The sequence below is a fragment of the Homalodisca vitripennis genome, chromosome 3 (genome assembly GCF_021130785.1).
Source record: "Homalodisca vitripennis isolate AUS2020 chromosome 3, UT_GWSS_2.1, whole genome shotgun sequence".
Classification (NCBI taxonomy): domain Eukaryota; kingdom Metazoa; phylum Arthropoda; class Insecta; order Hemiptera; family Cicadellidae; genus Homalodisca; species Homalodisca vitripennis.
This window is the reverse complement of record NC_060209.1, coordinates 196,921,413-196,993,501: the sequence shown is the minus strand read 5'-3', so window position 1 is coordinate 196,993,501 and position 72,089 is coordinate 196,921,413. Positions and strand designations below refer to the sequence as shown.

Here is a 72,089-nt window from a genome sequence, read left to right as displayed (position 1 = left end):
GACTTAGTGGTTCTCCATAAGTTGGTGAACGGTGAGATGGTTTGCCCGGACGTCCTTCAACTCCTCAATTTCAAGACACCATCCAGCACTCGGTCCAATGACCTCTTCATCAGGCAAACACTATGGCACAAACTATGCAGCAAACAGCACGGTGGCACGCCTGCAGAGGGCCGGCAACAACATGCCTATAACTGTCGACCTGTTCCATGATGGCGTGAGAACATTGAAGTGGAAAGTGAAAGGTGCAGTGCTGCCAACGTAAATGCTTCCACTTAATGTCTATGTTTGTTCAATTACTCTGTTAATTGTATGTCATAGTTTGTCTATTTACTATTGTTATTTTTACTGTTTGCTGTTTTGAAACACTGTTATGAATATCCCTGTTATATTATTTTATAGTTTATTATGTTTTTTCTGTTTATTACTGTTATTAATGTTATTTCTATTGTTATAGTTTACTTATTGTTGCGTTCTTTCATTATGGTATTGTTATAGTTTTAAAACATTTATATACGTATTTATTCTAGCATATGTCATGCCTTGCAATAGAGTATTATGTAATATTTCCTTTCAGTCTTTCACATGTTTTTGTTGTGGAAATTTTTTGTTTAGGTTAAGTTGTAATTATTGATCTTGAAATGTAAAAATGGAGTATGTCCGTTGGAAATAAATAAATAAATAAATAAAGTCGATGTTACAAAGAGCTCAGATTTGTATCGACACAAACGGGAAAAATTTTAAACATTTGCTGTAATAATAGTCTTTTACATTCTCGTCCACATTATCCGATTCTTTTATGTGTTATTACGAAGGAAAGAAAGTAGAACTTCAGCAGCTTTGCCTACGTGTTGCCACAGAGAGGCGTTTCACAAATTCTCAATTTTTTCGAAAATGAAACAAATGAAACCCGATGTGTATTGCACAAAAAATTTGTATTTACATCCTGTAGCAACCCTAAAACAATTCAGACTTGTATCGAAATCTTCCTATATATTTAAAATATTGAATTATTCCGTATTATTTTATTTTTCTCCCCTTTTTAGGTAAATTTGAAATACATTATACCATTAAACTAATTTTATAATTTATATACTGCATTCAATTATATATTGTTTGTGTACTATTATAAGATTTTGTATGCCACTTCAGCGGGCTTGTACCATTTATAGACGTATTCATTGATAAAAGTTTCATTTAGAAAAACACACGTTACCCGTTTACCCACCGTGACTGTAAAATTTTATCGGAATCACTATATATACTACAAATATTAAATTATTCCATATTGTTTAATTTTTTCTTCTTTCTTAGGTAAATTTAAAATGTATTAAATTAATTTTCACATCCAATTAAATATTGTTTCTGTATTGTAATATTACGTGTAAGGTTTTATAAGATTTCAACGGGTTTGCACAATTTATAGACGTACTCACTTAGAAAAACTTTCATTCACAAAAACACACGTACTCGTTTACCAACCGTGACTGTAAAATTTTATCGGAATCACTACATATACTACAAATATTAAATTATTCCATATTGTTTAATTTTATCTTCTTTCTTAAGTAAATTTAAATTGTATTAAATTAATTTTATAATTTAATTTTCACATCCAATTAAATATTGTTTCTGTATTGTAATATTACGTGTAAGGTTTTATAAGATTTCAACGGGTTTGCACAATTTATAGACGTACTCACTTAGAAAAACTTTCATTTATAAAAGCACACGTTACTCGTTTACCAACCGTGACTGTAAAATTACCCTTATTTATGAAAGGCATCAAACGTGGATAATGAAAACGTAACGAGTGCCTACTTTGCCCTTAACAAGCATCCAAATTATAATTACAGGCAGTCGACCTCCCAGAGACTCTCGTGTACTTGTCCGTAAGTAGGAACCGTATCTCGACCCGTGTAATGAGCGAGATTGTGTAACTTTGGGTAAAGTTCGGTTGTCGTTACCTCGTATTGAATTATTTGCACATGACAAATTAGGCACTGGTCTATTCTTATAAAAAATATCGTGAAATATTTAAGTGCTTGGTTTGAAAAGGTATTCTTTTCATACGTTTTGTGTACATGACTAACACGTTGATGCTATACATATAGATAACAACCGTGGATGATAAGGAATGGTAAATTTTTTTACACAGTTTTTCCGATGTCCGTCTGTGAACGAAGAATTGCACTAAGGCCTGTCCGTGGTCATGGTCTCCGAAAGTTGGTAGTTTTGTCCTTTTAACGATAATTTCCATTCACTTACCTCATTAAAATAATTACTCGCGTTAATTTTATTTTTCATTTCTTTAAGAAGTGTATTTTGACTTTATTTTGTTTTTTTTACACAATTTCCTATAAGACATACTAAAATTTTTACGGTTTGAAATACCAACTGAGTACTATTTGGTGACTCGTTCTCACGCACAGGCTTTAGTAGCCACTGTGAAATAATTAAATAAAAATAAAAATTTATTTTACATATTACACTTTCAAAACCAAATATTTAATTTAGTTATATATTTTTAAGAAAATTAATATATTAATATGAATTTTTTGTAAATCTTTCTGAGAATTAACGATTTTTTTATTTGATTCTTTTATTCAATCCTTACCATTCCGTCTTGTTTTTGATAACATGGTATTCAGTACATTTATATTGTACTACATTAAAAATTAAATTATATTCAAAAAAATTCTACAGAAACTGTGTAAAAAATTATTTATGAATTAATGTATTTATTAATCATCTTTTAAAATAGCAAATCTACAATGACATTGTATTATACAACTAAATAATATTAAAATTAACTAAAAGTCAACATTAAATGTACTACTTAAAACGTTAACTCACAGACACACGACCAGTAATGGTTCAGGTGCCCGGAGGAACATCAACAACCTATGACAAGTGCTCTAGGTAACTTACAGGGCAGAAACAAGGTCTGTCCTAATCCACTGCACTTCAGTATGTGAGGTCTGCGTGTGTATTGGTGTGAAACTTCCTGGTGCCAACGACAGTCCATATTTGCTAATACTATACCTGATGGAACGGAACAATTATCGTCAATCTGTCAAAGTCTGATTTCGATTGGTTCTCTTGAAATGATTGATGGTTACATTATTAAACATGGTTACAGGTTTTGGTAACAAAAACGGAGATTCAGATAGTCTCAAATCATCCTATCAAGCCCACCAATACTTGATAGTTTTCTCAGCGTGAACAAAGCAGACTACAGTATATTAGTAGTAATTTAATTCATAACATACATAAATTATCACACATTGATTATAACCTGACAGTTCAACACTCGTTTGATTCACATACTTGACATCTAACACTTCACCATCAGCAGTGGCACTGTGTTATACAAACAAAGGCTGCACCGACCACACTAACCAAATGTATTCGTACTGGTAAACTTATAATAGTGACAACAATATTATTTGATTGTTATGAAACAGACACAATTATTTAGAGAGGTCTACAATAGCAGTTGATACAACGCCAACTGAGATTAAGCTTCATTTGTGTCAATACCATCGTTCTCACCACCACGTGAATATAAGAAATGGACGTATAATTACCTTCAACTGTTGTGGATCTTCAGTGTAATGGAATAATGCCAAAGACCAAAGCTCTAACCCTCTTCGTATTATAATGACTGGTTATAATTTTAGTATTGTTCATGGCGATGACAAGCCCTTCGTTGTAGATTCCATAGAACACAATCAGGGACAAAATTAATAATTTTTAACAAATTAAAAGTATTAATATGTAGCATTACACCTTAACGAAAATATCAATATATTTTATTTTGAAAGGATCGAACTGCTCATCAATTTATATTAAAATTTAATTTTCCACTTGTGTGTCGAGCCTTCCGCTTCTATAATTGATTAAAGAATTGTATTTTAACTCTTTGGCATTTCTGATGAAAGATCAGATGTGAAGATGTTTACTATTTATTGTTAAGCCATTAGAGTTATTTTTCTAGTTAGTTTAATGATTATATATTTGTAAATATTGATACACAATTTTTTGTATGAAGAAGTACGCAAAGAGTACTATCAGTTATAAATAGTTTTACCATTATCGATTTTTATTTTTGTTCGAATAATAATTTGTTTAGTATTTGTTTTAATTTTTGTTTTGTTATATATATATAAACAAATGATTTGATGGTTATATTATTAAACATATTAACTATTTTGTACAGAAGAAAAAGAAGAAAGATCGTCTATATATTTCGGGTTTGATTTCAATGGACTTGTCATGAAAGGATTGTGGATGGTTAGACTACGAAAAAACTATATTTTACCGAAGAAAATTGAAAAAGATCTTCTATAGATTTCGGGGTTGACTTCATGGACTGTCATAAAATGATTGATGGTTAGGCTAACGAAAAATATTAACTGTATTGTTATCCGAAGAAATAGAAGAAAGATCGACTTTATATGACGGGTTTGATTCTTTAAGAACGTTGGCTTGCATGAAATGAAATGTATTCAAATATATATATATATATATATATATATATATATATATATATATATATATATATACATGAAATTTTAATTTCAATAAACAAACGGGAGTCGAACCCTTTATATATTATATGTTAGCTTATTTAAACACATATGTGACAGATACGGCCAAATACAAAATAATTGAATCCGAAAAATGAAAGCGCTCTGTGGTGTAATGGTAGCACATTCACCCGGCAAGTGAGAGATCCGGTTCGACTCCCGGCGGAGCAAGTCCTTTTTGTGATTCAATGTTTATTGAAATTAAATAAGGCTATTGCCATTGTACAATTTTAATGTAAATAAAAGTCGTTTGACACAGGTATTTGGTCTTCCGATCATATGTTAGTTTGCTTATTTAAACACATATGTGACAGATACGGCCAAATACAAAATAATTGAATCGGAAAAAAGTAAGCGCTCTGTGGTGTAATGGTAGCACATTCACTCGGCAAGTGAGAGATCCGGGTTCGACTCCCGGCGGAGCAAGTACTTTTTAATCATTCAACGTTTATTGAAATTAAATAAGGCTATTGCCATTTATATATATATATATATATAATATATATATATATATATATATATATATATATATATGAATACATTTCATTTCATGCAAGCCAATTGAAATCAAAACCCGGCATATAAAGACGATCTTTCTTCTTTTTCTGCGGAACAATACAATTAATATTTTTTCGTAGTCTAACTATCAATCATTTCATGACAGGCCCATGAAGTCAACCCCGAAATCTATAGAAGATCTTTTTCATTTTCTTCGGTAAAATATAGTTTTTTTCGTAGTCTAACCATCAATCCTTTCATGACAAGTCCATTGAAATCAAACCCGAAATATATAGACGATCTTTCTTCTTTTTCTTCTATACAAAACAGTTAATATGTTTAATAATGTAACCATCAATCATTTGTTTATATATATAACAAAACAAAAATTAAAACAAATATTAAACAAATATTATTCGAACAAAAATTAAAAATCGAATAATGGTAAACTATTTATAACTGATAGTACTCTTTGCGTACTTCTTCATACAAAAATTGTGTATCAATATTTACAAATATATAATCATTAAACTAACTAGAAAAATAACTCTAACTGGCTTAACAATAAATAGTAAACCATCTTCACATCTGATCTTTCATCAGAAATGCCAAAGAGTTAAAATACAATTCTTTAATCAATTATAGAAGCGAAGGCTCGACACAAGTGGAAAATTAAATTTTAATATAAATTGATGAGCAGTTCGATCCTTCAAAATAAAATATATTGATATTTTCGTTAAGGTGTAATGCTACATTATTAATACCTTTTAATTTGTTAAAATTATTAATTTGTCCCTGATTGTGTTCTATGGAATCTACAACGAAGGGCTTGTCATCGCCATGAACAATACTAAAATTATAACCAGTCATTATAATACGAAGAGGGTTAGAGCTTTGGTCTTTGGCATTATTCCATTACACTGAAGATCCACAACAGTTGAAGGTAATTATACGTCCATTTCTTATATTCACGTGGTGGTGAGAACGATGGTATTGACACAAATGAAGCTTAATCTCAGTTGGCGTTGTATCAACTGCTATTGTAGACCTCTCTAAATAATTGTGTCTGTTTCATAACAATAAAATAATATTGTTGTCACTATTATAAGTTTACCAGTACGAATACATTTGGTTAGTGTGGTCGGTGCAGCCTTTGTTTGTATAACACAGTGCCACTGCTGATGGTGAAGTGTTAGATGTCAAGTATGTGAATCAAACGAGTGTTGAACTGTCAGGTTATAATCAATGTGTGATAATTTATGTATGTTATGAATTAAATTACTACTAATATACTGTAGTCTGCTTTGTTCACGCTGAGAAAACTATCAAGTATTGGTGGGCTTGATAGGATGATTTGAGACTATCTGAATCTCCGTTTTTTGTTACCAAAACCTGTACTACCTTACGAGACAAGAATACAAATTATTCCCATAACATGGAATGTGTTTCTTAATAAGAACTCACAATCTTAATGAACTACAAAAGTTGTTCCAAAACGTGAACCGTATACGGAAAGGTCGAGATAAAAAGGGATAGAGGTATAGGAGGTGTTGGTTTACAAGAATACACAAAAAAATATTTAGGTTTCAGAAATAGAGGTACTAAAATAATTGTACAATGTGATTCGTGGATTCATTATTTTATGTAACTGATACTTTTCTCAGTATCATCAGTTTTTATCAGAAAAACAGACCTGAACTGTAACGCTTGCACTTCAATCTTAGTTTTATATAAATATTGGGACTGTATATTGACTCATAAGATAATCTTAGTATTTTTATTATTCATTAAATGCCTTTTTTTAACCCAAAATTCACTAAACGCAACCATTCAAATCGTTCGTAAGAACTTAGGACAAGGTAACAATGTGGTAATGATAATGTTTCAGAGAATGTTCTTACATCAGCTGCTAAGCATGTTTACGAGGCTAATGTACAACCCAACGACCCATGAAGTAGAATAACTGCTACTGAACGACGGGCCGCCCACATTCTCGTAGAGAAATAGTGTTGTTTATTATTGTATTATCGCTTCAAAAAGAATTAAAGCACATTATACATAGTACAAAATTATTAACATAATGTTGTTGGATGTCAAATTCTTAAAATTGCTCAAACTTATCATTTTATTTAAATAAAATCTAATATATATGGGGGGGTGGGGGGGGGGGGGGGTGGGGGGGGGGGGGGGTGGGGGGGGGGGGGGGTGGGGGGGGGGGGGGGTGGGGGGGGGGGGGGGTGGGGGGGGGGGAGATTACGGTTAGTGTAGGAGAATCTCTCATAGTTTTCAGATAACTATTAAGGGCCAGCCATAAAGACAGCCACCTTATCAACGGTTATTGTTGCCCAGTCTGGAACACGCCGCTTACTGGTTAGTTGTAGTGATCTCCAGTTTCAGGATAACATTAAGGGCCAGCCCATAAAGACAGAGCACACTAATATAAACGGGTTATATTGTTGCCCAGTCTGAACCTCCCGCGAGATTATTGATTGAGTGTAGAGGATCCTATGGCAGTTTCAGATACCACAATTTAAAAAAAAAAAAAAAGGGCAGCCATTAAAGGACAGAGTCACCTATCAACGGGTTATCTGTTGCCGCGAGTCTGAAACCCGCCGCAGATTATGGGTTAGTGTAGAGATCTCCAGTTTCCAGGATAACAATTAAGGGCAGCCATAAAGGACAGCAAGCACTTTTATCAAACTGTTATTGGTTTTTGCCCAGTTCTGAAACAGCGCCGATTATTGAATTAGTGGTGAGAGATCTGCAGTTTGCAGATAAACAATTAAGGGCAGCCATTTAACAGACAGCACCTGATCAACGGTTATAGTTGCCCAGTGTCGGTGAACAACGGCCCGATTACTCGGTTAGGTGGTACGAGATCTACAGTTTCAGTATAACAATTAAGGGCAGCCATAAAGACAGCACCTATCAACGATTATCGATTTCCCAGTCTGAACGCGCCCGACCGATTATTGATTAGTGTAGAGATCTCCAGTTTACAGATAAACAATTAGGGGGCTGCCATTAAAGACCAGCAACTATTCAACCGGTTATTGTTGCCCCAGGTCTGAATCCAACCTACTGATTTACTGGTTAAGTGTAGGAGATCTCCAGTTTTCATGATAAGTCGATTTAAGGGCTGCCATAAAAGACAGCACCTATCAACGATTTATTGTTTGCCTCAGTCATGAAACGCCGTTAATTATTGGTTAGTGTAGAAGATCTCCAGTTTTCAGATAAACAATTAAGGGGCAGCCATAAAGACAGCCACGTGCACCTATCAACCGGCTTTATTGTTGCCCTAGTCTGAACGGCGGCGTATTACCTGAGTTAGTGTAGAGATCTCCAGTATTCAGTGACTAACCAATTAAGGGCAGCCATTAAAGGACAGCACACCTATCACACGATTAATTGTTTTTGCCCAGCATTTGAAAACGCGCCCTGCATGATTGGGTTTAGTGTTAGGGAGTAGACCCCCCCTTCGCCCCCCGCGGATCTAGCCCCCGCCGGCGTCTGATTGGTTTCGAGAGCGGGGTCACGTGATCCAAAGATGGCGGCGACCCCAATGTATCATACACGTGCATCAAAAGAATAGTGGTGTTGGGAGGAAATATCCCTCAATGTGCGTCGGGAGAAAAATTCCCTGCTCACACTCTCTTAATATCCTAGTGTTTTGGGGTGATTTGGGGTGTTTCAAAAACCTGTGTGTTTTCTGGTTAAAAATCGGTGATTTTTGTGGGGTGTGGAAAAATCGGTTGTGTTTTTTGCGGGTAAAATCGGTGATTTGAGTTGGGTTCCGCGTGGTGAGGGAAGAAAGAAAAGAAACGAGGGACGGAGGTGGAATTTTCCAATTATCGGCCTGCGCGCCATGATTGAATTGGCGGGGGGGGAAAACAGGGGGGACAACCTAACACCTCCATCTATTCTTTCTTGGTTTCCTCCGCGTTATTACCAATATGGCTGGCGCCCAGTTGGCGGGAACAGGGTTAACTCCTAACCTCACTTTCTTGGGTTTCAAGCGTATTCAATCATGGCTGGGGCGCCCAGTTGGCAGCGGGAAAAGTAGATCAGGTAACATCGAACCTCGAATTGTTGAAATTGTTGCTGAGGAAACAGTGTAGCAACATAAACCTCAATTTGTGACCTTGGCGAGGAAACAGGGGGGAACATTAAACCTCAAATGTAAAAAAGGGCGGGGAAAGTATCCACTAAAACAAGAGAAATAAAGAACGAAAATCGTTTACCATTATTGTGTGATTGATTTATACGAGATGAGCCATCGTAGGGGGTTCAGGGAGTTTAAAACACATAAAACATTTTTTGGAGTTTTAAAAAACCTAATTTATTATACTAGTTTTCTAGCCAACTACCCTATCACACCACGATTTGGCACTTCTTTCAATGCGCTACCGCCCACTAACAGCTTAGCCCTAAAATGTGGTGGTTCGCTGACGTTCCTCAGAGGAAAGTCTAGTTAACCATAAATCAGACCTTGAGAGTTAGTCCAGTTCTGAAAACAAGAAACATTCCCGCGCTTCCTCCCACTGGCTGCGTAATAAGCGGCGCTGACTTTGATTGGGATTTAAATCGTATCACCAAGCGGCTCTGATTGTTGTGGAAACCCTGAGAGGCCTTGGCACTCCTTCCCTTTTCTCTCCTCCGTCAGACAACCGTGGCGGAGAGAGGTCAGTGTGATAGGTCGTGGTGTCCGCTCACATGAGTTTTACCACAATATGATTTAAACAATACCGATCTTTTGATATTACTCGAGTAAAATAATTCATACTCTAATTACGTTAAATATTTTTACCATTTTACTAATAATTTTTTCACATTTACCGTTAATCACTATTCTATGTAATGAATTTTTCTTATAAATCTTAAATAGGAAATTTATCGTTAACTAGTAGCACAGTTAACGCTTTTTACAACTCATTTAGTTGCTTTTCTTAACCGTAATATCAGTTTCTATTAATAACCATATTTGTAAAGCATGTTCTTACGAAAATATTGAAGTAGATTCTGAACCTGTATATATCTGGATATGGGCATGTTGGATCCTGTAAAAAAACGCTAGGTACAAAAACGAGACCATTACATAAAAAAAAATATAGGGTAATGATTACGCTGGTACTATAGTACCACCTTTAAATTCAATTCCAATCCGTCCTGTATGAAAAAACATTAATGAAAATCAGATTGGCTTAAGGACAGGGATTCTTTCTTAAACCATATGTCAAATGAAAATGAAAAGAAAATTGCATGACTGTGATTCGGGACTACCTCCGGATGTTACACTTTCATAGTCTAAATTTAAAAAGTAAAGATCGGGGCTACGTGGCCATTTTCGTCGACCAGATGATCAGTCCCAAAGCAAAGACGATAAGTCCTTTTCCTTTTTTGAAATTTTCGGGGGGATATATTCAAAAGTAACGCCGGACTCTGTAAAAATCTACCGAATACGTTCAAAGTCGAATGTTACGCGTGGTTCAAATCTCCCTGTTGGTAGTTGTGTGGTTCCAGAAGACCTTGGCTTGGTACAATAATTTTCACGGAAGGAATGTACGCAAGCACGAAACACAGGTATTGTATTCGATAGAACAATCGTGGACAATCTCGGTCTTCTAGCGGTGTGCTGCCCCTGCCCCGAGCTAGCTAATAGTGGTAGCAAAAAGCCTTACGCCAAACAGAAATATCCTCACGATTCAAAAGCTATAAGGCAGGACTAAAGGGTAAGCGATCACACTTCTTAGCCTGCCCAAAAATCTTGATGAACCAAAGCGGGGGGGTTTCGCAAAATTTCATCACATGAACCAGCGGAAGCGGGGGTGTCCACGATATAACTTTTCAAAATTTTCAAAGAGCACCCTCAAAAAATATAATATTTACATTTAAACACAAAATGCAAAGACCAGTCTCTACGAAACTTGATAACAGTAAGGGTAGGAACATCCAGTACTCCACCAACACATCACCCGAGACACCTCCTTTTCCACCCCCGTTTCAGCCCCCGCACCGATACACATTTATACCCCACTCCCTCCCCCTCCACCCACCACCCATTCACACACCCCACCCCCCTTACACCCCCCCCCGCCACCCCCTTTACCCTCCCCACGCCCCTACCCCATTCTGCCGCATCCCCCGCTTCTACCCCCCCCGCCCCGACTCTCCCCCCTTCTACCACCCCCCCCCACCAATCACCTGTACCCCCTCCCCTTCCTGGTACTGTTGGCTTGTGCTTCCCCCCCCGACGTGTATTTTACCACCTGGTTAATAATTGTCCAAGTGTCTTGCACTGTATTAATAATTAACGCTAGACTGTATCAATACAACTGGCCACTACAGTGTGAATCCACTCCTCCCCTCCACTGCAGCCTTTCGCTTTGTAAACTCTATGTGTCTGAGGCGTGCCATGGTCCCTTACGACGCCCCACAAAGGTTATCACCATGATGCTCAAACAATCTGTTCCATGCGGTTGTCAGACAGTTTCTTATTCCCGCCCTGGTTAATCCCTGAGGAGCATGGAGGAATACGATTTGGATTCCCGCACCATGTGTAAACATAACCTCTAAAAAATCAAATATGTTTCGCGGCTCTCAGCCCCAGGGTGAAACGGTGTAAACTTCTGTTAATAAATTGCAAACAATGTTCAAAGGACTCGTCATGTATTTCTGGAAACATGCGTACAATCGGAAAACGTGTGCGGATGTCTGGGATACGTTTTCTGATAAAATCTGTAATTGATTTCAAGGCCCCAAACCCACCAGTTGCTTTACATGTGCGAGGTCGAGCAACAGGCAACGCCGCAAACAGGAAGATTATCGTATATCATATTTTTTCGATCTGGAAAACCAAGACAGGACGTGTTACATTGATGAATCATTAACAAAAGTTCATAAAGTACATCATATGTGTTCTCGCCAAACAATTCTGCGATTTTCAAATGATATCCCAATTCCCGGGGGGGGTGGGGGGCGGGTAGGAGTGGAACAATTGGTGAAACAATCTGTAATTTACCCGCACGTCGAGTCTGTCATGACCAAGATCCTGTCAGGTTAAGATTCATGGATCTTATGTGATGGATGTTAGAAAAACATTTCTAAAACGTTTGTGTATTGGCTCAATAACGGGGGTCAGGGCTTTGATTTTTCCAGATATCATCTTAAAATCAACGTACTGGAACAGGACAAAAAATTCGAGGTCCAGCAGCTAATTATGCGTGTGGCAACCCAAAGTCAATTCTCAATGGAATTGGAGGTTGCCAACGTTGAGAATTTATCGGACTTCACTGACACTATTTTCCCCGATGGGCCCTCTCAGCACTCAACCAACTAGCCTGCTTGATCTACCCCCAGAAGAAGAAGAAGGGTTTACTGTCCCTCACTTGTTTAACACTCTGGCAAACCAAAAACTATGTAGGCCCCATTCACACCCAAGGAATACTAATAGCCCTGAATCGATCGTTCATTCAAAAACAGTTCATACCGCTACATTTTGAACAATTGGCATAATGGGACCACGGTCGACAAAAACGTGAGTTGTTTGATTTCCAAAAAGAATCTTATTGAATAATTTGGTATTTCAGATGGTAGACATATTGGCGCAGTGCGTGTATAAAAATTCAGAGCAATGTTTCTCGAAGAATGTAAAACGTTGACCCGTTCATGGAAGCCGTGACCTATAGCCAGTGCCTTGTAACTTGGTGTTTAGAGACGTAAGTTCTTAAAACCCCAAATACTATTGCTGGCACTGGTTTCCCTAACAATGGATACAGACTTGTTGACATGCAATCTTTCTCCCATCGCTTTGCAGTGGCTGACTGTGGGAGGAGGATCAGCGCGGCGTCCGAATTCAGCATGCAGGGCGGGAAAGAGAAGTCAAAATTGCCGGTATGAAAGTAGGGCGGTTTCGACGGTGAACGCGTGTATGAATTTTCAGGGTTGTTAATTTTCCACGGGTGCCCTAAATGTTACAAGTATGAGAGGGAAGTGCCCTTATCAGATGATCCCTCAGACGAACTCTTTGCATCTTCTGAGGTAACGAAAGGACCAATATCCAATACTAGCTTAAACTCCAAAATTCCGGATATGAAGTTATCGAGATCTGTGGGGAGGTGTGAATTTTAAGAAAAATGAAAAAAGATCCTAGTATTGGCATTATACTAAAATTATTTCATTACCAATTCTAAACACGCTCCCACTTATATCCAAGAGACGCCTTCTTTGGTTGGGTAGAACATGCAACGCAAGAACATTTCCACACAAGTGTTGCTGATGGGGGAGGAGTGTCTATACAGTAATGTGGACTGTATGCTCTCTCTATCCTTTTTGTTAATAAATTTAAAATGTATAAAATCTCATCCTAAAATCTATGTGGGTGACAGAGAATGTAGGGGGGCGAGGCATGCAGGCTGAAGGTCTTCTTAAAATGTAAAAATTTCCAGCCTTTGCTAAAGTTTGTATCGACCCGGTTCTCCCCTACACGCATGAACGATAAATTAATGTTTGTTTATATGTAGGACGTGTGGGGGAGGGAACATGTACACGGGTTGACTGTGCCCACACCACGGAAGAGAGAGCATTGACAGGGACATGGACGATGCAGGAGGAATTAGAAAAGCTGTAGAAAAAGGCTATACCATTTTAGAAATGTACGAATTTGGGAATTACGAAGGTAAGTGAACCCCTATGGAGGATGGCGGACTCTTCACAGACTTTGTAAATAAATTTTTAAAATATCAAGCAGGAGGCATCGGGCTAAATCCGCTTTCCTGGTGTCTCACTGATCAGGACAAAGAAACGTACATTAAAAAATATTTTTTGAACATGAAGGTATCAGACCTTGACCAAAACAAAAAATTGAAAAGAACGCGGGCCTCGCTCCCCTAGCCAAAATTTTTGCTAAAATTCGTTTTGGGGAAAATTCGGACAGAGAGAGAGAACAGACAAAGAGTATCGATAATACGAATCACCCGACAACATTTTTTCAAACTTACTAAACCCAGTCCCTGGGACAACAAGTAAATACGGTTTCAAGAAATTAACGAAGAGGTTCTCCTCGTAAATTGGGCCGCAAAAACATAGAAGAGGTTAGCGAGTCCCTCAGAACCGTCAAACGGTCGTCTTGGCCGCTTTTACCACATCTCACGCGAGGTTAAAACTGTAATGAACACTTGGAACAGCTACAATCTCAAGTCCTTTACTATGACACAGACAGTGTACTGTACATACATAAAAAACGGCATGTATAAAGTTCCTAACCGGTGACTACCTCGGGGAGATGACCGATGAGTATTGGCGACTACGGTCCCGGGTCATACATTGTAGAGAATTCGTTTCTGGTGGTCCTAAAACCTATGCCTACTTAGTGTGGTCCACAAATAATAAAAATTCGTTAGTTGAAGTCTGTAAAAAAATTAAAGGTCTCACTCTAAAATTTAAAAACTAGTAAACGTCTAAATTTTGAAAAATTAAAGAAATGGTGCTTAGTGAAAAACGGATCCAACCTCTAGAAATAACAGAAAAACCGTATTAGGGACGGACAACAAGACAAAAACATAGTTTACCGTAGAAGAGACTAAACTATTGTAATAATTACCGGTCCTAAGCGTTAAGCGGGAAGGAGAGTATGAGACACTACCGTATGGCTATTAGTAAAGTTTCTAAAATATTAGTATATTGTAGTATAACTCACAGGGGTGTAAAATATAGCCTCCTTCACTCTTCTAAAACACAGACACCACAAACAATAACCTTCGTAGAGTCAATACTTTTCCCCTCACTCTCTTTAACTTCTCCCGCGATTGCTCGAGTAGATGCATGCTTTCTCCTCCATCACTGACCGAGACTGATACGCCTCTCCTCGCAACCGTGGTAAACACCCCCACTACCACACAGCGTCCAAGACCTTAAAATCACCTTCCTGTCACTGTGCCTTGCTACCGGCCCTCGCAGACCCAAAAGCCTTGAAGTGTGTGTGTGTATGGGCTCTGAGGTCCCGGAACGGAGTGGTTGCGATCCTTCAGGTGGGCCTAAACTCCATAATTCCTTGGGATCATGTGTCGTGAATGTGTGTGGCAACGAGGCGGGCTAAAACCACATAGATGTACTCTTGCCGTGAATGTGCCGAGATGGTTCGTGTGCATTTGGGGGTGTGAATGTGTTCCTTCAGGAGGGACTAAATCCCCATAATTCCGTGGGATCGAGTGTGATTTGTGTGGGTATGAAGTGATCGGACCGGATCAGCCATGGCAGATTTACAAATGTATTATATAGTGTTGATATTACTGTTAAAATTGTTAAATATGTTCTGTTGTAAATACAACACTTATCTTTGTGCAAAGTGTGAGGTCTCAGTGTGGGGAGTCCGGTGGTGGGTGAGAGAGTAACCGTGGAGGCAGTGGTGGGCTGGTGGGAGAGCACTTCATTCTCAATTCATAGGCGGTTGGGAACCCAAAGGAGCCTCTATGACCTTTGTCTGCGGCAAATTGCCCAACATCGCTATTCGCTTCTTACGATATATCCAGATCCCCGGAATCCATCCGTCAAGGAGGAAATTAAATCTAAACATCGCGAATGCTGCTTTGGAATTGGTAGTTCAGATACAAAGAAGTTTTACGACGGGACGACGGGGACTACGACAGACTTTGTTGTCATATGTGTGCTCGAGACCGTTCAGCTGATTGGCAAAAAGAATCGTCGACCGCGTATTACTTCATCGGAAGATACATTTTACACAATGCGTAGTTTATGGGAGTGCACCATCGTGTAAACAATCGGCTCTTTTACTATAGGGTCGGGGGGCGTTTTGCATGTGCGATTATTCCATTGTACTAAGCAACAAGGGATGGAACAGTATTTGGTCACCGGGCGACAACCAGTTACTTCTGGACTGGCCCTCAAAATCAAATACTGTTTAACCTGGGGCATCGAGCATGCTAGTGTTCGATGTGGGTGTTCCAAACCACACAACCACTTAGACTAATATAAATACCGGTATACAGATTTTTTTTCTTCATTTACAAAATGGACGCTATAGCGGAAAAGAGAACTGCACAAACGGCTAGGAAAAACTATCTATCCAGGACGACAGGGGTTAAACGCTGGAAGGGACTCAATGAGCTATACCAGGCTGACCTATTTGAGATGATCCCGTATTCAAGGGTGAACAAAGGGTTACAAGTATATATTGGACAAAATGATTTAAAACTGCTTTAGTAAACCTTGCGTTTGCCATTCCTTTAAAAAACAAGGACACCGGTGCAGAAGTCGCGCATGCACTAGAACCCTATACTGTCTAAACACAAGAGGAAAACCTTCCCAGACTGATCAGGGTAACGGGAGTGGTACAACACTCAACGTACAAAAAGCTAATGGACAATATAAAATAAACCTTTACTTCGACCTACTCACATCTGAAAAGCTCTATTTGTAGAGCGTCTAAACAGAAACATTAAAAGAAGAGAAAATGTTATAGAGAAATTCCACGACAACGTGTGGAAGTTTATAACGAATGGTTCAGTAATCCTATCTGATATAGTCAAGGAGTACAATAATAATGTCCACAGAACAAATCGGTTATGAAACCCAAAAGACGTTTTAAACAGAAACACGTAAAACAAAATTCCTTGTCCGGTTTAAACAAAAATACCACAAAAAGAAAACAAAAAAATTAAAATCACTAAATTCAAGGCTAAACGATAAGGTAAGGATTAGCAAATACAAAGGAGTTTTTTAAAACAAAGGTTATCTGCCTAACTGGACAAGATGAAGTATATTTTACAGTGATATGCAATAAAAACCTAACAAAAACCCCGTAAACTGTACATTCTACAAGACTCTAAAGGTGAAAGTATTGAAAGGTGGGTTTTTGGAAACAAGAACTCCTCAGGGGTCCAAAACTGGTAATGTATATCATAGTTGGAGAAAGTGTTGAGGCGGAAAGGAGACAAAGTACTTGTTAGATGGCAAGGGTTCGATAAAAACAGTGACACATGGCGTGGAGCACAGCATGACATCACCACACCAACTGAGTGTGACCTGCAACTGCAGTCGTGGGGACCGGATGCAGCTGCACCAGCCGCTGCGTGGGAGCGGATGCAGCTGTGCGCTCCAACGTCCAGGAGGGCTATACCAGTTCAGCTCTGTTTACTTTAATACTATATGTCATTAATAATGTGCAACTTAGTTTTATCTTTCGACAATGAGACTGATTAGTCAATCTGTGAAATTACCAGTGAGAAACTTTGACGAGTTTGGTAGGTGTGGTTGGTATGAATCGTACAAATAAAAACCGGTCCATCTGCTACCTGACACGATTCGCGGATTAATTGTTGGGGACCGTCCAATTGCGGTAAAAACGAACGTTACTGTTTAACCTATTTGGTAGAATCCTAACGGTTTGAGATTTGAAAATGTTTTAAGGTGTTTTCAAAATCACTCTACCAAACCAAAGTACCCAGCTACTATCCCAAAGATTATGCCGAAAGAGATCGGATAACCACGCGTATGATGACAATGCATCTGTATACACACGAGTGAGGGCTAACAGAAATTCAGTTAATGATATTCGACGACATAGCCTGTGAATGAAAACATAACATATATCCGAAATTACTACTGCACCATGGGTAGACACAAGAATATTGACCACATTCTACCTAGGTCAGACTCTACAGCCATATACCCAAACAGCTCGTTAGAGGGACAATGCCAACTTTATCGTACTATTCAAACAAGACGAAACAAACCTTCACCATGCATACAGTGACCCACGTCAATATACCGATATAGACTTTGAAAAGTTTTAAACAAATGTGTGCTTTGGCGTGGAAAGACAGACACGGCTTCCTGGTCATATTGCAAGGACTGTGACATTGATAAAGGCAGGTATCGCTTATCGGAATCGGATAGTTTCATTCAAGATTCTATTGATGGTAAGGGATATACCACTACAATGGAACCTCAGAGGGTTTCTCAATCCAGAAGATCCAACAAAGTCCATTCAAACCTTGTGCACCTGGTACTATGGCCGAATAGAAATAAGTTTTGCGGTATAATTACTGTTAGCTGGTCGCGCGACCAACATGGTTTTCTCTTCAATAGGACGGTGCTTGGAGACATAAGCGTGTAGGGAGTGGATGTACAGTGCTAGATCTACCACCCCCGTACATCTTGTAATGGGATTAGGGATTTCAGCAATGCGAACGGCTTCTACAAATTCGCGATATAGGATGAGTTTGTGAAAAGAAGTTTCAAACAAAGGGGTTTACCCGCTCGAACTCGTGGGTGTACCACGAGGACATGCTAAATAGTAACGGTAAGAAAAAATTCCCACAGAACATGTGTTATCCAAGAAGATTCAGATCCGTTTTCCTCCCCGATCAATTCGGTTCAAATCGTACCGCTTGAGAAACGCTCATTGGTTAGTGTAAACTTTGCGCAGACACTGCTATAAGGATGCTCCACGTACGGGTGTAACATACCGCCACTGCAGCTCGCTGTATTCCTCATTACAGAGAGAGAACCAATACCAATCCCCCCCAAGCGAACCCTGTCAAGATCTACAATCGTGCTCTAGCTTCCAAATGTGCTACATTGACATTAGCTACAAACGTAGGGTTACGGCCCACCGTCCCAAGGACGGTTTACCGCGAGGGTCAAAGGAAGAAAGAGATTCTTGCTGGTGTAAAACAATCTTTGTCAAAGTCTGTTTTACGACAGAAATTTCTCAAATTGGCTTTATCCGACCGTAGTACCAATGTACTGCGATAAGTAGGTAAATTAACACTGCGTGACGAGGACATTTACTCAATTACAAATACCAAAACAGTTTGGAGGCCTTGGAGGAGTTTTACAGGAGCTAATCCAAGTGAATTCTGGTTACTCAAACTCTTTACATGATTCACATACACAGTAGGGTGAACAAGACCTATAGAGCATCCTGAATAACAATATATGGAAAAGCACGTGGAGAGGTGACAAGTTTCTGTAGCTTGAGATACCCCAGTGGAGAGACGGATGGAAAAGGACCTTTGTTGTTCAGGGACCCTGATAGACCAGTACAGATACCGAGAAACAGTTTACCTAAGAGGGCTAGGTACCGTGGTGTCACTAAAGCAGGTCGTACGCTTTCTAAGAAAGCATAAAAAAAACGAGCCCTCTTTCTTTAGACAGGTTGAACTGCCATAAAAGTAGTTAGTATTAAAGTACTAAAACCGAGTCACATTGGTCAGTTTAAACAATGGCTTCAAAGGAGAAGGACCTTACTCTCAGTATAACTCGTTTGGGAAAGCTATAAAGCAAAAGTATAAACAGTTCAGAGAAGGAACTCTGGCCACAGACGTATTTCTAGAAAAACAGTACAAAACCTATCCTTGTCAGAGTTACGAAAAACACAACAGGATCTGTAAAAAACTGAACCGAAAAACCGAACCAAAGCAAGAAGAAGAAGAGGAAAATGAAGATGAGGCAAGCCCGTACAGTTCACTACTCCCGGACGTTTATGTCCAACCCCCCCAAAAACACCTGCGTTCCTGCAGGACGATGATGTGCTTGACAGCAGGGAACCGTCGTCACCAGACGTCAGTGAATATACTCAGCACGAAAGAGGACAACTCTCTAGCATCTGCATGGATACAGAACACGTTCTCCCATCCACTTAAACCATAAGGTACATGACAAGTATGATGAAGGATATGTCAGGTAAACATAGTTAAGATCGACCATACGTACGGACCACGCTACGACAACAATACGCTAATGGTAGGAGATAAGAAGTTTATCATTTGGAGATGACGGTAGCATACTCGTAGGTGAACGGTCCTACAGACCTACACAGGGAACTTTATGATTGCTTTTTAATCGTCTGGTCTGCCTGATGACAAACGTTACAAACGTAAACGATATGAGAGCTTACAAGGATATATTGACACTGTCCGTCTGCTCACAAGAGAAGTTACAATTATAATAAAATCACGTGAACCGTAACGCTTAAACGAACGAAATACAAAGTCATTATTTCTCAAAACTTCTTCCCAAAGACCGGTAGCGGTAATAAGGATGTAGGAGCACCAGGACCCTATCTACTAATGATGACCCATAAACGAAACTGTGTTGACAGACTCAGACTCCTCGTGTCCTCAGCAGCAGAGATCGGTAACACGGGACATAGGAACGAAATAATAAACATTATCGAAGAACTCAAAGAATCAAAGACTATATCATGTGATGGTAACGCGAGAGAGATTCAGAATCATTGATGAGATGACCGTCAATAAGTTTGGTCAGAGGCCACAATCTCTGAAGAAGCAAGACATTCAGAGAGTTACGAATACTGTAAACAAAAAGCTAAAGAAAGATGTTAAGAAGACTGTACTCTCAAATTTGCAATCCTTCAGAATCAAGCGCTTTATTCAGCAGAATCAAATAAACAGCTTACAAAATACAAATGAAGAAGTTATAAGACGTCTAGCAGTTCAACTATTTCACTGGATCAATAAGATACACACTACCGTACCTCCAGCTCGCTTCCACGGCGTCTTAGATGTTGATGAAAAACACATATATTGACTGGGATAAGATATTTATAAAAGAGCAATGTACAGGAGGAGTCTTCATCACTTGCACAATGAGTGTTGACAAGTTTGGTCATACGGTCCGTGAAGGAAGTAAGAGAGGTCCGCCTGGACAAGGATTCAAGTCTCACAGTCGAACGGCAACTAACGATATCAAGGGCAAGCGGTTATGTAACGTGGCCGACGCCCAGCACAGTCTAGACGCTATAAACCTGCAGACCTTGAAAAATAATGTGGATAGCGCAGTCCTCAAGACTGTGTCTGACGTTTCGCTTGTATCCAAGAAAAAATGTGATGGACGCTAAAGGTAAACAGAATTAGCAACATAGGTGATGCTCTACTCTGGACCGATGCTCTGACTCTTCGTCGTCTTGCTAGGGAGGTACCCTATAAGGACACGAACAGCAAATATTACAGGTTTGACAACTACACGGTTGCGCATGATAGGTGATCCCACTGGGGATACAGATGCAGTGACGCTAAAATATCTTAAAACGAACACTCTAAAAAGAAGTAGTGATGGTTAAAGTCTGGGAATGTGATAACAAAAGACTCGGAACAGATGGCTGATCCTCTTCTCGCTGGCGACGGTGTAAACCTACAAGACTTTGAACAGGAAACTGAATGAAAAAACGCTGGCGATAGACAAGGACACGATCGACGCTAAAAAAGAGGAGACTAGTGAATGTAGCCGATGGTCAAGGACCAAACGATGGCCGTTACACTCTCTCAGTGTCAAAATCTATTGCCTGGCTACTAAAAGTATTGCGGACGGAAACAGTTATCTTTAATAATTACAGAGTTTCTAATGTTGCCGAACCTAAAGAAGGTACCGACGCTTGCACTGTAAATTATGTGAAGGAAAGAACACCGGATACGGATAAGGATAAATGGTTTATTTGGACGTAAACGATTAAGTCAAGTAGCTTCTCCGCTGTATGGACGGAGATGCTGTTAATAGAGGATACCTTAAAGTGAACACTCCGATACTCGACGGTGACACGTGGAATTTTGTAGGAATAAAAGATTGAAACTTGTGGGCGACCCTGTCGACATGAGTGACGCTGTGTCTGTTAATTATCTGGTGAGAGTGGTGAGTGAAGTCCTTTTACGGTATGTACAAAACTACTGGCTCCGACGCTAGGACGCTATACACCTAACCGATAAAGACGAGTGGATTAGGTTCAACATTGTCGACCCATAACTTTAAAGACCCAGTGAGCAGGGTGAGATCGAAACCGTGATGGTTTTATTTATATGTGAGCAGCTGACATTTTTACCGCCAGTTTACTTTGGAACCTGGCGAGATGAGGTTCTTGGTATTTATTCTATGTGTAGCTCCTCTGATAGCTGCTAATAAAACTTTGTTGTACTTGGAGAGATACGGCTATCTCGATACTAATACCTCAGAGCTATCCACAGACATTACACAGGCGGTCATTAGGTTTCAGGAGATCGTTCGGCTTGAATGTGACCGGATATGTAGAATGAGGAGACGACTAACTTAATGAACCAGCCCAGATGCGGCAAATTCGGACGAATTAATAGCGTTCTTTCACTGCAAACCCAAACTACGGATGGCGGAAAAACGATATTACCCTGGTTTATGTACGGTAGTAATTATCAGTATGACCAACTATAGTCGGGATGCGTTCGCCCTATTCTCAAGACATTCCAACCTGACCTTCCGGCGGAATCCCTATAAACCCCACAAATCATTTTAAGTATCGCTCCCAGGAAACATCTTTCGTATTATCTAACGGAAAAATTGCAGAGTAGAGAGTTTGATGGTAGGGGTGGTTTAGTGGGTCACGCCTTTCTCCCTATATTGGGGGATGAACCAGACAGATATTCATATGGACGGTGACGAAGATTGGGATTATACAATGGATCTACCTGCACCTGGAAAAGTTTCATTCTTTTTGGTTCTATTACACGAAATTGGACACGCTCTAGGTTTGCAACATTCATCACTTTCGTCGTCTATAATGTATCCTTTTTATTTTTGTACCACATGGTATTTCAAAATCTTTACCAATTTGATTTTAGACAGAGATGATCAAATGGCAATACAAGTATATTTACGGACCACCTGTTCCTCCATACACGTCCACCAACTACTACTACAACATCTACAACAACCTCGAGCACGACTACCACTACTACCAGTACCACCACACCCACGTCAACCTCTACGTCCCCTACAATACCTACAGAGTTGGACATTTGTACATTGAGACATAGAATCAATACATTTTTTATTGTAAAAAATAGATTGTACGCATTTTACGGCAAGTATGTATGGGCTCTGAGTCTGAATCACTAGCGCTTAGAACACGTGAGGAGTTTACCAATCCTCTAATAATCACCGATTGGTTTGCCGTTTTTACCGTCAGACTTTACAAACATTTCGGCTGTGTACCAAAGACCGAACGGAGAGGTGGCTTTTGGATTGTGGACAAGACATTGTACATTATTGAGTATCCGTCACTCGTACTTTTAAGACAGAAAAGAATTGATACAATCTTACACTCCAGAATAAATAAAGTGAACGCAGCGGTTGAACAGTAATACAGGTAGGACCTTTATTTTTATACCGATGACAAATTTGTTGTAGAACTTAATAACGAATGCACTCTCAGAGGCACTATGTTGGGTATGACCAGTAGCGTGTTGCCAGGAGTCCCTGATGGAATTAGAGGAGGTTTTTCAGATATATAAATGGCCGTCTGTACTTTATAACAGACAGTCACGTTCTGGAGTACGACGAGTTTACAGGAGTGGTTACAAGATCCGAGGCGGATATCTTTTGACGTACTGCAGATCACATGTGTTAGGGAGACCCTGCTCAGGCAACTCTATAACGTATTACGGTATATAAGGGAATAAAATGGGAAAGCACAAAGTAAAGCCAAACAGATTGAAAACGAACCGTCAAGCGAGGAAGAGGTTCTGGTTTCGAGCGCTTTGCAAAACGCCGGATCGGTCGCTGGAAATCTTTTGAAACCGTGCAATTGACGCTCTACCCTGTCGAACTCCATTTACCTGGTGGGTACCGATACTGTGGTCCAGGTACGAAAATTAGGGGTTGAGATTGGCAAGGGGGTGATAAGGGTATAAATCCTTGGACGAATATTGTAAAAATCACGATATAGCGTACTCAAAATACAGGGATTCCGAACACCGAAGAGAAGCCGACAAAGAATTAGCCAAAAAGAGCCTGGGAAAGAGTCAAATCGGCAGACGCAAGTATTGGGGGAAAGAGCCGCAGCCTTAGCTGTAACAGGAGCCATGAAGACCAAACAACAGCCCTCGGTGGAGGGAAGAGGCGGAAGAGCAAGCGAGGGAAGCCCAAAACGTAAAGGTCAGGGTATGTACCTCAAGCCGTATCCAAAGAGAGGCGGTGGGGTAAGAAAGAAGAGGAGGTGTTGCAATAAAAAAAAAACGTCGATACCAGTAAAACCGTTATCAAATTACGAGCTAGTACACTACGCGAAACTACTTAATATTCCGAATTTCCGTGGAGTTTATATGAGAGACGCTCTAACCCAAACGCCCACGATCGTATGAATCGGCCATAATTAATCTGGATAACTCGGCCGGTGAAGGTACACATTGGGTGTGTGTTACAGGAAGTTAGGTAACAGGGGTATACTACTTTGACAGTTTTGGTAACCTAAGACCACCAATAGAGCTTTATATCATACCTAGGACCAGACGTTAACGTACGGTATAATTACGAGAGAAGACAGAGTGAGGGCTCAGTAGTCTGCGGACACTTGTGTTTAAAGTTTCCTCAGCAGTAATGTTTTTCACTTAGCGGTCCTGCTCCACAGGTATCATGCGAGGTATTTCCTCCAATGGACGTGAGCGATGGTGATTACGAAATCGGTCTAGTTGACCTCTCCACATACTATACGATTCCAAATATTGAAAACGGGAATAAACGATATGTTTTATTACGGTGACAATAAACAAATCAAGATAGCAGAGGGGGTCGTACGAAATTGAAAATATCGAAGAATACAATCAAATCACATTTAGGCGCGGATGTGACATTTAGTCCTGAAAGGAAACAATAATACGCTAAAATCCGAAATCAACTTGTAATAAAATCATACACTTTGACAGAGAACAGACAATCGCTCCCCTACTAGGGTTCAGTAAAAAACCACTTGAGCCAGGCAGGGTACACAACAATCCGATGTCCCCATAAACATAATGAATGTAAATACTATACGCGTTGAATGCAATATCGCACGAGGATCCTTTCAAAACGGTTTGTAGAGGGGACACGTGCTGCATGAGTTCTATCCTGAAGTGGCCCCAGGCTATAAAATAGTTGAGAAACCCGCCAATGTAATCTATTACCGGTGAACGTTCGTTAGAGTGAAACAACATTTCCGTAACACTTCAAGGACCAGGACGGCAGATGAATTAATTTCCGTAACGAGATAGTCTCACTACGCTTGCATATAAGAAAACAATAATGGGTCTAGTATTTTAGAGAGTTGCCGAGCCACACACTGGTCAGTAATCACCGAAAAGGTGGCAGCGTTAACATCAAAGAACATAAAGTTTCTAAAGTCTCTAGGCTTTAAGTATGGGCGCTTCTATCGATAGAGTCCGGAGCAAATGTACGATGAAGTCGTAACGGGGTGGGAATTTCATACCCATAAACCGTACGCCTCGTCTACGTTTAAGAATAACGATGAAATCAGAATACCGATTAGTCAGCAAGACATAATCACAGCACCGTTCGAAAGCTTCATACATGTTTAAAGGGACGCTGCAGGCTAAAAAAGCTGACGGCAGTGCTTGCAATGTAAATCTAGTGAACAACTCGATGGCACATTTATTTGATGAGATTCGTTACGAGTTGAACGGTCAAGTAATCGATTAAAACACGCAGTGTCGGCATAACTACGACGATCAAAGGACTGGTATCTTTTAAGGAAAATGAAAAAATGAGTCTGGCTAACGGAGGGTGGCTCGGGGCGAATAATTCCCGCAGACGCTGTTAAAGAGTTTCAATTAACGCCGTTCCCGTTAGGACATTGATGGGAATTTTTCGAAAGATTACAAAAAGGTAGTGGTTAACAGTAAACAAGAGTTGGTTTCTTCTGAGAGCCGCCTCTGATAACAATGCTGTAATTTCAGCTGACGCTGCTACTGTTGATCTTGATATAACTGACTTGTACTGGAGGGTTCCTTACATTACAATATCAGACAGCCACAGGTTAAAGCTGTTGCGTATGGTCGAGAAAGATACACTGATTCACCTTCCGTTTCGATCATGGGAAATTCACGAGTACCCCAGTTTGCCGCTTGACAACACGTCATAGTTGGACAATAAAAACGAGTACCCAAATTGAAAAACCTCGTTACGTGATTTTAGGTTTCCAGACTGGAAGGAAGAACAATTTGAAAAAAAGACGCTTCCCAGCTTTGATCACTGCGATCTACTCAATATCAAACTGTTTCTGAATTCACAGTACTTCCCGTACGATAACATCCATGGTGATCTACGCATTTTCTACGACATGGTTTACCAGATTCCAGAGCTCATACTACCAGATACAAGGTGCCCCTACAGTTGATTTCAACACGTTTAAAAGTAACGTACCTCTCTATGTTATTGACTGCTCCAAGCAGAATGATTCAATAAAAACTGGCCCCGTAGACGTGCGTCTGGAGTTTGAGACTAAAAACGCTATTTGCTGCAAAACACTGCGGCTTACTGCTTAGTACTATAATGACTCACACCTGGCATACACTCTGCTCACGGGTAACGTTAAGCGGATGGTGTAGGAGCGGTGGTGGGGTAAACACTTATAAGTAGCTAAAATTTTGTACGTGTGTACTCATTCTGTGTCATGGAGAAGCTAAACAATTTTCTAAACGAGCCTGACTCGGTCGAGGCGACTCGATACCTAACATTAAAGAACGAAACTACTCTACAAGGTCGAGGGCATGCGAAGACTCTTTGCTCGCTTTAGACCTACAGTTAGAGTGCCCAGTGACTCTTATAGATACGGCCATTTTCAAGGAATGCGCGTGGGCACGACCCGACGCTACGTCAGGTCCTGACACTTGTCAGTGTCACTATATGGATTCATAACATTAGGGGATCGATTACGATTTTGGATCAGTTAGCTGAAATGAACGATCCGTTTCTTTCGAGATTACAGGTTCTACTTGAAACCCTTCCGTGATACCGCAACACAGGGGCTGTATTGTTTAGGGTGGGGGGTAATTGTTAGGGTGGGGGTATATAATTGTATAAATTGAGCGACTCCTACGCCCGACGTTTACATTACCTACCCAGTGTTGAACACTCTCGCAACGATGGCGTTATACATTCTCAGTTATAAGGAAGACGAAGCAGAGGGGAAAATTATTGGGATACCTCGAGTGTACTAATTGTACATCCTATACCGACTTTTATGATGTTTAAGGACTTTAACAAAATTGAGGTTTGTTTTGAGGTAGACGATGAGCCCGAGGCCTACGACACGGATGATGAGGATAATCCTGTTAAACAGGCTCTAAATAGGTATAGACAGGGTATAAAAGCCGGAGTGTACACTTCCTTGTGGAAGGACGGAGAGATGAAGACATGTAAATACCTCGACTGTGCTAATTTCACACCTAATAGTGCGTTTTATGATGTGACGGGTTTTGACAGAATTAGGGTTAGATTTTGCAGAGAGGATGATGTGAAGCTGAAAGGGTATAAAAAAGGTTATCAAAGCCGGAGTTATACGCTTCCTTGTGGAAGGACGGAAAAAATTGAAAACAATTAAAACCATCAACTGTGCTAATTTAACATCCCATGGGCGACGCCTGGGATGTGAGGGACTGTGACAAAATTTATGTCTCTTTTTCGATAGATCCTTTCACATACGAATGGGAGGAGGAGGTGGAGGGGGAAGAACCACCTGCTAAAAAATCTCATTGGTCGAAATAAGCGCGTCTCTGATTGGTCGAAATGCTCCTGTCTAAAAGTAAAATTTGAGAATTTACGTCAGACGTTGAGATGGAGTCGCAGACTATGGACGTGGAACCCACGCGGATTCCAAAACGTAAAGAGCGTATCAATGCGTTAACCGGGGTTTTTCTTAGATCTGTCTACTTTTTGGATAGTGATCTTTCAAAATGCGTAATTGTAGGGTTTGTTAAGAATCGGGGTGTGACTCTCTCGGGGTTCTCTTTAAGGGTAAAAAGGGATGCGTTTATTGGTTCACACGATGTGTTCAATCAAAATCACTCCTCATTTCAATTCCATAACCCTGGCTCTGGAGAATAAAACCAAATTTTATATTAAATCGGACACGGAGGAGGATATCAAGGTCACAAATGTTTTTCGGTCGTATGCACGTGTTTCTCTTTGACGGGGAGCATACTTTAACGCTTAACGAGGCCGAATGGACTCAGTTTACAAAACAGCCTTCCTCTGATGTACATTGCTCTCAGAGACAATTTTATTATCGAAGAGTCCTGTACGGTTTACTATTCACGCACTAGCATCAGGGTTGGTAGAGGAGGACGTATTTGCAAAAGCAGATAGTCAGGGACTCCTCTGTTCCACAGCTCATAAATTAGCTCTTGAAGTGGCCTTGTACAAACGTTGGCCCCATGGATGTGGCAGTAGTTGAATTTCACGCATTTCAAGGCAATAAAAGACCCCTTTATTCTTAAAGAGCTCGCGATCGTGGGAAACTCTTTTCAATGTCAAATTATATTTAAACCACCTTTTCCTAGAGAAACGGTTGAGCGCCAAAAATCGTACAACAGCTCGCTGGCTTGAAGATAACTACCATAAGATTTCTTGGGGAGGAGGGTGATTATCCCTACAGAGCTAATGTACTTCGCACTCTATGCCAAACCCTTTGCCGTGATTTACACGCGCGGGTTGGAGAAGGCAGAGTTCTTGAGAAAGTTTCACAGTGATGTCCGTGAACTGGACGATATAGTGTGCGAGGAGGCCGGCAATCCGTGTAGCTGTAAAACAACACACAGGTTTGCTTGCTCGTTGCCACAACATACGTCAACCGAGGATCCCAATGTGAAATGCGCAATGATTGCAGCAAAGTGCCGTTTCGAGATCCTTAACAAACAGCTGCACAATACCAACGCTTATTAGTATCGGCGAGTGATTAGTAAAGGGGCGGAGGGGTTCGGCATTTAGTTGAGAATCCCGACGTGTTGGCTTGAAAGGACTCGCCGACGGGTCACATTGAAAGGCTTCACCGAGTAAAGTGACTTTTGACTGTAGGTTAGATACGAAAAATTCTAGAGCGGGGTGAATGATTGGTAAGCTCCTAAGGCTGGCGTAAAACCTGTAAGTCCTGGGGCTCTTTACTGCTCTTACGGCAGGCCTAAACTCCGTAAGACCGGGAGCAGTTGTGTGTGTGTGTGTGTGACAGATACCTCTATGGCAGGCCTAAACTCCGTAAGTCCAGGGTATGTACCTCGCTCTAGATGCTGTAAAAAATAAAAAAATTTAAAAAATGTAAAATTCTCCGGTAAGTTTTTGAGTCACATTGAAAGGCTTCACCGAGTAAAGTGGCTATTGAAACTTACAGGAGACAAAAATATGTTGAGGAGCGATACATTGTAATGGAGTGAATCGCTATCGTGTACAGCGGTGGTTGGGGGCTGTACACAAAATACTGGTCACATTGAAAGGCTTCACCGAGTAAAGTGATTAGTAAAGTGAAAGAGTGAGAATAGGCCTACTGGGGAAAACTCACTATAATCAAAAACGCACTGGGACCCCTACGGCCTAGCCATTCTGGCTTACCGTGGTGTGGAAAACGTGGGTCACAAATTGCAGTTAATGCGGTGCAAGTGCGAGTCCTCGGTGGGGGAGAGGCGTCCGCGTATAAAAGCGCGGTGCATCGGCTGCAGCTGCACTTGCTGTGATAGCTTTGCTATGTCTGTGGCAACTAGTTTTACCGTTTTCGTCATGTTGCTGTTGGTGGTGGCTGGCAACGATCTCGAGGTAATTATTGTTTTTGATTATTTATTGTTCTATCGAGTTGTCCCTCAACACTGTTTCTAACTTGTAAAGTGTTTTTTTAGGAACAACCATCCACTTCAAACGGTTTGCGTAGGAGTCAACCGATCCCTGTGCCCGGGGCTATCCGGGATCGATACTTTACTACGGATAGCGGGTCTATAGTCCATCTGAATATGGTTAGCTCACATTTCAATACTCTAATTTTTACTCCTTAGGTATGTGGCAAGCTTTTCTAACTTTATTTTTTCTCTTTTTCAGAATAATGGTGATGATCGGGCTACACTTCCTGTCCTTCAGCGTGAGGTGACCAGGGTCAGTACACTATTGTTACCGTTGTATTGTACTAATTACGCATTACTGCAGTCCCTATAATCGAACTCTATTTCAGAACGAGTACGAGGCTCAGATCCAGAGGATGTTCAGGTCTGGGCAATGGGTGACCACTCGACGCGGCCGACTGCATGTCATAAGCGCCGGTATTGAAGAGGTGATTACCATTATCCTATTTTCCATTCGTGCAGTATTCGTGTCTGCTAAGTCCCGCAACCGGTGGCGGGACCCGCCATGTATTAATTCACTTGTGCTTTAGGATGAGTCTCAACCATCGACTCTCGGGTGGACCGGTGATGCTAACCCAAACATCACTCTCACTCTCCCCTCTGACATCTCTGAGGAGAGTCTAATCGCTGCTGCCGATAGGGCTATAGCCGAGGCGTCGACTTTTCCGACGAGGCGACTCAAAGGGTGGTGATGGAGGAATCTAATTCCAGCTCAGATGAGGCGATTTCGGTTAGTATATAGGGCATTCATATTATATTGCAGGTTTTCGCTCTGTTTACAGAATCAAAAAATGGATATTTCTTGTTGACAGTTGAGTACTTCTTGGGACTTCCGACGCAACCCCTCGACCCGGAGACAGTCCTCTGAGGATCTCTCTCAGTTCTATCGGAGGTTGAATCAGTCTACTCCACCAACAGTCTCGCCCATCAGTAGTGGCTCCTTCCACTCTGGTTTCTCCCCCGACCCCACCTCACAGGAGTCCCTCATATCCATGGAAGTGGCTGCCGGCTCGCCACCCCTCCTCTCACCATCTGCAGTACGTTTCATTCCCTACATTATCCATGCCACTACGTAGTGTTTTCATCTGTTTAATTCGTTACCTATGTTACAGGACATAGATCCCCAATGGGAGGCAATGAGGGCGGTGTCAAGGTCCCTGAGTATAGTCGCTCAGGTGCAGGGCATCAGTGAGGGGGCCGTCTACGACACCGAACGGTGGATGGTGCGGAGACCCGAGGAGGAGGAGTTCCGTGCCGCCGCTCCAGCCGCTTGGGAGGAAACCCGCGAACGGTGGATGGTGCGGAGACCCGAGGAGGAGTTCCGTGCCGCCGCTCCAGCCGCTTGGGAGGAAATCCGCAGCATCCTCGCGGATTTCCTATACGAGACAGCTACCCGCATGGAGGGAGGACTCCCGACCGTAGAAACACCGCTGTGCCGTCCAACGGATCAACCCCTGCCACTCAACCCCGCGAAGTGTCCTGCCCCGTTTGCTTTGCGAATCTACCAACAATCGCTCTTCGACTGTGTGGGCATACACTCTGCCGTCCATGCTCCAACAGAGTGGGGGATAGATGCCCCACGTGCCGTGAGCTGATTGTGGGAAGATTCACAATATATCTCCCCAGGTAGATCTCTCTCTACCTCTATCTTAATTATTCAATTGGCTTCACATTCAAAATTTATATTCCAAATTCCAAAGGGACGGGACATTATCCAGTCGTAGGATGTCTACCAGTTCTCTGGACCGATTCTTATACTGGATAATGTTTAACCTGGGTACTATACGTAGTGCGGATGTTCCGAAACCACATCCAGGCCCACATCAACTCACCGCATCACACAATAAGGTACGATTCGTCTTTATTTCTCTTGTTTAGTTTACTTTCCCGCCCTTTTTACATTTGAGGTTATGTTCCCCTGTTCCCGCCAATTTCACAATTGAGGTTATGTTCTACTGTTCCCGCCAATTTCACAATTGAGGTTATGTTCTACTGTTCCCGCCAACTGGGCGCAGCCATATTGAATACGCGGGAAACCAAGAAAGTGAGGTTAGGTTACCCTGTTCCCGCCAACTGGGCGCAGCCATATTGAATACGCGGGAAACCAAGAAAGTGAGGTTAGGTTCCCCTGTTCCCCCGCCAATTCATCATGGGCGCAGCCATATTGGAATTCCCTCCGTCCCTCGTTTCTCCCTCACCGGACCCAACAAATCACCGATTTTACCGAAAAACAACCGATTTTCACACCCAAAATCACCGATTTTACAGAAAAACACAGGTTTTGACACCCCAAATCACCCCAAAACACTAGGATAAGAGTGTGAGCAGGGAATTTCTCCCGCACATGAGGGAATTTCTCCCACACCACTATTTTTTTGATCACGTGATACATGGGCGCCGCCATCTTGGATCACGTGACCCCCTCTCGACCAATCAGAGCGCGGGGCTAGATCCGGGCGAGGTCTACTGTAGAGATCTCCAGTTTCTGATAACTATTAAGGGCAGCCATAAAGACCGCACCTATCAACGGTTATTGTTGCCTAGTCTGAACACGCCGATTACACAGGTTTACAAACAAATATTTTTTTTTCTGTAACATTGATCAAAATAGTTGTTTCTTATGTATTTTGCCTTGCTAAACACGAAAATAACAATAAAAAGTATGTAGGACGTACGGATTTTTTGATACAAGACATCCTAAGAAACTTAAGAAAAGTATAGTTTAACAACTATGAGAATAGGGATTTTCAATAAATTGTTGACAGAAATGTTCCAACCAAACTTAAGTTTATTATTATATACATTAAAGTGAATGAATAAAGAACATTTTCACTTCAAGTTGACACTAAAGACTGTTATTATTATTTTACTTCTTTCTCTTGTGGGGTGTGAAATCTTCCCGTTTCTGGAACCAACAATAGTCGCCCATCATGGAAGGATCCCAGCGGCCTTGATATCTGCTTTCAATTGTTCTGATGTCCTGGTGGAACCTCTCGCCTTGTTCGTCACTTACGGCTCCCAGATTTTCCGGAAAAAAGTCCAAGTGAGAGTGGAGAAAGTGTATTTTTAAAGACATTCGACAACCCATAGATTGGTACGCTTTCAAAAGATCTTGGACTAATTTTTTGTAGTTTTCCTCCTTGGTATTTCCTAGAAACCCTTTCACAACCTGGACAAATGATTTCCAAGCGGCCAACTCTTTTTTATTGAGTTTTGTTTCGAACTCAGGATCTTTAATCATTTTTCTGATATCTGGACCAGTAAAAACACCTTCTTTGATCTTAGCTTCGCTCAGCTGAGGAAACAAACTGGATAGGTATGCAAATCCTTCACCTTCTCTACTCATTGCCTTTACAAATTTTTTTATCAATCCAAGTTTGATGTGCAGTGGTGGTAGAATTATATTTTCAGGATCTACAAGAGGTATGTTGAGTATATTTCTATCACCAGGCGTGTAGTTAGACCTTTTTGGCCATTCTTTTTGCTGGTAGTGCTTGTCTGACGCTCTACTATCCCATAAGCATATGAAGCAACAGTATTTTGTGTAGCCACCCTGAAGGCCCATAGGAATAGCAACTACTTTGAAATCTGCACATATTTGCCACTTGTACTCATCGTATTGAATTGCCTTTAGGATGGCTGCCATGTTGTCGTATGTTTCTTTCATTATAACAGAATAAGCAACAGGTATCGATGGTTTCTTTTTACCATTGTGTAATAGGACAGCTTTTAGGCTATATTTGGACGAATCGATAAAAAGACGCCATTCATCCGGTGTATGATTAATGCCAAGTTCATCCATCAGCCCAGTCACATCAAAACAAACACACATTGAACCCTCAAGTTTAAAGAAGGCTGAAAACTGTACATTTCTTTTTCTAAAGCAAGACACTGTCGTGCCTTTTGCTAGAAGATTCCATTCTTGCAGTCGTGATCCTAACAGTTCTGCTTTATGTTTAGAGAGGCCTAAATCACGAACAAGATCATTCAATTCGTTTTGTTTGATAAAATGTGGTTCGTTTGACATCTGAGGCTCAAAGGTAGGATCGTTAGGGTTATCTGTTTGCTCAGTTACATCTTCACTGTCCATTTGCTAGCAATCATCTTCACTAATATTGGGAATAAAAAAATTTTCCCAGTCAAACTGGAGGGGTGGGAATTGGCAAATCGTCTCCATGTGAAACTGGCTTGATTGCTGAGGGCACGTCTGGGTACTGGATTTTACATTTTTGCTTCTTTGAATATCCCTCAGGGTTTGACAAACAAAAATAACAATCATTGAAATGGTTGCTAGGCTCACGCCAAACCATTGGAACAGCAAAGGGCATTGATCTTCTGTTCCCTTTGGCCCATTGGATAAGGTTGACCGAACAGCTAATGAAGCAAATATGTGGGGCCCAACTTTTATCCTGGTCCCCCACCTTGCAGCCAAAATAAAGGAAGTATGCCTTTCTTACCTCTTCAGTTATAGGCCTTCCTTGTGATTTAATGATGTACCTTCCACACACGTAACAAAACTTGTCTGGAGGATTTTTACAAACTCGACGTAAACTAGACATTACAAAAAAATACTTAAGAAGTGTTGAAATTAAACTGAACACACAACCTCTCTCTTAAAATACCTGCTCACTACTGCTGTGCTGCTGTGAGTCACCAGACACAAAGGAATGTTTATCTTGCCCCCCACCACTGCTCTGCAGGGCTGCCAACCACTTTCAGCTTTTAAACACAAATTATGGTATATGACTATGACAGCGGTACTATAACATAAAACTGAGACGTGGTAGGCTATTTATGCTTTAAGTTTTGGATTTTGTAACTTAAAAATAAACAAAAAAACCTTATTTAATGAATGTTACATTTTGTGTGTAAACCTGTGTTATTGGTTAGTGTAGAGATCTCCAGTTTCAGATAACAATTAAGGGCAGCCATAAAGACAGCACCTATCAACGGTTATTGTTGCCCAGTCTGAACGCGCCGATTATTGGTTAGTGTAGAGATCTCCAGTTTCAGATAACAATTAAGGGCAGCCATAAAGACAGCAACTATCAACGGTTATTGTTGCCCAGTCTGAACGCGCCGATTACTGGTTAGTGTAGAGATCTCCAGTTTCAGATAACAATTAAGGGCAGCCATAAAGACAGCACCTATCAACGATTATTGTTTCCCAGTCTGAACGCGCCGATTATTGGTTAGTGTAGAGATCTCCAGTTTCAGATAACATTTAGGGGCAGCCATAAAGACAGCACCTATCAACGGTTATTGTTGCCCAGTCTGAACACGCCGATTACTGGTTAGTGTAGAGATCTCCAGTTTCAGATAACAATTAAGGGCAGCCATAAAGACAGCACTTATAAACTGTTATTGTTGCCCAGTCTGAACGCGCCGATTATTGGTTAGTGTAGAGATCTGCAGTTTCAGGTAACAATTAAGGGCAGCCATAAAGACAGCACCTATCAACAGTTATAGTTGCCCAGTCTGAACACGCCGATTACTAGTTAGTGTAGAGATCTATAGTTTCAGATAACAATTAAGGGCAGCCATAAAGACAGCACCTATCAACGATTATTGTTTCCCAGTCTGAACGCGCCGATTATTGATTAGTGTAGAGATCTCCAGTTTCAGATAACATTTAGGGGCAGCCATAAAGACAGCAACTATCAACGGTTATTGTTGCCCAGTCTGAACACTCTGATTACTGGTTAGTGTAGAGATCTCCATTTTTAGATAACAATTAAGGGCAGCCATAAAGACAGCACCTATCAACGATTATTGTTGCCGAGTCTGAACGCGTTGATTATTGGTTAGTGTAGAGATCTCCAGTTTCAGATAACAATTACAGGCAGCCATAAAGACAGCACCTATCAACGGTTATTGATTGCCCAGTCTGAACGCGCCGATTACTGGTTAGTGTAGAGATCTCCAGTTTCAGATAACAATTAAGGGCAGCCATATAGACAGCACCTATCAACGGTTATTGTTGCCCAGTCTGAACACGCTGATTACTGGTTTGTGTAGAGATCTCCAGTTTCAGATAACAATTAAGGGCAGCCATAAAAACAGCACCTATCAACGATTATTGTTGCCCAGTTTGAACGCGCCGATTATTGGTTAGTGTAGAGATCTCCAGTTTCTGATAACAATTAAGGGCAGCCATAAAGACCGCACCTATCAACGGTTATTGTTGCCCAGTCTGAACACGCCGATTATTGGTTAGTGTAGAGATCTCCAGTTTCAGATAACAATTAAGGGCAGCCATAAAGACAGCACCTATCAACGATTATTGTTTCCCAGTCTGAACGCGCCGATTATTGGTTAGTGTAGAGATCTCCAGTTTCAGATAACATTTAGGGGCAGCCATAAAGACAGCACCTATCAACGGTTATTGTTGCCCAGTCTGAACACGCCGATTACTGGTTAGTGTAGAGATCTCCAGTTTCAGATAACAATTAAGGGCAGCCATAAAGACAGCACTTATAAACTGTTATTGTTGCCCAGTCTGAACGCGCCGATTATTGGTTAGTGTAGAGATCTGCAGTTTCAGGTAACAATTAAGGGCAGCCATAAAGACAGCACCTATCAACAGTTATAGTTGCCCAGTCTGAACACGCCGATTACTAGTTAGTGTAGAGATCTATAGTTTCAGATAACAATTAAGGGCAGCCATAAAGACAGCACCTATCAACGATTATTGTTTCCCAGTCTGAACGCGCCGATTATTGATTAGTGTAGAGATCTCCAGTTTCAGATAACATTTAGGGGCAGCCATAAAGACAGCAACTATCAACGGTTATTGTTGCCCAGTCTGAACACTCTGATTACTGGTTAGTGTAGAGATCTCCATTTTTAGATAACAATTAAGGGCAGCCATAAAGACAGCACCTATCAACGATTATTGTTGCCGAGTCTGAACGCGTTGATTATTGGTTAGTGTAGAGATCTCCAGTTTCAGATAACAATTACAGGCAGCCATAAAGACAGCACCTATCAACGGTTATTGATGACCAGTCTGAACGCGCCGATTACTGGTTAGTGTAGAGATCTCCAGTTTCAGATAACAATTAAGGGCAGCCATATAGACAGCACCTATCAACGGTTATTGTTGCCCAGTCTGAACACGCTGATTACTGGTTTGTGTAGAGATCTCCAGTTTCAGATAACAATTAAGGGCAGCCATAAAAACAGCACCTATCAACGATTATTGTTGCCCAGTTTGAACGCGCCGATTATTGGTTAGTGTAGAGATCTCCAGTTTCTGATAACAATTAAGGGCAGCCATAAAGACCGCACCTATCAACGGTTATTGTTGCCCAGTCTGAACACGCCGATTATTGGTTAGTGTAGAGATCTCCAGTTTCAGATAACAATTAAGGGCAGCCATAAAGACAGCACCTATCAACGGTTATTGTTGCTCAGTCTGAACGCGCCGTTTATTGGTTAGTGTAGAGATCTTCAGTTTCAGATAACAATTAAGGGCAGCCATAAAGACAACACCTATCAACTGCTATTGTTGCCCAGTCTGAATGCGCCGATTATTGGTTAGTGTAGAGATCTCCAGTTTCAGATAACAATTAGGGGCAGCCATAAAGACAACACCTATCAACTTCTATTGTTGCCCAGTCTGAACGCGCCGATTACTGGTTAGTGTAGAGATCTCCAGTTTCAGATAACAATTAGGGGCAGCCATAAAGACAGCAACTATCGACGGTTATTGTTGCCCAGTCTGAACGCGCCGATTATTGGTTAGTGTAGAGATCTACAGTTTCAGATAACAATTAAGGGCAGCCACAAAGACAACACCTATCAACTGCTATTGTTGCTCAGTCTGAATGCGCCGATTATTGGTTAGTGTAGAGATCTTCAGTTTCAGATAACAATTAAGGGCAGCCATAAAGACAGCACCTATCTACGGTTATTGTTGCCTAGTCTGAACGTGCCGATTATTGGTTAGTGTAGAGATCTTTAGTTTCAGATAACAATTAAGGGCAGCCATAAATACAGCACCTATCTACGGTTATTGTTGCCTAGTCTGAACGCGCCGATTATTGGTTAGTGTAGAGATCTTCAGTTTCAGATAACAATTAAGGGCAGCCATAAAGACAGCACCTATCAACGGTTATTGTTGCCTAGTCTGAACGCGCCGATTATTGGTTAGTGTAGAGATCTCCAGTTTCAGATAACAATTAAGGGCAGCCATTAAGACAGCACCTATCAACGGTTATTGTTGCCCAGTCTGAACGCGCCGATTACTGGTTAGTGTAGAGATCTCCAGTTTCAGATAACAATTAAGGGGCAGCCATAAAGACAGCAACTATCAACGGTTATTGTTGCCCAGTCTGAACGCGCCGATTATTGGTTAGTGTAGAGATCTCCAGTTTCAGATAACAATTAAGGGCAGCCATAAAGACAGCATACCTATCAACGGTTATTGTTGCCCAGTCTGAACGCGCCGATTATTGGTTAGTGTAGAGATCTCCAGTTTCAGATAACAATTAAGGGCAGCCATAAAGACAGCACCTATCAACGGTTATTGTTGCCTAGTCTGAACGCGCCGATTATTGGTTAGTGTAGAGATCTTCAGTTTCAGATAACAATTAAGGGCAGCCATAAAGACAGCACCTATCAACGGTTATTGTTGCCTAGTCTGAACGCGCCGATTACTGGTTAGTGTAGAGATCTCCAGTTTCAGATAACAATTAAGGGCAGCCATAAAGACAGCACCTATCAACGGTTATTGTTGTCTGCGCCGCGATGATTACTGGTTAGTGTAGAGATCTCCAGTTTCAGATAACAATTAAGGGCAGCCATAAAGACAGCAACTATCAACGGTTATTGTTGCCCAGTCTGAACGCGCCGATTATTGGTTAGTGTAGAGATCTTCCAGTTTCAGATAACAATTAAGGGCAGCCATAAAGACAACACCTATCAACTGCTATTGTTGCCCAGTCTGAACGCGCCGATTATTGGTTAGTGTAGAGATCTTCAGTTTCAGATAACAATTAAGGGCAGCCATAAAGACAGCACCTATCTACGGTTATTGTTGCCTAGTCTGAACGCGCCGATTATTGGTTAGTGTAGAGATCTCCAGTTTCAGATAACAATTAAGGGCAGCCATAAAGACAGCACCTATCTACGGTTATTGTTGCCCAGTCTGAACGCGCCGATTATTGGTTAGTGTAGAGATCTCCAGTTTCAGATAACAATTAAGGGCAGCCATAAAGACAGCACCTATCAACGGTTTATTGTTGCCTAGTCTGAACGCGCCGATTATTGGTTAGTGTAGAGATCTTCAGTTTCAGATAACAATTAAGGGCAGCCATAAAGACAGCACCTATCTACTGTTATTTTTGCCTAGTCTGAACGCGCCGATTATTGGTTAGTGTAGAGATCTCCAGTTTCAGATAACAATTAAGGGCAGCCATAAAGACAGCACCTATCTACGGTTATTGTTGCCTAGTCTGAACGCGCCGATTATTGGTTAGTGTAGAGATCTTCAGTTTCAGATAACAATTAAGGGCAGCCATAAAGACAGCACCTATCTACGGTTATTTTTGCCTAGTCTGAACGCGCCGATTATTGGTTAGTGTAGAGATCTCCAGTTTCAGATAACAATTAAGGGCAGCCATAAAGACAGCACCTATCTACGGTTATTGTTGCCTAGTCTGAACGCGCCGATTATTGGTTAGTGTAGAGATCTCCAGTTTCAGATAACAATTAAGGGCAGCCATAAAGACAGCACCTATCTATGGTTATTGTTGCCTAGTCTGAACGCGCCGATTATTGGTTAGTGTAGAGATCTTCAGTTTCAGATAATAATTAAGGGCAGCCATAAAGGCAACACCTATCAACTGCTATTGTTGCCCAGTCTGAACGCGCCGATTATTGGTTAGTGTAGAGATCTTCAGTTTCAGATAACAATCAGGGGCAGCCATAAAGACAACACCTATCAACTTCTATTGTTGCCTAGTCTGAACGCGCCGATTATTGGTTAGTGTAGAGATCTTCAGTTTCAGATAACAATTAAGGGCAGCCATAAAGACAGCACCTATCTACGGTTATTGTTGCCTAGTCTGAACGCGCCGATTATTGGTTAGTGTAGAGATCTGTTCCTAATATTTAAATATAATAAAACGTCATCTTAACAAGATATTTTCATTAGATTCTCTACCCTTCTCCCATAAGGAATAAAATACTTTATCACTTATTTTGTTTGTACTGTGTAGTATCAAAGATAAGAATTAAGGGCAGCCATAAAAACAGCAGCTACAACGATTATTGTCGCCCAGTCTGAGCACGCCGCTATTTCTTTATTTACAACGGATAACATCCAATTTTTATCGTGTACATAACACGGCAGACTTTAAAGATAGACAAAAATACAAAAATAAACCTCTATATAAACACAATAATAAATAATCAGGGTATGACAACACAAAAAGGATAAATATGGCTTATAACAAATATAGATACATAACAACAGACTAACTACGTAGAGAAAAAATAATAAAACTTTATAAAAAGTTAACAATACATTAAGGCTAGTTGCACACACACCGATTTTGGACGACCGATTTTTTACCGGCCGTATAAATTCCGGTAGTGAACTTGAGGATAGTTGCACACACACACCGATTGTTGACGGTTGGTAAAAAATCGAAGCGATGGTTTCAAGATAATCTTTAGTAAATCCAGGTATACACGCTTTCTTCATAACTAACCAGATGGCTAACCAGAATACATCTTTTATTATTTTCCTTGCAATGGAAATCTCAACTCTGAAAGAATAATGTAGGTCGGTAAAGGTGCACCCGCTCGCTAGATACCTGAAAAATAGTTTAGTAGGAGTATGGTGATTTATGAATATTTTTAAAACAAAAAACTATTATACCGGTGAATTTGGACATTAACCTGGACATTAAAACAACAGCTGAAATTTGGCGATTTTCAACCAAACGAAACGGATTTGTTCGTGAAGATGGCGGAGCGAGAGCTGTGAGGACGATCGGTAAACAATCGGTACGTGTGCCAGCATGTGTTTAGTCACGTGCGCCACTGTCGTCACCGGCAACGGCGGTACGCAGTGGCAGTGGCCGGCTGCTCACCGGCATTTTACCGGCGCCGATCAGCTGTCGGCGTGTGTGCCAGGTTCCGTTACCTCATTCAGTTCACTATTGGAATTTGGACGGCCGGTAAAAAATCGGTCGTCCAAAATCGGTGTGTGTGCAACTAGCCTTAAGCAATAACAGAAAAAAACCAAGAGAATCGTAATACCAACAGCAATATAAATAATATGCATAAAAATAACAATAACTAATAATTTCTACAACAATCCAACCTGCATAAGAGAACAATATCAATCACAAGAATCAATGACAAAATGAAAAAAACAATATCAAATAAGTAAAAACAAATACAAGCAATAACACAATATTATCATCAAAAAGAGAAAAAACACAAGCTGACAACGAACAAAGTCGCTCGCAGCCAAGCAACAAAAAGCGCTCAACAGAAACTTTAAACTGGCTAGGAGAGCAGAAAAGAAGTCCAGGTGATTGGAGATGTGGTTACAGAGCCATTGAACCCGCTCCATTGCACAATTCACCTCCAGGAAGGAATTGTGATGTCTCCTGGCGAACAACTCCATGGATCTCGTACGCCCGTGACGTCTAAAGCTCACACGTTCCAGAAGAAATGGAGATTCAATAGCACTGGTGACCAGCTTTATAGGAACATGGCATCTTTGACATCTCTTCTCTCCCCCAGGGAGTTCAGGTTAAGGACACGCTCCAGATCAGACACTGGCATTTCATCATAGTTGAAGCCCATCCTAAACGTAACAATTCTAATAAACTTACTCTGGACACCTGAAGCTCTTGTCTAAGGTAATCTTGATGAGGGGCCCAGACAACAGAAGAGGCCGAACAGCGCACAGTATATGGCTCTTAAAGTCTGCGGGTTACGTAGAAGGGGGGAGAGTCGGGACAGCATACCGAGCATTCTAAAGGCTTTGCCGCATACATAACGCACTTGGTCCACAGGATTCAAATCCCTCATTGGTTAGTGTAGATATTTTCATTAGATCCTCCAGCCCTCTCCCCTGAGGAGTAAAGTGCCTTATAGCTTATTTTGTTTTTACTGTGCAGTATCAAGTATACAACCTTAGGGTAGCCATACAGACAGCACCAATCAATGATTATTGTTGCCTAGTTTCTTGCACACCGCTTATTGGATAGTGTAGAGATCTCCATTAACTCTCATGAACAAGGCTTTTTAATTCAATTGAATTTCACTGATTAATAGACGAACCCAACTGTTTAATTCTATTGAATCTGACTGTTTAACTGGCTTTGTCTATCACATTAACAGAACCACTAGTGTGAGTGTGAGGCTACAATTAGTGTTATTAGTGTTTCCTGCTATCAGTGCGTGCTATGGCACGGTGTGTGACATGTGTTACTGCATGCCTCTGACTGCAGCCGCCATGGTGTCAGGAGCTACTGCTGCTGGTGTGCTCTGCTGTGTGCTGCACATCGTAGCCGCACGCCTCCGCACACCACCCGCTCTGGTAAGTCGTCTGCTACAAGTATGTATCGATTATTTGTTTGTATTGTAGATGGTGTTGTGGGAGGAAGCTTTGGAATTGTCAATCGCGGTATGCTACAAGGATTCAGAATTGGTCCGTAAATTTTCCTCACTCCTGATGATAAAAAGCAACTTTTTTCCTAGTCAGTAATTAACAAGATATTTTCAACATTGTTAATTTCTCGCGGTTTTTGTTACTGTTCCGTAATTTATGTCCACTTCACTGACGGAGTTGTTGAAATAAGTGTAACAGGATGTATTTACTCGAAGACAATAAAATGACTTTTTTATTTCGACGATATTAAACTGGAAAACAGTGCAGATGTCATGCGCAGGAAGTGGTAATTATACATGCTTGCATAATGTCGGTATCGGCACGCATGGGAACTGCCGGACATGCATGAGAGCAGCTCTCTTTACTAACTCATTAATAATAACTTTTATGGTTATCGTTGTTGTAGAATTTATTTTGCTCTAGCTGACGCGTGGACTGTAGCTTAGCAATGAAGAAGAAGTTGTTGACGATAAACTTTTCATTTTGCGATTTCCACATAGTTTCTGCACAGTTGATATAACAATAAAGCAGTTAAAATATAAATAAAAATAATGTAAAATCATTAAGCTAAATCAAATATTACTGACATCATCTTCGTTGGACGTGCTTGAGACGAGCATGTTCTGTTGTTTCAAGTGTACGTTGGTGCAAGGTAGGGATGCTCATGTTTATAATAAAAGAGTTATAGAAAACTACAGAGTTGATCAACACAGGTTACAGCTTCATGGCCATGTTCCATCTCAGATGAATTGTTACCAGAAAATATCGAATGTATCACAAATTAATTAAAATTCAAAAAGGCGTGGAAAGGATACTTAATAGGAAACATATATTTCTTCCGTGGGTAAGTTCCTAGAACACAGTAAACAACGCTGACGGACCTGAAACACGTGGGGAGCTGAATGGTGTGCGACTTAGTAGTTGATTTTAAAGTATGTGTGTGTATGTATAGTTGTGAAATGTATTGAATATTTTTTTTTTAATTTGACGTTTGTTTATTTTTAATTTCAAATTTTTAGCACTTGAAGGTTATTGGCTGAAAAATAGGATTATAGTGACGCATGGCATAATATTTTGTATTATTGTTAAATAATGACAATAAATAATTATTGAATTATCTACATATAAGTTAGAGTTCAATACGACAGGACGACGTAGACTGAGCTATAGTAAAAAGAAATGCTATGATGCAGTAATCGATTACAATACCTCCCTCTTAGTAGACTTGGACGCTGTCACTGAGCTATCACTGTTGCTGATAGTGATGATAGACTTGCTTTCACACTTTTCGGCGGTGATGATGCGTTCTTTTGGACATGTTGGATTTATTTATTTATTCATTTCCAACGGTAAACCATTATAATTCTTACAACATATTTGACACAATATTTCACACAATAAGACGGCATAGCTGACAATACAAGACATAGAAACAAACTGACCAGAAACACTGCAATAATATACTTACTAAAATATAAATACAAATAATAATATTACCAAGTGATACACACCATGATAAAGCAAGTCAGTTGCAACACATTTAGAATAATAACTCTCACACTAAGCATACACGATCAAATTTATAATAATTTCAAACATTTTCCTCACGCAAAAAATAAAAATAAATAATAAACAAAAACCTGAACATAATTTAAATACCTAACAATGTAACATGGAAATAAACTATTTGTAACAGCGTATCAAAGGAAATGCTATGTAACAGTACGTAACAGGGAGAATGACTATACACATAAATAACAAAGAGAATAACTATAGACGGTAGATAACAAGGTAAATAAACTATGAACAGATAGAAAATAAACCATAACAATATTTAGCAAGAATAAATCTATAAAGTTTTCAACAATAAATAAAGCAATAAATCTAACAGTTAACGATAAAAAAATAACATAAACAGAATTTATAACAACTATAGCCAGATAACTGAATAACATTCAAGCAAACCCAACAGGCAAATTTTTCTCAACAATTTAAACCATGATCAAGTCTCGCTCACCTACGGATTAGCACTACACATGATTTTGAGTACGCTCCTGCGGAAAGGCTGAAAGGATGAACCAAAGAAGTCCACATTTCTACAGAGTTCATTCCCCTACCTCATCAGCCGAGGGAATGGCGCTGTGTTGTTTGTAGAGCGAGGGCGAGGCACGGCTGCAAAAACACGTCTTGTGAACGTGTTGCCCGAGGCGCACGAAACTCAAGCAGAGTCAAAAGATCAGGACAGTCTGTTGGATTCTTCGATATCTGGTAACTACCGACATGGAAGCTTGTATCCTCATCTGGAAACTTTCTTCCTATGCTAATCTCTACCTAATGCCGAGATCTCGCAGCCTCAGTTAACTTGACGAGGTTATGGTTAGAAAATTAACACACCAATGACGTAGTGTAATCTCATTCTCAGAAACTTTGTGGAGCTCCAAAAGGATTTCATCCACAAAGCAGCAGGTCGCAATACATCATCACGTGGTCGAAGACGAAGCTTGTAACATGTCACTGGTGAAACATATACTCACTTCAGTGAAATACTGAATTCATGAATTCAAGTCAATGTGTGTGTTTCAAGTGAATGATGAAATTTCAAGATCTTGTGTTGACTTGCTTTTATAAACACATACTGAACAGTTTTCTATGCTGGATAGGTAAATGTAGTCTGCATAAATAAGTATAAATCATAAAATGAAACAGTCCAAGGATAGGACAGAGATTCGTCATTGGCCATTTTAATTTTATTTAAACTAAAGTTCATATCGAGATTGTCTGTCCACCATCCAGGTGTAATCCAAGGAGCTTTGTAATTCAGCTTCTTCCAAGAGAACGTCAACCTCTTATCACCGCGAGAAGATACTCCTGTAAAATTTGCTCGTGCCCAGAAACCCATCACCTTTTCTTTCTGTAAAGTTTGTATTGACTATTGCAAATTTGAGAGGATTCTAGGATTTCGGACATTTGCCGTAGTTTTGTTCAAAATCACCTTTTACTTCAAACTTGATTTAAAAATGATTCTTAAAAAATTCTCAATAAATAAATTCGTTTCAATTAATGACTTTATTTCAGATTGTTTTTCTGTCTTTGTTCTAATATAATACAGAGAGTCGTGTCATTCGTTCAAGAATTGCTGTAGTTTCAACAACTCGAATTCTTAATCCGGTGAAAAGAGCGTGTTGAAATTGTTTGATGTTTATTAGGTTAAACTTTCGAGTTGTACTGCTGCTTGTTCCCTGTAGCCAGTCTACCTATTGCTACTGCAGTAGACTCGCAGGGTGTAGTGTATCTGCTGTATAGGATCACTTTTGGGAAACATCTCCGATCAATCAATGTTGTTGAGGTGATCATTCAAGTTTTGAGAGGTGATAATGCGAAGTTTAATCTCTTTAGGGTGTGCAATGGTTCATTTCATTACTTCCAAATCAGAAGTAATAGGATCTAAACTGACTTTGAGAAAGTTTCCCGTACGATTTGATAAAACAAGTTTCTTTCTGGGATAAATAAATAGATGCATATAGATAGTGTCGTAAATTCTTATAGTCTCATAAACTCACTTCTCCAGTTTTGTGCTTTTTAAGTGAATTTAGTTTCAACTTCATAAGTATTTTTAGTTCAAATTCTTCATTTAGTGGACACATGTTCAGGGTCAATCATGCCCACAAAAGTATTTAGAAGAATTAATTTTCTACTCCCGGTAATTTTTTATTTCTTATTTTCTCATTTCAAAAACTATATAATATAGTTTTTTTTTAGTTTTATGACAGTTAATATTTATGGTAATAACATCCAAACACGATGAAGTCCAAGAAGATAAATTTCTTTATTACACAAACAATCACAAAATACATAAGCCCATGTTAATAATACTACAAATCTACTGTGATAATAAACATTGTTTACGCCAAAAAAAGTAGTTTTAAAGATCGTGTTTTGCTTATGTTACATTGTTTATGAGAGAAGTTGTCTGAAGGAGCAGACGCAATTGTCTTCCTATATGTTATAGGATATGATTATGAAGCAATATATTTCACTTTCCCTTCAAATGCCAGTGCCTTAGCTACTGTATCGCGATGTTCAGTTTAGAGCTTCACCTGAGAGAAAGTTGTCTGAAGGAGCAGACCCTATTGCTAGAGTCTTCCTATATGTTATAGGATATGATTATGAACCAATATATTTCACTTTCCCTTCAAATGCCAGTGCCTTAGCTACTGTTATCGCGATGTTCAGTTTGGAGCTTCACCCGAGAGAAAGTTGTCTGAATGGTCAGACGTTATTGTTGTCTTCCTATATGCTATAGGATATGATTATGAAACAGTATCTCTCTTTTCCCCTTCAAATGCCATACAGATTCTACTTTAGCTATTGTAACCTGACGTTCAGCTTACAGCTTCACCTGAGAGAAAGTTGTCTGAAGGGGCAGACGTTATTGTTGTCTTCCTATATGCTATAGGATATGATTATGAAACAGTATCTCTCTTTTCCCCTTCAAATGCCATACAGATTCTACTTTAGCTATTGTAACCTGACGTTCAGCTTACAGCTTCACCTGAGAGAAAGTTGTCTGAAGGGGCAGACGTTATTGTTGTCTTCCTATATGCTATAGGATATGATTATGAAACAGTATCTCTCTTTTCCCCTTCAAATGCCATACAGATTCTACTTTAGCTATTGTAACCTGACGTTCAGCTTACAGCTTCACCTGAGAGAAAGTTGTCTGAAGGGGCAGACGTTATTGTTGCAGTTTTCCTATATATTATTGGATACTATTATGACCCAATATCTCTCACTTTCATTTAAAATGCAATACAGCTGCTACCTTAGCTACTGTATTGCGATGTTCAGTTTAGAGCCTACAGGATATTATCATGACGTAATGTCCTTCCTTTCCTTTCAGAGTTCTTTATTTTAGTTAATGAATTATTAGCTTCCAAAAATTTCCTTTTTAGCTATCAGTAAATATTTCTAAATCTTGTTCTAAACAAATATTGTTGTTTATTGATGCTAGGTCGTCGATTTTTCATGTTCACTTAGTTGTACCCTCACGTATGATTAATGAGTAGTGGATACTCATAGACTAAAGACCTAGTGCCTGATGATGGGTTTTGTTTGAGGAAAAAAAATTATTGGAAGGCCTATATTTGCGCTCTTGCAGTTATCTGTTCAACTAGAGTATACTATATTCTAATCCCGCCCTTTCCTTTGAACTTCTGTCCTAATTCGTTCTTTGGACAAGAATTTTAGTTTCATCCAGCAGATATGTGTTCATTGTCAATAATGCCTACAGATTTGGGCCAAATGATTTTGTACTATTAGTTATTGTTAATTTCTTATTTACTCATTTCCACAATTGACCACTGCCTTTTTTTATCAGTACAAACGAAAAGTTAAATAAATATTTAAAGTAAATAATATCAATACAATTTATAAACTTAATTATACAAAATGCTTAAATACAAAATCCAATTTTATAACTTAATTGGCTGGGTTTCACACTTATGTTGCTTTGTAACTTCCTAATAAAAGTCTAAAAAGTAAAAGAAAACTCGATGGAAAATTGAACCGCTGTATAAATAAAATATTAATTAGAAAGTTATATAAAATTTATTCTACAAGTACTTGGATATAGAATCATTAAGACCTTAAAACACTATTTTAAAACCCATAAAAGGTAATATAAACACCAAGGCATGCATTAGAATTCATTATATTTTTCAAACGATTTTTAGTAACAACTCACAAGGACTCTGCAGACCTTGGGGTGGGGGACCCTCCCGGGACACCCACATAAATCTGAGTCAATGGTCAGTCCAAGGTATTTACATCCATCAGTTATTTTTAATCTTTATACAATTGCAGACACTAGTTGCATACCACGTACAAAGATGATAGCATATACCATTTTCAAAGATACTTTACACTATTACTCAAAGAATGTACACTTCAACATCGCGTATTGTTTTTCTTTCAATACGGAGACTCGAACTCCATTATATAACTCTCTCTGTAAGAACTATGTTGTTTCCAGTACCACTACCTCGTTTTACCTAAGATTTTATAAGTGTTCATACAAATTTATAAACACCCTTAAGTTTTCTTATCTGTATCATCAGTAAAAATTCGTATAAGGCAAAAAACGTTGAGTTCAGGTGTTCTTGCTACGTTTTGGTAAGAACTCTGTTCTATGGTTTTAATTTATTTGGTTATACTTTCTTTGTAATTGGAATTATAAACCTTTCTGTCACTTCAGTTTATATACCCGTAACTTTATAGCTGCATTAAGCATATAGGACGAATGTCATACAACTGCTACTTTAGCTACTGTATCGCGATGTTCAGTTTAGAGCTTCACCTGAGAGAAAGTTGTCTGAAGGAGCAGACCCTATTGCTAGAGTCTTCCTATATGTTATAGGATATTATTAAGCCGCAATATCTCCCACTTTCCATTCAAATGCAATACAGCTGCTACCTTAGCTACTGTATTGCGATGTTCAGTTTAGAATTTCACCTGAGAGAAAGTTGTCTGAAGGAGCAGACGCTATTGTTGGAGTCTTCCTATATGTTATAGGATATTATTAAGCCGCAATATCTCTCACTTTCCATTCAAATGCAATACAGCTTCTATTTTAGCTACTGTATTGCGATGTTCAGTTTAGAGCTTCACCTGAGAGAAAGTTGTCTGAAGGAGCAGACGCTATTGTTAGAGTCTTCCTATGTTATAGGATATTATTAAGCCGCAATATCTCTCACTTTGCATTCAAATGCCATACAGCTGCTACCTTAGCTACTGTATTGCGATTTTCAGTTTAGAATTTCACCTGAGAGAAAGTTGTCTGAAGGAGCAGACGCTATTGTTGGAGTCTTCCTATATGTTATAGGATATTATTAAGCCGCAATATCTCTCACTTTCCATTCAAATGCAATACAGCTTCTATTTTAGCTACTGTATTGCGACGTTCAGTTTAGAGCTTCACCTGAGAGAAAGTTGTCTGAAGGAGCAGACGCTATTGTTGGAGTCTTCCTATATGTTATAGGATATTATTAAGCCGCAATATCTCTCACTTTCCATTCAAATGCAATACAGCTGCTATTTTAGCTACTGTATTGCGATGTTCAGTTTAGAGCTTCACCTGAGAGAAGGTTGTCTGAAGGAGCAGACGCTATTGTTAGAGTCTTCCTATATGTTATAAAATATTATTGTGACACAATATCTCTCACTTTCCCTCCAAATATCATACAGTTGCTATTTTAGCTACTGTTTTACGACGTTCAGTTTAGAGCTTCACCTGAGAGAAAGTTGTCTGAAGGAGCAGACGCTATTGCTGGAGTCTTCCTATATGTTATAGGATATTATTGTGACACAATATCTCTCACTTTCCCTCTAAATATCATACAGCTGCTATTTTAGCTACTGTGTTACGACGTTCAGTTTAGAGCTTCACCCCTCTCGCTACTCATACGCTCAAGACCTAGCGTCCGATGATGGGTTCTGGGTTTTGTGCGAAAAAGAATTTGAGTCTAAGTTTAAATTAGTTCTTCATTCGTTCAAAATAGATGTTATTATATAATATAAACAAAATCAACAAAATATTGATATAAATAAAAAAACCAAATAGTATAAAAGCACTAATCATGAAATATTTACAGATTTATAAATAAATAAACAAATATATGAACTATAATAAATCTCAATAATTGTTAAACCAGAAAGAGAAATAGCAAAATCCCGATGTAGGGTGCCTAAAAACTAACACAGTAAAAGGAAACTCGATGAAAATTGAACCCTTGTATAAATAATACATTAATAAGAAAGATATAAAACTTTTATTGTGCAAGTAATAGGGAAAGAATAAAAAAAGACCTTAAACCACTGTTTGAAAAACTAGGTAGTAAATCAAAACATTTACTAGAATTCATTATTTTGTTCAACACTTTTTAGAAAGAACTCTCAATCATCCATTGACAATAATAAAATGTTTAATCTTTTTTAACAATGTTTTAATGCTAGTTTTTGTATTTTAACGGATTACACAATTTTGGAGCATTAAATTTAAAACAATTTTGAAATAGTTAAATTAGGTTTTGAATCTGTAACAAGTAAACTTCAGAAATTATATCTAGTATTATGTGTGAAAGCTGGGTTAGAAAAAAACCCTCTTATAAAAACAATAGTTTCAATACCTTGTATATGTTCAGATTTCGCAAAGAAAATATTTTTAAATTTACAAATAGTGGTCATGAATGATTCATCTTTATTTAATAATAATAATAATGCAAAGGAAGGATTTTTGAAAGGTAATGAGAAGTTTTAGCGTGGATATACACTTACCTCCCCAGCATAAAAGCCCATAACTTAGTCTTTGGTTGTAATAAAGCGTGGTAAACAATAAGCAGCATGTTCGGAGGAAATATCACTCAATATACATATACATATTTATATAAAACTCTTTTTCAGTGAATTTAAATGGCCCTTGCAAGATAAATTTAACGCCAGACATGTTAACGGGTACGTTAATCCCCTCTTTAGGTAGTTTCTTGGAAATAATACTAATTACTGCCGGACAAATAGTGCTCCTAGCTTACAGGGAGCTTTTGTGCAGTAGGGTAGTTGATGGAGACTAACTTTCCGAACATTTGCTTGGCGTGGTTTCACAGCGTGATCAGGCGGGATGGACGGTCGCTGGGTCAATGATGTTTGCTAGGGCAGTAGTTTTTCATTGATGTTTTGCTAGTGCGGTCGTTGGGTCCATTGATGTTTTGCTAGTGCGGTCGTTGGGTCATTGATGTTTGCTAGGGCGGTTGTTGGATCAGTGATGTTTGCTAGGGCGGGTCGTCCAACGGTGTCCTAGGTCTGCAGTTTCCGGGGTGGGGCACCCTCCCGGCAAACCCAAATAAATCTGAGTCAATGGTCAGTCCAAGGTATTTGCATACATCAGGTTTTTTAATCTGTATACTATTGCAGACGCTAGTTGCATACAACGTAAAATGATGATACCATATCAAAGTTACTAGTACCCTGCAGGTAGAGTATCATGAATTTAGTTCTTTTAACTTGAAGCATTGTATTCTTATTAAACTAAAATTATAATTTTTTCAATCATTCATTTGTCTACGAATAGATTTATAAATTGTAACATACGTCAACTTTGTATCACATACAAAATTTGTTCAGTTTGCCATTTAATCCTCCATTACATAAGTCATTTATGTACATCATGGAGAAATGGGTCCCAGAAATGAACCTTGAGACACGCCACATTCAACCCTGTTTCAGTATCACCGTATATTATTCCTACTCGCACACACTAATTTCTGTATTTTAAGTAATTTTAAAAAACAGTTTGAGAGGCAGACCTCTCACACTCGCTAACCGTAACTATGCAATGATATTTTATGATCTACTGTATGAAAGGCTTTTGGCTGCAAATGTTTTTTCCATAATTAAGGCAATCATAAATATCCTCAAAGTAGTTTCTTACTTATTCCTTCTCTAAATCCGAAATACTTTGCGCAGACATAGCCACAAAATAATGGAAAATCAATTATTGGTTTTTGATTATTTTCTGAAATATTTTGGCGAAACACTGAAAGCAATCAAATAGGTCTAAAACACTTATTATTTTCTCTATTTCGAAATTTAAACGGTAGAATTATAACGGATATTTTTAAGTAAGATAAAAATTCACTTTCTAACATACTCCGATTGAATAAATATGTCAGAGGTGGAACAATATATTTTGGGAAATCTTTTTGAAATGTAACTATTAGCGTTATCGTTTCCAGACGATTTATTGTTTTTAACTTTCAATTTCAGTTACCGCAGTACATTTTGAACATTTTTGTTAGGAAATAATTAACTTAAACATACCTTGATTTTAAGTATTAATATTCATGGTTTTAATGGTTTTTTGATACATTTATGAAAATGAATTGTATTCTGACGCAATCTCCTTTTCTTGGGCAATTATTTTTATGAATTGTATTTCTAGCTCGATCTTGTATAATTAAATCATTTTCATATATTCTATTGTTCTCGGGAGTTCCAAGCCGAATACTAAAACTTTCTTCAAACAATAATCTTTTTTAAATGTTGTTATAATGGTCGGTGGTATTCTTTCAACTTAATTGCTATAATTTATTAATTTCAAGATTTGTTATGCAAAGTATTATAAATGGGATTTAAAATGACAAAATCATTTCAACAGTAAAAATAACAGTGTTTAAATGAAGAGACTGGCCACTAGTGTCAGGGTTTTTTTCGGTCTTAAGAACACCCCAGAGCTCTTCTGTTAATTCTGTTGTTGATTCTAAATTGAACAAGCCGCATTAACCCAGTTCTGGGAGTTTTCTTGGAGGCTATCGAAAATAAGCACCTGAAGATAAAACACCAGATTTACCTGCTTTACAAGAAAATTAATATGGGTAACCATTTGAGACAGAAATCTATTTGGACTAGTTTAGGTGCGAGTTTTAAATACGTGCTGGGAAAGTATTAGAGAATTAATTTTATGGAAAAATCATCTAGATTTATTGTACAAGAAGAGGAACGTCTAGTGAATGAATAATGTGTTCCATAAGAAGAAAATCAGGAAGATCATTAATGTGTAACAGGAGTTATATTAGAGGTCAAAGGATTGAGCCCCGAGGTACTCCTGTCTTCATCACTGAAAATTCTTGCTAATACATGTTTTCATAATAGAAAGTTTGAAAAACACGCACGTTTGGTTGTTAAAGTACTTATAAAGTATATATAATACATTTTATATAAGTCATTCTGAAAAACTGTTTGGTACTGAGAAAAGCTTGAAGAAAAAAGCTATTTTTATTTCTTTAAGTTTACAAAATACCTTTAATATATTTGTATTTAATCTTATTTTTCTTTTATCAGAATGGTGAATATGTTGAATATGTACAATAATCGTGATTATTCTATCATTATGTATAACTTTCTGGTTATGATACATGGTAACCCAATTCACAAGTCAAAGTGATAAATTAATTACTCTAACCAGTCATTATACATAATAGATATCGCGATTTGTCTAAACTAAGTATAGTCCCATGAATATAATACTTTGATCAGATATTTATAAGTATAACTCGTAGCTAACTCAAGATGATCAGAGTAATAGTTTTAGGATGGTGGGGGAAGTCATGTGAAAAGAGCCTTGCGAAGTGACATGGCTTAACCTTACCTGTCCTGACTAACCTAGCCTAATCTTATCCATCCTGATGTAACATGACCGAACCTCCCCCCCCAACCTAACCCAACTCAACCCAATCCAAGTTTTCGATAAAGTAATAAATAAAGAAATCATTAATCACTTTGACCAACTTCAGTCAGATAAAATGTATAATGATTGGATAAAGTGATAAATAAAGCATTATCAATCACTTTGACAAAAATTATTAGCCATTTCACATAATGACTGGCAGAGACGAATGTTATCAGTACATATAGAATGGTATAGTTGAACAGCAATAGACAGTTAATTATTCCAATTTTTGGATTGGGCATTGATTTTTTTTTAATTCGTCCACAGCATTGATTGATAATGGACTGTTATACCAAAATTACAAAAATTTAATTCTGTTCTATCTTTTGTTTCTTCTTCATTCCTGACACGGTTTGTTATTCTTTACTTCTCATGAATTGATGTTTCAGGCAGCCTACTACGTTTTCTGGGACGGCGGTATTAAGGACTGTGATGGCTTCAAGAACGAAGCGTTCGACCTCTCGGCTCTCCGAGTGGAGAAGAAGAGCAAAACCGATCTGGCTTTAGTGGGCGACGTTAACTTCAAGATAAACACTTCGAAGCCCCTGGGGGTATTGGGATAACGTTTTACATTGCTGTAGAAAATATACCACGTTATAGTACGTGATTTAGTCCTTTGTAATTTGGATTTTTGCAAAAAAATAAGAACCCTTTAGACTTCTGAAAGGAATTATAAAACGAATTAGAGAATCATTTATTCCCAATCATTAATGCAGAAACGTCTTGGATGAAACATTTAATAGGTTGAATTATTTTTTTTAAATAGTTAAAGCCTGTAAATAATTATATCTAATTTGACTGAATTAAATCTAATTTTAGCCTCTTGGACTGATCTAAAATAAAAGGGATGTTAGGATAACTGTTTTGGATATTTTCTTTTTGCTTCAAGATATTCTCTCGGAATTAATTTTCTAAAGCATATTTTCCCACATAAACCGTCTAAATGTTATGTCGAATATACCTGTAATTTAATACATAAGATTAATTTAAACATACATCTTTCATACTTGTTAGAGATTTATGGAGTGCTGCTACCAAGAATATATAATTTACTATTAGTTTAGTAGTTTTTTGGTATGTGTTATTGGTTGGCATATTATTTTGAAACGAAAATATGTTGAAATTTTAAACAAATTTTAAACAATTATAAACCTTAAAAATAAAATATCGAAATAGTTGTAAACGCGTGTTTTTCAAAATGCTGAGTAAATGTATTTTATTATTATTTTGGCTCTGTATACGGTACCAACTAGATACAAAATATTATGTAATCGAATCGTATAATTAATAATACAAAGATCTAAATAAATATTCACAAATTCCTAAATATTTTGTTTTAAAAATAGTTTTGAGCATTATAAACTACAACCATGCCAGGTTTTGCGTAGTTACGTTCCCGTTTATTCGGAAAGAATAAACGGGAAATTAGTTTCGTTTCTATCAGGTATTTATGAGACAACAAAACATGATTCATTATTATTTGCACTCACTCGTATTTATACATTTTACTTTATTCGTCGATCTTATTCCACTTGTCGACTTGTTACAGTTCAAATGTATAGTGTCGAAGAAAGTGAACGACAATTTCGAGTTCTTCATGAAGTTCGAGAAGAAGAATCTGTGCCGTCACGTTGGCGAGAAAGGAAAGCCCTGGAGCCCATTCTTTCAGGAAATGAACGTTTCTAATTGTCCTATTCCTAAGGTATGTCGAGTGTAGTTGAGTTAGTTACGTGTCATTAAGGATAATTTAATAATCTACTCGATTTTATGTCAATTTCTTGTGCTAAATTGGGATAATATTTGTTGTACGTGGAAAATCTAAAATAGTTTAGCTTTCCGCGCCCGTAATCAACATTCAGTAATATATATTTACCTGTTCGTCTCTGGAGCTATTTCTTACCAATGTCAAAAATAATTGTAGCTTTATCGCAGCGGGTGAATTGTACGCTATGAAAACCAAAAAAGTAATACTAAACAAAATTATGCTATTTTATATAGTAGTAAAACACTGTGACTTATTAATTGTAATTGTACTTTCCAATTGGACCATACTAAAGATGGTTAAATGTTTGGTAGAAATTCATGCCCATCTCTAAGAACAAACGAAAAGGAATATCTACAATAGCAAAGTATTTAAGTATAAACGCCATTGCAGATCAATTTAATGTATGCAGCTTATTCGGAATATATAGTTATATCTTGTTACTATTATCTTTTAACTTCTATAATTAAAAGCGCTTGAAAAATGTTCAAGGATGATTATCCAATGCTCCTTGAAGTGCGTTGGTCTCTTTGAATGTTATCTTTTGGTCACCTGCTCCTTTCAGTTGACTGTTCTTGTGGTGTATTGTCAGTTGTTTCTTGTCGTGCGCTGGTCTCTTTGAATGTTATCTTTTGGTCACCTACTCCTTTCAGTTGACTGTTCTTGTGGAGTATTGTCAGTTGTTTCTTGTCGTGCCCTGGTCTCTTTGAATGTTATCTTTTGGTCACCTACTCCTTTCAGTTGACTGTTCTTGTGGAGTATTGTCAGTTGTTTCTTGTCGTGCCCTGGTCTCTTTGAATGTTATCTTTTGGTCACCTACTCCTTTCAGTTGACTGTTCTTGTGGAGTATTGTCAGTTGTTTCTTGTCGTGCGCTGGTCTCTTTGAATGTTATCTTTTGGTCACCTACTCCTTTCAGTTGACTGTTCTTGTGGAGTATTGTCAGTTGTTTCTTGTCGTGCCCTGGTCTCTTTGAATGTTATCTTTTGGTCACCTACTCCTTTCAGTTGACTGTTCTTGTGGAGTATTGTCAGTTGTTTCTTGTCGTGCCCTGGTCTCTTTGAATGTTATCTTTTGGTCACCTACTCCTTTCAGTTGACTGTTCTTGTGGAGTATTGTCAGTTGTTTCTTGTCGTGCCCTGGTCTCTTTGAATGTTATCTTTATGGTCACCTACTCCTTTCAGTTGACTGTTCTTGTGGAGTATTGTCAGTTGTTTCTTGTCGTGCCCTGGTCTCTTTGAATGTTATCTTTAGGTCACCTACTCCTTTCAGTTGACTGTTCTTGTGGAGTATTGTCAGTTGTTTCTTGTCGTGCCCTGGTCTCTTTGAATGTTATCTTTAGGTCACCTACTCCTTTCAGTTGACTGTTCTTGTGGAGTATTGTCAGTTGTTTCTTGTCGTGCCCTGGTCTCTTTGAATGTTATCTTTTGGTCACCTACTCCTTTCAGTTGACTGTTCTTGTGGAGTATTGTCAGTTGTTTTCTTGTCGTGCGCTGGTCTCTTTGAATGTTATCTTTTGGTCACCTACTCCTTTCAGTTGACTGTTCTTGTGGAGTGTATTGTCAGTTGTTTCTTGTCGTGCCCTGGTCTCTTTGAATGTTATCTTTAGGTCACCTACTCCTTTCAGTTGACTGTTCTTGTGGAGTATTGTCAGTTGTTTCTTGTCGTGCCCTGGTCTCTTTGTATGTTATCTTTAGGTCACCTACTCCTTTCAGTTGACTGTTCTTGTGGAGTATTGTCAGTTGTTTCTTGTCGTGCCCTGGTCTCTTTGAATGTTATCTTTAGGTCACCTACTCCTTGCAGTTGACTGTTCTTGTGGAGTATTTTCAGTTGTTTCTTGTCGTGCCCTGGTCTCTTTGAATGTTATCTTTAGGTCACCTACTCCTTTTAGTTGACTGTTCTTGTGGAGTATTGTCAGTTGTTTCTTGTCGTGCCCTGGTCTCTTTGAATGTTATCTTTAGGTCACCTACTCCTTTCAGTTGACTGTTCTTGCGGAGTATTGTCAGTTGTTTCTTGTCGTGCCCTGGTCTCTTTGAATGTTATCTTTATGTCACCTACTCCTTTCAGTTGACTGTTCTTGTGGAGTAGTATTGTCAGTTGTTTCTTGTCGTGCCCTGGTATCTTTGAATGTTATCTTTAGGTCACCTACTCCTTTCAGTTGACTGTTCTTGTGGAGTATTGTCAGTTGTTTCTTGTCGTGCCCTGGTATCTTTGAATGTTATCTTTAGGTCACCTACTCCTTTCAGTTGACTGTTCTTGTGGAGTATTGTCAGTTGTTTCTTGTCGTGCCCTGGTCTCTTTGAATGTTATCTTTAGGTCACCTACTCCTTTCAGTTGACTGTTTTTGTGGAGTATTGTCAGTTGTTTCTTGTTGTGCGCTGGTCTCTTTGAATGTTATCTTTAGGTCACCTACTCCTTTTAGTTGACTGTTCTTGTGGAGTATTGTCAGTTGTTTCTTGTCGTGCCCTGGTCTCTTTGAATGTTATCTTTAGGTCACCTACTCCTTGCAGTTGACTGTTCTTGTGGAGTATTGTCAGTTGTTTCTTGTCGTGCGCTGGTCTCTTTGAATGTTATCTTTAGTTCACCTACTCCTTTTAGTTGACTGTTCTTGTGGAGTATTGTCAGTTGTTTTTTGTCGTGCCCTGGTCTCTTTGAATGTTATATTTAGGTCACCTACTCCTTTTAGTTGACTGTTCTTGTGGAGTATTGTCAGTTGTTTCTTGTCGTGCGCTGGTCTCTTTGAATGTTATCTTTTGGTCACCTACTCCTTTCAGTTGACTGTTCTTGTGGAGTATTATCGTATTGTAAGTTTTTTCTTATTGTACACAGTTCTTTTAGAATGTTATATTTAGTTAGCTACTTCATGCAATGCCCTTTTTTGTTATGTTTCAGTCTCCTGCTATTTTTAGTGCAATTTCTTATGGAGTGTTATTTTATTGTATTTTCTTCTAGACTGTGCTATTAAAATATTATCTCTTGGTCAGCTGCTTCATGCAATTCACTGTTCTCTGTTATCTTTTGGTGAGCTGTTACTTTCAGTGCATTGTTATTTTGAATTGTTATCTTTTTCAGCTGTTTCTTTTTGTACACTTTTATCTTAAAATATTATCATTTAGTTGCAGTCCACTGTTTTATTGGAAAGTTATATTTTTAGCAGTTGCTGCATGCAATGCATTGCCATTTGAAATCTTGGTTTTTAACCAGCTGCATCTTACCGTAGGCTGTACTAAATATAGTGGCATATATTGATTAGCTGTTACTTGCATCGAATTGTATTCTTGGTTAGCTGTTGTGTGTAGTGTACTCATTTATATACATTTGTTATTTATAGCAAATATTACACTGTATGTTTGTTTCCAGAAAATTTACAACTTTAAGGACTCCCACTTTGATACAGCTTCTGTGCCCTTGACTATCGCTAACAAAGGCAGCTATAGAGGCCGACTGGAGTTCTACGAAGAAGGAACAATGGTGGCCTGCTTCTTGGCGGAAGCTACAGTTCAGGCTGAATAAACTGTATCACACTTGTTTATATCTCCATAGCTTTTTTTACTCTATTTGAGGAGTTTCTATAGTGCTTCCGATGAAGGATTTGTTCTGTTGTCAATAAACATGATATGTTTTGTTGTCAATAAATAATGTAAATTATTGTAATTCAAAAAACTATTCTTTTCTCGATAAAATTTAATTTAAACTTGAATTATACTATGGACATTTAAATATAACCACATTATGCGGCGTTTGGCACTTAATTTTAAATTAAAATAATTGAATGATAAATACAATTTTATTGGTAATGAAAATTAAGTAATTTTAAAATTTCCTATCGTATGTTTACTTCTGTAAACACAAATACTGTGTTTCGATTTTTTTTAAATTTCGTGCTTTCATTAGTTACAGTCAAAATTGGAAAGATTTAATATCTTCGTAGTTCGTAGTAATTATATAAAAATGCACCACAAAATACATGATTCAAACTCTTTACAAACCAAAATAAAATACAAAAATTAACAACTATTTTAAAATTGTAATTTCTCTGAATATAAGATAGGTTTTTCTTCACTTAAAGTTATAAATTGTAGTCTTCAAATTGTAATAATAAGATGTATTAATAGTTTTGTAATTAATCTCCTTGTGTAAGTATGATATTACTTCTGCATGTTTATAAGTATATCCATACAAATATACTTACTAGTATGTGATTGTAATATTTAATTATGAAATTTAATTTAATATTTAGGGTTTTCAAGATTATAATTAAAAACCCACGTATATTTTCGAATTACTATTGGATTTTTAATATATCCGAGTAAAAAATTTGATAAGAAACAAAAAAAATAGTTGGGCAATTTTTTTTATTCAAAATTTCAACCGAATATTAAACAAACACTGAAGTCAAAAAACTATTCTCTAACGGGTTTAAGGCCACTTACTATAATTTTATTAGAACCATGTGCCTTTTTTCTTATGCTATTATTTTTTATTCTCTCTCTTCGGCTGACTTGGACGTTGGTTAGATAAATTCGTCTGAAAATTAGCTCTGTTTAGATAATCCTATTAAATTTATCGCCATCTCTTCACTTTAGACCATAGTCGTATATACTTTACTTTTCATAAACACCACTCAGCTTTCTTCCTGTGGAGGTCAAGCTATGACTCCTCCACAGTCAACCCAAGTAGTATACTGTTCATTGAGCTAGTGAAGTGTGGAGGAAGACCGTTTCTGTAGCTGCTAATAATTATTATAATTATTATAATTATCTAATTATAATTTCTACGTAAAGTTTACGGTTCCTGAAGTTTTTCCCCCAATAACATCCCATATTAACACTGAGGCGTTTGTGAAAATATTCATCTTTGGCGGCTCTACAATCTTTTGTATCCATGTTATTAAGCGTCCACTATTACTACATGAAAAGTTTTTTACCAACTCAATTTTTTCATCTGGTATAGTAATCGTACTGTTAATGATGTCAAGGACTTTCATTACATTCTATTAAGAAACGCCTCCTTCCCTTGAAAGATCCATATAACTATTTCCTGGATTACTCTCTACTCTATCCAGGGAGTTTTCTTATATGTGCTCGTCATTGCTCTCTGAACCTACGTGAGTAAGTTGTTAGTTTGGTAAGCCTGTAAAACGCTGTTCCTATCCAGCAAACCTTGTGTACTTAAGTGGGTCGTCCATGACACCATTCCACGCCCTACTGGTAAAAGAATAACTATTACAATTGTATAAAAAGTAATACTAGTAGATTATTCATTCAAAAATATCACTGCTAGTAGTGTGGATACAGTAATTGTATAGTAATGTTCTATAAGGTTTTTAACCATAGTAAATATGCAGAAGGTTGTCCTCCAATTCAACGATCCAAAGTATAAAGTTCAACTCCAGATAGTATATAACAGATTGTACAAGATTGTTCCTCAAAAATAACTATAAGTGAAAAAGTCACTTACTAATTTGTTATTAATAAGTTTAGGCATCTTATAAATGTTTCAGTGTAAACTAATTTCATACGATCTTAGTAAATCTAGTAAAATTTCTAACACTACACTATATATTTAAGGAGATTATATTACCATTATTTTATTTACATAATCTTGGTTTAAAACGTTAGTTTCTTTAAAGATATTAAAAAGTGAGTTCGAATTTAAAAATATATAGACACAAAAATGTTACTGTGAAAATTATGATACTAAAATTTTAAACTGGATATTTTTTATTGTAAATATCTTTAATAACTTATACAGTGGTAAATTTAATTTCGAGATAGTATAAAGATGTTAAAAGTTTCTAATTTTTAGTGCAATTAAAAATCTTTTAAAACGGAAAAAGTTTTAAATTTTAGACAGATTTTAAAATATTTTTCATGAAAGTGCACATGACAGGGATTTTAAAATTGTTTTCTTTAAATAAAAATAAGAGTTTAGATTAACCCAAATTTGATACATATCTAAGTAACTATTATCCTGCAATCTGTTGTTTAACATTTTATTGTGAATTTAGCATTGTATTTAAATTATTATTAACATAATATTTTACTTATATGGTAATATAATTGTTTGAATTCATTTCTGTAGAAAGAAGGAACATTTTATTTATGCTAAATCTTGATATTGGTTAAGCGGGTGCTGTTGGATCTTATTCATTTTCATGCAGCATATTTATAGTTTGTTTATTCTTATTTAATTATCCATGGCTTTTTAATTTGACTTGGTTTTTCAAGCTAATCAAGGTGTTCCACTTTAATAAAATTGTTTGGGAAGTTTCATTTTCTTTTTTCATATCAATCCATGTTGAAGAGTATTAACATAGGTGCCTTATTCGTTCTGTAATTTAAAACATGACATAAATGCTATGTTGTGTTAAAGAAGTTTTAGCTTTTTATGTATATTTTGTAGTTTTATTTCTGACACACAATTCATGACATATGATACTGTGGCATAGTTTGGAACTGTGGCTTGTGCAATCGATAATAAGTTCTTCCATTAAAAATAATCTCATTATTAGTACAAGTTTAAACCATTTTAAGTAAATGAGATGACATTTATTTTGGATGTAATAACAGTAGAAAATAATTGCTTGAGTAACCCGCGTGATTTAGTAATCAACTGTTTTATATTGAGAGCTGCTGTTAATTTAGTTTTTGCATTGTTGACTATTCATTGAGAACCTGAATGTGGGCCATGTCTTGTCCCAGTAAATGTGCTGTAAATCAGCTATTTATTATTCGATGTAAGTAATTTTGGTTTCATTAAATTTGTGATAAATTGCTATACATTTTTTTTCTTGTAATTCTTGAGAATAATTGCAGGTTCTTAAGATGTCTAAAGTTTAATGGCTGTAACTGGTCTTTTTATCATAAACATTTGAGCCAAATTTGGTATAATTTAATTTATTAAATTTAAGGTATTATTTTACTATAAAAAACACATACAGACAGACTAAGCATCTGTGACCCATGTTCATATGGTGAAATATGTTGGCCTTGACCTGAGCAATAACGTGGTATACCTTTGCCCTGAAAGTTACACTCTGAAAAAATACAATCTGTATTTGAAATCCACGCAGCAATACTGATCTATACAGTAAGACCTTTAAACTAATAAAAAATATGTACATACAGTAATAGTTTAATGTAAATTCACTTTAAAAAGTAAAGAAATTCTTTTAATTTTCTTGATACATATTGACACATATTTCATCAGATATAGTAAAAGTATTTTTCCTTTAATCACGAATGATTCATTAGAACAGTTCCATTTCTGAATCAAATATATGATTTTAAACTATTCATTTTAATATCGATATACGCGACAATACGTTTTTATATAGTTCAGATGTAGTAGAACAGTTTCATTTCAGAATCATATATTATATGCATTATTTATACTATTCCTTTTAATATCGATATACGCGACAATACGTCCTATATAGTTGAGATGTAGTAGAAAAGTTTAATTTCAGAATCATATATGCTTTATTTATACTATTCCTTTTAATATCGATATACACGACATTACGATGTATGTGGTTAAGATTTTGCAGATCAGTTTCAAAATTTAAGTATATATCATTCAAAATATACACATTAATTCTGATAGTTACGGCATATTAGCCATTATGACTGTCGTAAGTTTCGGTGCAGTGATTTTATCTTAACTAGAGACGGCTTTACTCTAAACTGGTTCTTTATTCCGTGTAATGTGGTCTTTGAGCTATTTCAAAACTCTCTACATACTCTGTTTAGGTATCTTCCCATTATCTTTTTTATCTAAAGGAGGAAATATATTAAACAATTAAAAGAATTATAAAATTTTACTTTTCACTGTGATTTAATTTTAAAGAGGTGTTTAATGCATTCAATCGATTGATAGTTATAAAGATACTGAGCAATTTCGATATAACGGAACTGCAGTTGGGCCACGCTGAGCGTGTTGAGCTGCAGAGCAAACAATGTAGAAGTTCGTGTTTGGTATTGTAATAGTGTTAATAGCTGAAAACGGCCACCGGAGATCGTAATGATATATTAATACAATAAAGTGTGCACGTTTTAGTGGAGGTCACCATGTACGGACATGACAAGTGTTTGTGATGGCGGTGGCGGTGATGGCTGCTCTGACAGCAGCTCTGCTACTGATGATGGCGTGTCTCGTGTCCTCCAGGCTACGCACTCCTCCAGCCTTGGTACGTCCCGTTACTTGTCTTCGTACGAGTCCCGTATGAGAGTGGTGGTGGAGCATTTGAGTTTGGCGTAATAGTAGGCTTTATCATAGTAGCTAAACCGTTGTCCTGTAATTATAACTTATTTTGATGAGGTTTATTGTTAAATGATTTGAGCACAAATATACTTGACATTCTAATAAGATTTTAGTTTGTGGTACATAGTTAGTGTAAAATGCTAAAAAATAATTTTAGGTTAACTTGGGGTAATATAATTAACGTGCACGGTGATCGTGCTAACCAATGCAGATCAACACGCAATGAGATAAGATGTCCTGGACGATCGATATAAACCAGTGATTTGAGATAGCTCACTATACACAGTAATCGGACGGGGATAAATCAGGTGGTCGTGCTGGCCAATGCAGATCAACCCTCAATGAGATAAGATGTCCTGGACGATCGATATAAACCAGTGATTTGAGATAGCTCACTATACACAGTAATCGCACGGGGATAAATCAGGTGGTCGTACTGGCCAATGCAGATCAACCCTAATGAGATAAGATGTCCTGGACGATCTATATAAACCAGTGATTTGAGATAGCTCACTATACACAGTAATCGGACGGGGATAAATCAGGTGACCGTACTGGCCAATGCAGATCAACACGCAATGAGATAAGATGGCCTGGACGATCGATATAAATCAGTGATTTGGGATAGCTCACTATACACAGTAATCGGACGGGGATAAATCAGGTGACCGTTCTGGCCAATGCAGATCAACACGCAATGAGATAAGATGTCCTGGACGATCTATATAAACCAGTGATTTGGGATAGCTCACTATACACAGTAATCGGACGGGGATAAATCAGGTGACCGTTCTGGCCAATGCAGATCAACCCTAAATGAGATAAGATGGCCTGGACGATCGATATAAACCAGTGATTTGAGATAGCTCACTATACACAGTAATCGGACGGGGATAAATCAGGTGACCGTTCTGGCCAATGCAGATCAACCCTAAATGAGATAAGATGGCCTGGACGATCGATATAAACCGGTGATTTGAGATAGCTCACTATACACAGTAATCGGACGGGGATAAATCAGGTGACCGTTCTGGCCAATGCAGATCAACCCTAAATGAGATAAGATGGCCTGGACGATCGATATAAACCAGTGATTTGAGATAGCTCACTATACACAGTAATCGGACGGGGATAAATCAGGTGACCGTTCTGGCCAATGCAGATCAACCCGCAATGAGATAAGATGTCCTGGACGATCGATATAAACCAGTGATTTGGGATAGCTCACTATACACAGTAATCGGACGGGGATAAATCAGGTGACCGTTCTGGCCAATGCAGATCAACACGCAATGAGATAAGATGTCCTGGACGATCGATATAAACCAGTGATTTGAGATAGCTCACTATACACAGTAATTGTACGGGGATAAATCAGGTGGTCGTACTGGCCAATGCAGATCAACCCTAAATGAGATAAGATGTCCTGGACGATCTATATAAATCAGTGATTTGGGATAGCTCACTATACACAGTAATCGGACGGGGATAAATCAGGTGACCGTTCTGGCCAATGCAGATCAACACGCAATGAGATAAGATGTCCTGGACGATCGATATAAACCGGTGATTTGAGATAGCTCACTATACACAGTAATTGTACGGGGATAAATCAGGTGGTCGTGCTGGCCAATGCAGATCAACCCTAAATGAGATAAGATGGCCTGGACGATCGATATAAACCAGTGATTTGAGATAGCTCACTATACACAGTAATCGGACGGGGATAAATCAGGTGACCGTTCTGGCCAATGCAGATCAACCCTAAATGAGATAAGATGGCCTGGACGATCGATATAAACCAGTGATTTGAGATAGCTCACTATACACAGTAATCGGACGGGGATAAATCAGGTGACCGTTCTGGCCAATGCAGATCAACCCTAAATGAGATAAGATGTCCTGGACGATCGATATAAACCAGTGATTTGAGATAGCTCACTATACACAGTAATCGGACGGGGATAAATCAGGTGACCGTTCTGGCCAATGCAGATCAACACGCAATGAGATAAGATGTCCTGGACGATCGATATAAACCAGTGATTTGGGATAGCTCACTATACACAGTAATCGGACGGGGATAAATCAGGTGACCGTTCTGGCCAATGCAGATCAACCCTAAATGAGATAAGATGGCCTGGACGATCGATATAAACCGGTGATTTGAGATAGCTCACTATACACAGTAATTGTACGGGGATAAATCAGGTGGTCGTACTGGCCAATGCAGATCAACCCTAAATGAGATAAGATGTCCTGGACGATCTATATAAACCAGTGATTTGGGATAGCTCACTATACACAGTAATCGGACGGGGATAAATCAGGTGACCGTTCTGGCCAATGCAGATCAACACGCAATGAGATAAGATGTCCTGGACGATCGATATAAACCGGTGATTTGAGATAGCTCACTATACACAGTAATTGTACGGGGATAAATCAGGTGGTCGTGCTGGCCAATGCAGATCAACACGCAATGAGATAAGATGTCCTGGACGATCGATATAAACCGGTGATTTGAGATAGCTCACTATACACAGTAATTGTAGGGGATAAATCAGGTGGTCGTGATGGCCAATGCAGATCAACCCTCAGTGAGATAAGATGGCCTGGACTATCCATCAATGTTTATTGCGGAGATATGTTTTACATGTATAGGATAAGTCAATAATTAAAGTTCAGAGCTAAAATTTAGTACATTCTCACGACACCAGATTCACACTCAAACATATAATTCAACATTCATGCATACTTCTTCCTTTTGCTAATTTCCCACCTACAGCCTCGAAGTCAATCGCCTAATTGGGCAATCTCTGTCAAATGCCAAAAAACCCCGTTTACATTATAAAACGCTTGAGACACTAAAAAGTGTTGCAAACGAGTTTTTAGCACATTGGGTGCTGCGCTGTTCTTTATTTTATTGGACAGCGTATTGATTAAGTGAACGCCTGCCTGTGATAGCGGACGTTCGTAAACTACCGTTCTGTGTTTACCAATTCGATATTTTCCTCTGCTTCTAGACTCTTACGAATGAATGTCTTGGCCAGTTATCATGGCACATCTAGAGAGACAGAATAGAGTTGTTTCGAAAATTTAGAGAATTGGCAGTGTGAAAAGCAGGTTTTTAGACCATGCTCAGGCACCCCACAATACCACTCCGTAGGTATGGTGGGGGTAAATCAAACTATAATACGCTGTCATCAGAACCTGAGTTGGACAATACTTAACTTAAAGACCTCAAAACATAAATGCCTTAGGATAATTTAGCGCAAACATGGTCAACGTGGCCATTCCATGTCAACCCACGATCTAGATGTATTTCAAGGAATTTAGTGCTGTAGATTTCCTGCAGAATTAAACCTGCCAACATGACGGCAGGGTCACATTCTGAGTCTGCCGGCCACAAAGCAAAGTTCATGACATTATATTTTGGGTGTGTTTGTTTTGTGATTGAGGCTGTTGAAATGTTGAACGCAATTGTTGATTTCAACAACAGTCTTGTTCTTCCAAAAGATATTTTGATTTTCCACCGAAACAGACAGTCGTATTATCAGCATACTGCACGATTTCTCTATGCAGTAGTGATGAACCAATGTCATTGACATATATGAGAAACAGAATTGGACTGAGAATTGATCCCTGCGGGACCCCTTAGCTCAACTGGATTGTATTTGAGAGTTGATTTGAGATTTGGACAACTTGAGTTCTGTCAGTTAGAAATGTCCAAAGCCACGGACGTATGGCACGCCTCGGATGCCATGTGATTCTAGTTAGTTTTTTTGTGTTGTTAACGTTGTAGAATACCTTTGATAAGTCGAGAAACGCGCCTAGGATGACGATCGATATAGTTTGACGCTACCAGTGATTTCAGACTAAATTGAGTGGATCGACAACCTTACGCTCCGCTCTCTTGAATGTCCCCCACCCTCACCTTCCTGGGAACAGCCGTCGCTTAACGGCGTCTAATTCAAATAAGCAAGTTCCTCTGCCAACTCTGTATCAAACTTGTGTTTGAAATTTAAAACAACTAGTGAAACTTTTACCAAATGGAAATCCTTCGCCGATGATGAGTTATGGGAAGTTGTAACTTTTGTAGTAACCAGGAACTATGCATGATTACTCCATGTTTTAATGTTTTTGTCAATTTTGGTAAAATAGTTGGTAAAGTACATTCATACCTTGTACATTGGTAAAGACAAGTTTTCATTACCATTTACTCTCAGTGCTCTATCCCTTTGTCATCATTCTGCAGTCTGTTTAATTGCCTAGACGTGTCTAAGGTAAATGCAATGCTTTACTGTGTAAGTAGTTCTTAAGTTGTGTTTTTATTCAAAGAAACACGATCACATAATTAGACGGAAAACTATTGGTTTTAGGATGTGTTTGGATTGTTATGTTTTCCTTGCTAAATTTTACTTTATGCTGTGGACGATTCTGTCATGAGACATGTCGATTCTCGTCTGCCTAAACATGTTGGTTATGGACGTCGTTTACTATAGATGACCTTGAAAGCAAGCCTCATCAGTAAAGAAAACCCTGGACAGTACGTTTCTCCGAAAGCAATTCACAAATAACTACAAGAGGGCATGGCATACTCATGTAGCAATATAGTTTGGACTTGCTGAACGTTATAGGGATGTAACAGTTGTTCTTTTAGAACCCTCAAAACACAGGCGTTATCGGGATTTATCTGTTGCGCAATTTCTCTGGTACTCTTTTCAGGGTTTTTAGAAATTTCTACAAATACCATATCCTTAAGTTCCGCAGTTCTAGTGTATCGTGGTGGTCTATCAGCAATATTGTGTTGAATAAGACGCAAAAGAACCAGTTTCAGAGAGACGTTGGGGTTTGCTTGATCATGTTTTTGCTTATGGGCACATTCGTTCTTTTGGTACAACCGCCTAGCTTGCAACCCGCTACCCCACACATTAAATTTATTTTAGATTGTTGAGAATATGAATACATATTTTTATTACCTCCCATTTTCGAAAAATCCGATAATAACAAATGTGTTTATATTCATGTTTAAACCTGAAATAAATTCTTCCTTAGTGAACTGTTGTTTTTGAGAAACCTTCGCTGTATCTGATAAAGTCTTGGGAAAGTATTCTTATGGAAAGTTCGGAATGGTAATGATCACTTATCTCTGACAGTTTAAAATTAAACATTTTGAGGCTATGTGCAAGTGACCAATACACACTGTTCTATAGGCAAAGTACTACATCAACTGGGACGGTGGCATGAAGGCCTGCGAGGGAACGGAGAACAAAATCTTCGACTTGGAGAAGCTTGTGGTGGAGAAGAAGAGCAAGACTGTGTTGGCCCTCGTGGGGGAAGTCGTGCTCACCAACGAGACCACTAAATCTGTCAAGGTGCTGTAGTATGTCTTACTATAACGTCACACAAGACTGTGTTGGGTAGATTAGGGTATGCGTTGGGTAATTTAACCAATACTAATATCGCCCAACTTCGGCTTGCTCTCATACTGTGATTACTGGGAACTCTATACCGGTTATTTGTGTCGTATCCTGCAACCATGTAAAAAGCACATGGTACCTTAGTTAATTTTATCGAAAATTTTTACCTGTCCAAAGTTGAGTGTGCCAGGTAGGATTAATCATCCATATCTTGCATCATTGACATTACCTTCCAAAATTTCAGAAAGAAAGAAGCGATTTTTTCATCATCGTAACCAGCTTGTTATCGCTTCATTGGCTGAGCTTTAGCGAAGACTATCCGTCGAGAGGCTCGAAAAATTTCAATTTTGCCTGTCTGTCTATTTGTCCACTCGATATTTCAACAACGTATTGACTTAATAGACTTGAAAGTTGGTTTGAAGTTCCGTGTTTATATGAATTTATATACATTTTCATATTTATTGGATTCGTTTGACGTTGGATAAATCCGAATTAGGACCTGAGATCTTTAAAAAAAATAACGTAAACCATTCTCATTGAAAGTGAGGATAGTCGATACTATCTATGGTAATTCTAACCTTTGATTTCTTAGACTTAACTTGGTTATAAATACTTTAACCCTGAAGTGTGCATTTTAAAATTAATTACGAACTACCCTTTTGCAAAAGAGAATTACTCACTATGTAGCAATGTTGGCTGGTTGTGTGACTAAAACGTAATAAAAGATTTATTATTAGCGGATTTTCTTAAGAAAGGTAGGCTTCTTATTGGTGGTCTAGTGATCTTAAACTCGCTAAGTGTATAAGGGTGACTATGCAATTTAAACTTTTAACCGATTTTTTCAACTATTGCAAAATCTGCACTTTCTGAACTATCTTGGATAAGTCTGTTATAATCTGTAAATTCCAACTAGGAGAGAGAAACTTTTGGGGGTAGTTTTATAAAAAAGGTTCAGTATTTATTCTTTTCCTTTGAATAAACATCTATTAGCAATTAATTGAGATACCTTAAGGACACCTTTCAGTTCACTGCCAACAGTATTCGAGAACTCAGATTTCCAATTCGCGGATTAGAATTGTTAGCCCTAACATGTTGGAAATTTTGTATTCTTAATTTTGAAACAACTGGTTAGAAGTAAAGAACTAATTTGACCAAATCCTTTTCATCAAGATTTCAACGAAACCTTTTAGCTTCTACAACAGGTTTAATCACTTAAAGTGTATTCGAATATTTAAGGAATTATCTAATGCCCTTCTTTCCCAATGTAATGTAACCTTGTGTTGTGCAGTTCGAACTAACGATAATGAAGAACGTGAACGGGAACTATGAGTACCTGACCAAGGTTACGGAGCCGAACCTCTGCGACCACATCGCGGAGAAGAACAAACCGTGGACACCCTTCGTCAACGAGATGGGCATCAAGGGCTGTCCTATACCTAAGGTGGAAATCATCTTTACGTTTGTTGTGTTATACCTCTGATTTAGTTACACAGGAGTCGAATCATTAATATGAACGTGGTGTGTGCGGTATTATTTAATTTAGTTCTGAGGTCCAACACCAGGGCTGCGCTCTAGGGTCACAATAGTGTGCTCTAGGGTCGCAGTTGTCTGATCTAGGGTCACAGATAAATAATCTGCCTAACTATCACGAATAATGACGTATCTATTTCAAATTGAAAGCACTTGTTTAATGTTATGCCTTATTTCATAACAAATTTCATGTTTTAGGGCTTTCGTAACTTGATAATAATCTACACAGTCACACTTTGAGACCTATCAAAAATACTGTATGGATTTTTTCAGTACTGTAAAGTACTTGTTTGAACATATGGCTAATTTATGACTTGCAATCACTTCAATTTTTAATGTGAAGAATTTCATCACAGAACTCTACATTTAATTCAATTTGTAAATGCAAAATATATTTACGTTAATATGTGATGTAAATGAACTTCACTATTAACGTTTATGGTAATCTCCAAATCCTTACCATATGTTATGTTACATACAGTATGCTCTTTATATTATTACATGCCCACCCTTACATGCATTAGAAAATAACGTCTAATATTGTAGTTACGACGTCACCAACGGCCATGATGGGGCAACAGGTGACACATTTCACACATTTTCTCTTTCGTCCTTACCATATTTGCTTAGACTTGCTACCATTCTATTTTGCTGCCATACTACTAATAAACAAAAAGGAATAAATAAGTTCATCGCTTGTATTCTTTTACCATAAGCCATAATGACATGTAGAAATGTTCTATTATTTGAAGTATTATAACATTTTCGTGTCCGAACTGTCTTTCCCCCTAAAATAGTTCAGAAGTATCTCCGAAATGGCATTGCAATACGAGAATACTTCTGCAAAATAATATTCATTCATGGGCTGTTGGTAGAATACGAGAGTTCCCAGAAACGTATTCAAGTTTAACAATACGCCGCTCTGTTACAGAAAACATACACTTTCAAGAAGTCGTCCTTAGATACCGCTGGGTTCCCCCTGTCAGCAGCCCAGGCCGGCAAGTACAGAGCCAAGATAGAGATGTTCGAGCGAGGCGAGCGGACCACATGTCTTCTAGCGGATATCACAATCCAGCCTCTGGAGTGACGTATTCAGTTGTTATTGTAACATCAATTACAGGATATTTTAGCCTTACTGTATTTGATTTCCTTCACTCTTCAGGGTTAATGTCTTAGCTCAGAGTAGTCTGGATTGGAATGGCAGGTAAGAGGTAGAAACTTTGAGGGCAATGCTTTACCATCGATTTGACCTCTTCTTAGTTGTTGTTTACTAAAGTACGGTACCTGGATATGTTTGATGGGTATTTAGTACTCGCTGTTTAATTTGGCTTTTACTAACGATATTCTCTTGTTTACTGAGCCAAAGTTGGGTCTTAGAGTACTCTTGATCAGGTAGCATCAGAGCAGAGGATCTTCAATCCCGCCAGGTGCAATGTTTTTTTTCTT

At 38.5% G+C, this 72,089-nt stretch overlaps 2 protein-coding genes across 2 annotated transcripts; both read left to right on the top strand.

Annotated features, from left to right (window-relative positions):
- The first annotated feature begins 42,188 nt into the window (after window positions 1–42,188).
- LOC124358783 lies at window positions 42,189–59,037 on the top strand. Its single transcript, XM_046811080.1, has 4 exons — window positions 42,189–42,314; window positions 54,055–54,216; window positions 55,215–55,367; window positions 58,786–59,037. The coding sequence occupies exons 1-4, from the start codon at window positions 42,198–42,200 to the stop codon at window positions 58,936–58,938; spliced, it is 585 nt and encodes a 194-aa protein (XP_046667036.1). The 5' UTR covers window positions 42,189–42,197; the 3' UTR covers window positions 58,939–59,037.
- A 4,435-nt stretch (window positions 59,038–63,472) lies between these two features.
- Window positions 63,473–71,778, top strand: LOC124358782. Its single transcript, XM_046811079.1, has 4 exons — window positions 63,473–63,616; window positions 68,907–69,068; window positions 70,402–70,554; window positions 71,575–71,778. The coding sequence occupies exons 1-4, from the start codon at window positions 63,524–63,526 to the stop codon at window positions 71,728–71,730; spliced, it is 564 nt and encodes a 187-aa protein (XP_046667035.1). The 5' UTR covers window positions 63,473–63,523; the 3' UTR covers window positions 71,731–71,778.
- The last annotated feature ends 311 nt before the right edge of the window (window positions 71,779–72,089 follow it).

Coding starts and splice junctions, on each gene's coding strand:
- LOC124358782 (XM_046811079.1), top strand. CDS start 63,524: ATGGCGGTGGCGGTGATGGCTGCTCTGACAGCAGCTCTGCTACTGATG. Junction 63,617..68,906: donor TACGCACTCCTCCAGCCTTG/GTACGTCCCGTT, acceptor ACTGTTCTATAG/GCAAAGTACTACATCAACTG. Junction 69,069..70,401: donor AGACCACTAAATCTGTCAAG/GTGCTGTAGTAT, acceptor TGTGTTGTGCAG/TTCGAACTAACGATAATGAA.
- LOC124358783 (XM_046811080.1), top strand. CDS start 42,198: ATGTGTTACTGCATGCCTCTGACTGCAGCCGCCATGGTGTCAGGAGCT. Junction 54,217..55,214: donor ACACTTCGAAGCCCCTGGGG/GTATTGGGATAA, acceptor GACTTGTTACAG/TTCAAATGTATAGTGTCGAA. Junction 55,368..58,785: donor CTAATTGTCCTATTCCTAAG/GTATGTCGAGTG, acceptor GTTTGTTTCCAG/AAAATTTACAACTTTAAGGA.